Source organism: Primulina eburnea, chromosome 3 (genome assembly GCF_022965805.1).
Source record: "Primulina eburnea isolate SZY01 chromosome 3, ASM2296580v1, whole genome shotgun sequence".
Lineage (NCBI taxonomy): Eukaryota > Viridiplantae > Streptophyta > Magnoliopsida > Lamiales > Gesneriaceae > Primulina > Primulina eburnea.
Genome location: NC_133103.1, coordinates 35,537,572 through 35,609,660, shown reverse-complemented (window position 1 = coordinate 35,609,660; position 72,089 = coordinate 35,537,572). Strand labels below are relative to the sequence as shown.

Sequence of the window (72,089 nt, the reverse complement as noted above, 5' to 3'; positions counted from 1 at the left end):
GGAAAGCTGTGACTTCCACCGGACATATGATGTGAATTGAGTGGAACTCCCATGACTTCGGCTCATATTATTGGGGGAACTCATGGCGACCGTCTACTACAATTCAATATTGATGGGTCAGTTTGACACGCGAAAATAAACGGCGTCATATTATTGGGTCCTTATTAAACGTGAGGCAAAACACGCGGAGGTTGCATAGGGATGCAATTGGACTCTACCTTTTAGAAATTATAATTGGCTGATATTATTCGGGATTATAATTGGCTAATTGGACTTTACGTGCCTACTAAGGAAATACGATTTCCCTTTTTCATCAGAGGGTGGTGGAAATGTCAAAATAGTAGGAGGGTAATTTATAAAATGAAATCCATATTTTATATCTTAAAATTATTTAAAATAATCAGCAACCATTATTCTGTTTCCGTATCAGTATATTTTCGATTTCGTCACATAATCAATTTTTATTATTAACAAGCTAACCGAATCTAATTTTCAAGACTGGTTGGGAAAATTGTTCTGAGTTCGGAGAAAATGGCATACACACTAATGTCAGTCCTACTGAACTGACAAAACATGCAAGATGGTAGGACCATAGTATGCAAGCTAAAGTGTAACATGCTCGCTTTTACGTCAAATGAACTGTAGGGACAGTTTGAGGAAAATTTGAATGCTGCTGACATTCGAATGCTCGTGCAAGAGTTGCATGGTGCATGAAACTATGCACACCACTTTCAATGAGCTCATGACTACACGCACGCAAGACAGGGCTTTGGCCCATGAGCATGGTGTACGTATGACTGGGCTTGCTAAGAATGTGGTGTGTCTGGAATATGTGATTCCTAACGAGTTCCTAGATAACATCAATTTGTTATATTTCTCTTCCTCATTTGATGGGGTTATGGTGAATTGAATAAGATAGATGATAGCCTTGAAGTGCTAGTCAATACGCTTATAATTTATGAGATCACCATAAAACATGGAATTGTTGTTTTTCTTATGGCCCTCTCGTCAGACGAAAACGGTCCACAAGGTAAGGGAAAGAAATGTTCTGCCCCTCACAAGAAAAACAATCCCAATAAGAAGCAAACTCTGAAAGACACTTAAAAGGCCTACAAAGTCCGATAAGTTAGAACATATTTATTTCACTGCAAGAAGTCCGGACATAAGAAATTATATGCGCCAGAATTGTTCTGGAAATGATAAGTGAATGTCCGAGTAAACATGATTTCAACAACAAACAAAAGAAAGTTAGATTATCCAAATCCCACACAAATATGGCACGCTAGACTAGGTCATATTTCCCAAAGAAGGATGCACAAGCTAGTGGGAGAAGGCATGTTGACTTGTCAGACATAAATTCTCTACATGCTTGTAAGTCCTGTTTAAAAGGAAAATTGACCAAGACTCCATTCAATGGAAATGTGGAACGTGCACATGGTCTACTGGATTTGATCCATACAGACGTTTGTGGCCCGCTAAGTGTTAGCACAAAATATGGGCAATCCTACTTTATTACCTTTACTGATGACCATTCGAGGTATGTGTGTGTTTATTTGATAAAACACAAATCTGAAGCATTTGAAAGGTTCAAAGAATTCAGATATGAAGTAGAAAACCAGCTAGAAAGAAGTATTAAAGCATTTCGATCTGATCGAAGTGGAGAATACTTGAGTGCTGAATTTTTGGGTTATCTAAAAGAGAATGAGATTCTCTCACAGTGACTCCACCAGCAACACCACAATTGAATGGTGTTTCTGAACATTGTAAGCGAACCTTGTTGGACATGGTTCGATCAATGATGAGATTCACTGAATTGCCTACATCGTTTTGGGGCTTTGTGCTTGAAACTGCGGCAATGTTGTTGAATAATGTCTATACTAAAGCAGTAGATAAAACACCCTATGAGATATGGATGGGTAAAACTCCCGAATATTCTTACATGAGAATATGGGAATGTCCTGCTTATGTGAAGCAGACAGTGGGAGACAAATTGGATAGTAGATCCACTTTGTGCTACTTTGTAGGATATCCAAAGAATTCTGTTGGATATCATTTCTATCATCCCAATGAAGCAAAAGTGTTTGTTTCAAGAAATGCCACTTTTTGGAAAGGGAATTTCTATTAGATAGAAAAGGCAAGATGATAGAACTTGAAGAAATTCAAGATACTCCCTCAACTATAGAAGTTGAACCCATTTCTCAAGAACCAGTAGTTGAAGTACAAGCTCCTAGAAGGTCTAATAGGGTTATTAGACCACCTGCAAGATATACGCTTCTTCATGAACAAGGCCATGTTGAGTCTTGTGTTGGATGTGATCCAATAAATTTCAAAGAAGCAATATCTGATACTGATTCAACCAAATGGCTTGAAGCCATGCAGTCAAAAATGGACTCTATGTATTCAAACCAAGTCTGGACGTTGGTAGATCAACCTGAGGAAATCGTTCCTATAGGGTGCAATTCTACAAAAGAAAGCTTGGGGCGAATGGGAAGGTAGTGACCTTCAAAGTAAGACTGCTTGGAAAAGGTTATACTCAAAGGCAAGGAGTTTTCTATGAGAAACTTTTTCACCAGTTGCTATGTTTAAGTCCATTAGATTACTACTAGCCATAGCATCATGGTATGACTATGAGATATGGCAAATGGATGTAAAGATTGCGTTCCTCAATGAAAACATCAAAAAGGAAATTTATATGTCTCAACATGAGGGATACACATCAGTAGGAAGTGAGCATAAGGTATGCAAACTTCAGAGATCAATATATGGTCTCAAGCAGGAGTCAAGGAGTTGGAACCTCAGATTTGATAGCACTATCAAAGGGTTTGATTTTGCTAAGAATCCTGAGGAACCATGTGTGTACAAGAAAATTAGTGGGAGTGTAGTGACATTCCTAGTACTTTATGTTGATGATATCCTACTCATTGGGAATGATGTGGGATTATTGCAATCAACTAAAGTATGGTTAGCCAATAAATTCTCCATGAAAGACGTGGGTGGAGCATCCTATGTATTGAGAATACAAATCTATAGAGATAGATCAAAGAGGATGCTGGGACTCACCCAAGTCACTTATATCGATATCATTTTGAAACGATTCTTTATGGAAGAGTCCAAGAGAAGATACTTACCAATATGTCATGGTATTACTCTATCTATAATTATGTGTCCCAAAACTGATGAAGAGATAGAGATGATGATACGTATTCCATATGCGTCAACTATTGGTAGTATCATGTATGGTATGATATCGACACGTCATGATGTTGCTTACGCTTTGAGTGTTACAAGCAGATATCAGGCAAACCCTGGTCCAGTGTATTGGAAGACCGTGAAAGATATTCTTAAGTACTTGAGAAGGACTAAGAACTTGTTCATGGTCTATGGGGGTGGAGAATTGAAATTGGAAGGCTACTTGGATTCTAGCTTCCAATGTGATGTAGATGATTCGAAATCGACCTCTGGTTTTGTATTCATGCTATATGGTGCAGCTGTCTCTTGGAAAGGTTCCAAGCAAGACACCGATGCGGATTCCACCACTGAAGTTGAATACTTTGTTGCATCTGATGCAGCAAAAGAGGTAGTTTGGATGAGGAATTTTGTCCAAGAGTTGGGCGTTATTCCTAATGGAGTTGATCCAGTCCCGTTGTACTGGGACAACACTGGTGCCGTTGCGCAAGCAAAGGAACCAAGGTCTCATCAGCGATCCAAACATGTACTGAGGAAGTTCCACATCATACGGGAGATTGTGGGAAGAGGAGACATATCAGTCGAGAGAGTCCCCTCTGCAGATAATGTTGCTGATCCACTTACAAAGCCCTTGCCAGGACCATTGTTTGAAAAGCATCGCGAAGCAATGGGATTAAGGGTAGTTGGCTCTAGGGCAAGTGGGAGATTGTAAGAGTAGATGCCCTGCAAGCCAACGGTTGGCTAGGGAATTTATTGACTCAAGTGAAATAAACAATCTTTATTTTAATATAATTTAATTTTTAATGGTTTCGTTATACTTTATCTGTATACCCATGCAAGCAGCATAGATAAAGTCCTTGATTATGCTTTAATACAAATGAATCGTAATTCGATGTTGAAACTCATTTGTAAACACTACATATTCTAAATTCGTTCCTAGTCGATTCAGCCGCCTAAAACATGGATAAAGGTCGCTTGAGCTCGAGACTAGCATCTGTGATGTTGTGTACTGCGTTTCTTGGTAAGGGCATAGAGATGTCCAAACATACAGATGGGTAGTCATATGATGATTATACCGAACAACCCTCCCTCGGACTTTCCAAGTGGTTATCATTCATCGAGAGGATAAGTTCGTGGTTATGATTGTATACCATTAGTCCTTACGACCCGGGACAACACTGAGGCTCTATATGCTAGGGCTGTGCTTTGACTCGTTTACCGGCTCCAGGAGAGTCATCAGGTGGCGAGGTTGGGCACAGTTGCGACACATATAGGAGCCAGTGCATTGTAGTCGGGGATTCACCGCTCACTTACGGGTGTGGATATCCTATGTGATCTAATGAAATAATAGTGCATGGAATCTCTGGCCAGAGTACGAGGTGTACGTTAGAGAAAGAGTTCTCCAAATAGTACACGCGATGCCACTATTATAGTTATCACATAGTTATCGAATTAATATGCAACCCTCGATGAACCAATGGTTGCAGATTCAATCGGGATATATGAGATGAAGGGACCGTACTGTACGTTAATCATAATCGACTGGTTCTTGCAGGCACTATCAGTGATACCTAGGGGATCATGGGGCGATGCTACTAGACGCTCTTACCATGATCCGATGGGTGCTATCAGAAATGAGAATAATAATTTTCTATCGTTAAATTGACTTTATTTTATGTTTATCCTTGTTTTTTTGATAGTTTAACGAATAGTCGCCCCTCCAACAAGAAAAGGTATAAAATGGAAGCTTCTAGAAATGTTGTTAATCAAAAAAATATATTTAAAAATTAATATAATATTTTGTTTATCAAAATTTTAAATAATAAATAAATATTTTTCAAAAATCAAAATTTTTGTCATTTATTAGATAAATAAATTTTTATTAAAAATTTTAATTATTTATTAAAACATGTTAAAAATATATATATTGAAATTATAATTAAGATACATAATAATAAGTAGTAAAAGATTTATATGCGTTTTATGTATTATTTTTATTTTTAATTTGATCAAATAATACTAAACAATAACACGAAATTATTTTCAATATAAAAGATTTATTCGATTTAAAAAGGAAGTTTTGTTTAGATTTTTTCTATGTAAAATATGGAGTGATTTGATTAGGTTTTGAGTAGGGTAACAAGAGTAATTATGAAATTAAATATTTTGATGTCTTACTCTAAAGGTCTCAAACTTAATAATATAGATAATATCAATTTACAGATAATCAATATATCAAAATTAATGACGAAACTCTTTTAAAATTTGGAAAATATAATATTAAATAAAAAATTATATTTTATTTAATATGATAGGAGAGTAGTGATAACTAAATAATTAAAAATAACACAAAAATTAAAATCATGATCGAAATTAAATAAAATAATATAATTAATATAAATATTTAGGTAGTTTCTATTTTCATGATACGTCAAATTCAAATTCCAAATACTTACTATAAATGTGATATACAATGGATCCAAAGATCTGAAAATGCAATTTAGAATTGAGAATTCTTTTTCGGCTCTTTCAATATGCAAAAAATAATTTTGTACTCTCAAAAGAATTTTTGAGCCGCCTCTCAATTATTTTCTCTCCTACGAAAAACTTCTTTTAATTCTCTAGTGCGAATTAGAAGAGGAACAAATCATCTAGTCGTGGACCTGATTAGAAGAAAGGAGTCTCTTGAAGAAAGTTCGTAGGGATTCATCAAAAGCTAGATCCGCTAATACCGGAGTAGTTGGAGCCACGTGATTTATTCACCAAAGGTATAATTTTTAGCCCCCTATGAATGTTTAAGTTAAAATCATACGAGCGTCCAAACAATTTTGATTGTCAAAATAAAATAAAATTTTAAACTTACGCTGCGTTTGGGCGTGTAGAAAACCGGGATCCAACAGTAGCTTCTACATTTAAATGTCCAGACCGGCCCACTTGGCCACCGATCTGAAAATAGTTTCGACAACGGTTGGAATTTGAGGGAGTTCTTCCATATGGGTGGGTATCTCGATCTCTTTCTCAATAATTATGATCTCAGCATCTGCTCGATCCTTAGGCGCTTCAACTTGAATGATCTCGGGCTGTTTTCCGTTCTAACTCTCTCCTAGATAAAAAAAAAAATATCTTCAACTGTTGCTTCCTCAGCAGCTGGAAGCTCAAAACTCTTGTCTCATTATTTTTATTCTCATAGACAAGGAGAAAGAATCCATATCTAACTGATTGATCACAACTGCATCATCAACAACAGTCGGATTATGATCGATGTGTTGTCTCTTTTTTGTTGCATTAAGTATCGCAAGATACTTTCTTTCAATTACAACTTGATAAAATCTCGTCTTTGAGAGCCTTTGAGATAACATCATCAGTTTATGCCCACCCTCTTATCTTTTCTTATCACTTCTAGATATACAACGGTTCGAAAGTTCACCCAACTATCTTACTTGACCATTTTATGTTTTGCACTCTAATTCATTCACTCCATTGCAAGGTTGATGGTAGCTTGAAAGTTGGAGAGTTTGGGCTCAACCACAAGAGCTTCCTTTTATTTGGCTTTTGGATCAATAATTGGCATACCAGACTGGTGAGAATTCTCCTTCGGTTCCAAAATTTTGACGTCCTTTAGGCTAGAGATGGGAGCTGCTGAAATTGGAGCAGGGACAAAGCGACTCAGGAATATCTTTATCAACTTGATCTTCTTTATTATGGGCTTCTTCGTCCGCTTCTTCTTCTTAGAGAAGAATTGAGTGAGAGGAACCTTCTCTCTATCATCTTCATAATTTGAAGAAAAAACTGGTTTTCTCTAGTATCCTGGGCCGTTGTCTTGGCCATACTTATTTGTTTCTTTTCTTTTTTCTTCTCAACTTCCTTTTCTTCTCTCTCAAGCTTTACATCCTACAACTCGACTCTGGTTGGCATATGCTTCTTGTGGTAGCATTCAACATTTGTTCAGTTCAACAACTTGGCTTCGTGAACTTGGACAATATTTATTAGCTTGATTTGCATCTTCTCCAACAAATAGCATAGAGGAATGTGAGCTTAGGATATTGGGCTTCCTTCTTCACCATGCAGGTGAAAGTATTGAATAGAAATTCGGACCAGTTGACATTGATTCTGGAGATGATGGTTGCCAGCCTTGGTTAACAATGTTTGCTAGCAACCTGTACTCCACCTTCAATCTTTCTTCTAGGCGGTGGGAGCAGCAAGTGGAGAGCCTCACAAACTGAATTTAGTTCTCTAGTAAGAATATTTGCCTTCTAGCAGTTTAGATATGGAGCTAAGTTTGACTGTTGGTAGGTTGAATGTTTCTGCAAACAACTTCTGGTTTGTACAGATTGGTTCCTTGGATTATGCACAAGATGGATTCATGCTTCATCCTTGTGGTCTCAAACAACTTGTTTAATATAATCTCTGAGTATTAGAATCTGCAACCCATAAAATTCATGATGCCTGAAGCCTCCAGCATCCTGAACATTGAGACCATGGGACCATGGACTTGTTTGACAATGTAAGTGTTAAATTAGGTGTCCGGCAAGCCAACTTGTGGCTCGGACTTTATTGATTTTAATGTAAAACAATCTTTATTTTAATAATATTTTACGATTTTATTCGATTATGGTATTATACTTTATCTGTATACCAATGCAATCAGCATAGATAAAGTCCTTGATTATAATTTAATACAAATGAATCATAATTCGATGTTGAATTAATACAAATGAATTATAATTCGATGTTGAAACTCATTTATAAACACTGTATAATTTGAATTTGTTCCTAGTCCATTCAGCCGCCAAAAACATAGATAAAGGTCGCTTGAGCTCGAGACTAGCATATGTGATGTTATGTACCGCGTTTCTTGGTAAGGGCATAGAGATGTCCAAATATACAGATGGGTAGTCATATGATGGTTATACCGAACTACCCTGTAGTATCCCGATGCCTAAATTGAGTAATTATTGGATTAATTATATTCTGCGAGTTCGGAAGGAACGAACCAGGATCGGACCGTCCGAAGAGGTTCGGATCGTCCGAAGTGGGTTCGGATGGACCGTTCGGTTCGGTGTCAGACCGAGTCTTGTCAACAGTAGACTGTGTCAGGGTTCGGATCGTCCGAAGAGGTTCGGATCGTCCGAAGACAGGTGGCTGGACACGTGGAAGACATGCAGAGTTCGGAACGTCCGAAGTGGATCGGATCGTCCGAAGTGCACAGGATCGGATCTTCCGAAGTGGATCGGATCGTCCGATCGTCGTCTATAAATAGAGGCGCGAGGCTTCACTTTTCAATTACCAATTCCGAGAGTTCCAGAGCGTTTTAGTCGTTTCTGATGGGTTTCTAGCTTTTCCCGAGGTTCGGGCACTAGCAGGGAGCTACTGGCTTTGTAGCGGAGCTGTGCTCTAGTTGGGAGCTAGCGGCATCAGTGGGCTGACTACGGACGCAGGTATGGTTCTAGGTTCCCTTGAGATTTGGAAGTATCTATTAGTCTAGTTAAGGCTTTTAGATGTGGTTTAGTGATATGGTATCACTTGGATTGTAGGCTTGATTCTAGGGCTGATTACTAGGATCTACTGGTTTGAGGTACGGAAGTACTATCCGAGATATCCTGGTTGAGTATGCTTTACTATGTGTTGCATGTTTATGTGTTGCATTATTATCTGACATATGATGCATGGTTTATTATGCGGCATTTGCATAATCATGTTGGGCCTGTTTATCTTTTGAGATAGCCTGTTCAGAGGGTGCTCAGCCCTCGGTTGTTGTGGATGGTTGGACCCCGTTGGCCGACGGTGGTCAGGATACCGGTATATCCACAGGTTTATGGTATGGGAGCCACCTCCTGGTGCGACGGCGCAGAGTGCTACATACCTTGACGTCATTTGCCTGAGCAGTTTTTCGTTATACCCAGACCCTGGTATCCAGTACATTTTGCATACATGCATGTCATAGTCTTGTATACTCATTCTTTCGGTACTGAGCGTTTTATGCTCACGTCCTCGGTTTATCTCTGTTTTGGACACCCTATTCGATGGGGCAGGTCTCAGGTTGGACGGTCCAGGAGGGAGAGGACAGGGAGCTAGCAGGGGTTGACCTGTAGTTGCTGGTATTTTATTCTTGGGATTTAGTTTGATTTGGTTGTTTTAGTATTCGTACTTACTGATTCGATCGGGCTGTATATGTTGTTTTTTCCGCTGTTTATCTGATTCAGTTTTATTAAGTTAATTGCATGCTTAAGTTCTGATTAGTAGGTGATTCTGGAACGGGTCACTACATTTATGGTATCAGAGCATGCATTAAGATTTTGGGATTTAGAACTGTTCTTTTGGGTCTAATCTCTGGTGACTTTTTGTAGAGATGTCTGGTTTTGACGACGATGCTAGTAGTCATGGCAGCGTGGGACGCTGGGGAGACCGCGACGATCGGGAGCGTCGTCGAGAGCATCGGGAACGTCGTCCACACCGACGAGATGAGCCTCGGAGTTTCAGTATGCATAGGTTCTTGCAGATGGGGCCGAAACCTCTTTCGGGCGGCGAGACTCCGGATGTTGCGGAGAACTGGCTTGAGAGGATGGAGAGCTGTTTCAAGTCTTTCCAGTGCTCGGCGGAGCAGCAGATGGATACCCTTGATTTCTTGCTGGAGGGCGGTGCACGTAAGTGGTGGAGGTCTACCTCTGCACCGATAGTTCAGCGTCAGGGCCGAGTTCTTTGGGCCGATTTCCGAGCTGCTTTCATGCTGCTTTACTTTCCGCCAGCTCTTCTGCAGACCAAGGCGATTGAGTTGATCAATCTGAAGCAGGGGAGTTTGTCTGTTGATGAGTATCAGCAGAAGTTCTTTGAGTTGCTCCCATATGTTCCGCACGTCAGTGACAATGCGGTGGCCAAGTATAATCATTTTCTTCAGGGCCTCAATCAGGAGATTTATGATCGGGTCGTGGTCTGTGATGATCCGACGTCGTATGAGGGCCTTGTGAACCGTTGTCGCCAGGCAGAGGGCAGTTTGCTGAGGGGTCGAGCCATGCAGTCTGCTCGTCCTACTAGTTCTTTGGGTCCCCGTGCCCAATCATTTAAGAAGGCTGGATCTACTTCTTCTTCCTCTGGATCTGGAGGAGTTCACCATTTTGGGAAGAAGAAGGGCCCGTGTCAGCATTGCGGGAAGGACCATCCGACAGAGCGTTGTCGCAGAGTTGCGGGTGCTTGTTTCAGGTGCGGTGAGATGGGCCACATGAAGAGAGATTGTCCACAGATGGGTGGAGGATCAGGATCTGGTTCTCAGGCTTCAGTTCATCAGAGGCCACAGCAGGGACAGTCTACTCAGGGCTCTAACCTCCGACCGCGTACTCAAGGGCAGGTCTTTGCTCTTAACCAGGATCAGGCTGCTGAGGAGAACGAGAGAGTTATTGCAGGTATTTGTAATTTATGTGGATTACCTGCTTACGTTCTCATTGATACTGGTGCATCGCATTCATTTATATCTGCGAGGTTTGCTAAGCGTCATGCTTTACCTTTCACTTCTTTGGACATTGTGGTATCTGTTTCCACACCGATGGGTCATTCGGTGTTAGCTAAACGTCTAGTGATGGGTTGTCCTCTAGAGTTTGAGGGTAATATCTTAACTGCTAATTTGATGATTCTTGCGATGGAGGATTTTGATTGCATTCTGGGAATAGATGTGCTGACTGTGTATAGAGCTACTGTGGACTGTTACCAGAAGTTCGTGCAGTTTCGTCCAGTGGAGGGCGACAGTTGGTTTTTCTATGGAGAGGGAGCGCGACCCCCGATGCCTGTGGTTTCTGCTCTGAAAGCCTGTCGTGCCTTAGAGTCGGGCGGGGAAGGCTACCTTATCTATGCTATTGATTCGTCCGCAGACAGTGTCGGGGTCAGTGACATTCCAGTGGTTTGCGATTTTCCGGATGTTTTTCCCGAGGAGATTCCTGGTTTTCCTCCAGTTCGGGAAGTGGATTTCAGCATTGATTTAGTGCCAGGCACGGCACCAATCTCCAGAGCTCCTTATCGTTTAGCTCCATCAGAGATGCAAGAATTGAAACAGCAGTTGCAGGATCTTCTTGACAAGGGGTATATTCGACCCAGTGTGTCCCCGTGGGGAGCACCAGTTCTTTTTGTCAAAAAGAAGGATGGTTCTATGCGGCTCTGCATAGATTATCGGCAGTTGAATCGTGCTACGATAAAGAATAAGTATCCGTTGCCACGGATTGATGATTTATTTGATCAACTGCAAGGTACCTCTGTGTATTCCAAGATCGATTTAAGGTCTGGTTATCATCAACTTCGAGTTCATCAGGGAGATATATCAAAGACTGCATTCAGGACCCGGTATGGGCATTATGAGTTTCTGGTTATGCCTTTTGGGGTGACGAATGCACCAGCAGTTTTTATGGATCTGATGAATCGGGTATTTCGAGACTTCTTGGATAAATTTGTTGTGGTGTTCATAGATGATATCTTAATCTATTCGCGTGATCAGCGAGAACACGTACAACACTTGAGAATTATTTTACAGATACTTCGCGAGAATCAGCTTTATGCGAAGTTGAGTAAATGCGAGTTTTGGATTGACAGGGTTGTATTCCTTGGTCATGTTATTTCTAGCGAGGGAGTTTCAGTTGACCCGAGCAAGGTGGAGGCGGTATTGAACTGGTCGCGTCCGACGACAGTAGCCGAGATCCGCAGTTTTCTGGGATTGGCTGGGTATTATCGCCGCTTCATTGTCAACTTCTCTCAGATTGCTAAGCCACTTACTCAGCTCACTCGGAAAGATGTTTCATTTGAGTGGACATCAGAGTGCGAAGAGAGTTTCTTGGAGCTTCGCAGACGGTTGACATCTGCGCCTGTTTTGGCCTTACCGGCTGGATCTGGTGGTTTTAGTGTTTACACCGACGCCTCTTTGCAGGGTCTAGGGTGTGTTTTGATGCAGAATGAGCATGTGATTGCTTATGCGTCGAGGCAGTTGAAGCCTCATGAGGAGAACTATCCTGTTCATGATCTGGAATTAGCAGCGATCGTTTTTGCTTTGAAAATCTGGCGCCATTATCTGTATGGTGAGCGATTTGAGATTTTCACCGATCATAAGAGTTTGAAGTATCTGTTCACTCAGGCAGAGTTGAACATGCGTCAGCGTCGCTGGATGGATCTACTCAAGGATTATGATTGTGAGATCAAGTATCATCCAGGATCTGCGAATCTCACGGCTGATGCTCTTAGTCGCAAGGTGAGATTGTCTGCTCTTCAGACTTGTGCTGTATCTGGGATTATTCAGGATTTCTGTTCGATGGGATTCAATTATAAGCATCGGAAGGGATCAGAGAGTATCCGTGTGGCTACTATTTTGTCTGAACCAGTGTTGTACTCTCGGATTAGAGATGCTCAGATGTCTGATTCTAAGGTTCAGAAATTAGCTCGGTTGGCTGATGGAGATAATACTTCTGGTTTCCACTATCAGTCTCAGGGTCTTTTGTGCTTATCTGGTCGTGTTGTTGTACCGGAGGATGACACTTTGAGGGAGGAGATTTTGTCCCAGGCTCATCGTAGCAAGTTGAGTGTTCATCCGGGGAGCAACAAGATGTATAAAGATTTAAGGACTCGATTTTGGTGGAAAGGTATGAAACGCAATGTTTATCAGTATGTCTCCAAGTGCCTGGTCTGTCAGCAGGTAAAGGCAGAGTATCGACGACCTGGAGGTTTGTTGCAGAATCTTCCTATTCCGGAGTGGAAGTGGGAGCATATCACGATGGACTTCGTGACTCACTTGCCTATGTCTGTGGGGAATAGAGATGCTATCTGGGTTGTAGTAGATCGGCTTACCAAGTCTGCCCATTTTCTTCCGTATAACAGAGATTTCACTTTCGATCGGATGGCACGGTTGTACATTCAGGAGATTGTACGGTTTCATGGTGTGCCTGTGAGTATCGTTAGTGACAGAGATCCTCGATTTACGTCTAGATTTTGGGGTAGCTTTCAGCAAGCTTTGGGCACTACTTTGAGTTTGAGTACTGCGTATCACCCAGAGACTGACGGACAGTCAGAGAGGACTATTCGTACGCTTGAGGATATGTTGAGGTCTTGTGTGATGGATTTCGGGCCAGCTTGGCAGGATCATTTGCCACTGATAGAGTTTGCATACAACAACAGCTTTCATAGGAGTATTGGTATGTCTCCGTTTGAAGCGTTGTATGGTCGACGTTGTCGTACTCCTCTGTTCTGGGAGGAAGTCGGAGAACGACAGGTCGAGGGTCCAGAATTGATTCAGCAGGCCAAGGATAAAGTTCTTGTGATCAAGCAGCGGATTAAGACTGCTCAGGATCGACAAGCGAGTTATGCGAACACCAAGCGCAGGCCTCTTCATTTTGATGCAGGCGAGAAAGTGTTTCTCAAGGTATCACCTTTTCGGAGGATTCTGAGATTTGGACTCAAGGGTAAGCTATCTCCGAGATTCATTGGTCCTTTTGAGATCTTGGAATGTGTGGGAGATTTGGCCTACAGATTAGCCTTGCCACCGTATCTGTCTAGTGTTCACAATGTGTTTCATGTGTCCTTGTTGAGACGATACGTAGCGGATGAGTCCCATGTTTTGCATCCGACAGAAGTTCAGTTGAATCCGGATTTGTCTTTTGTAGAAAGACCGGTTTCGATCTTAGACCGGAAGGATAAGGTACTGCGGAATAAGACTATTCCTCTTGTCTTAGTGCAGTGGCAGCGCCGAGGTACTGAAGAAGCTACTTGGGAACTAGAGAGTCGCATGCGGTCAGAGCATCCTGAGTTGTTCTAGTTGTAGCATTTTCAGTTATGATTGTAATTTCAGTTGGGCTTTCAATTTGTAATTCATTCTTGAGATGAATGTATTGATTGTTCAGAATTGTTATTCTTCAGACTCGATTTCGCGGACGAAATCCTTTTTAGAGGGGGAGAATGTAGTATCCCGATGCCTAAATTGAGTAATTATTGGATTAATTATATTCTGCGAGTTCGGAAGGAACGAACCAGGATCGGACCGTCCGAAGAGGTTCGGATCGTCCGAAGTGGGTTCGGATGGACCGTTCGGTTCGGTGTCAGACCGAGTCTTGTCAACAGTAGACCGTGTCAGGGTTCGGATCGTCCGAAGAGGTTCGGATCGTCCGAAGACAGGTGGCTGGACACGTGGAAGACATGCAGAGTTCGGAACGTCCGAAGTGGATCGGATCGTCCGAAGTGCACAGGATCGGATCTTCCGAAGTGGATCGGATCGTCCGATCGTCGTCTATAAATAGAGGCGCGAGGCTTCACTTTTCAATTACCAATTCCGAGAGTTCCAGAGCGTTTTAGTCGTTTCTGATGGGTTTCTAGCTTTTCCCGAGGTTCGGGCACTAGCAGGGAGCTACTGGCTTTGTAGCGGAGCTGTGCTCTAGTTGGGAGCTAGCGGCATCAGTGGGCTGACTACGGACGCAGGTATGGTTCTAGGTTCCCTTGAGATTTGGAAGTATCTATTAGTCTAGTTAAGGCTTTTAGATGTGGTTTAGTGATATGGTATCACTTGGATTGTAGGCTTGATTCTAGGGCTGATTACTAGGATCTACTGGTTTGAGGTACGGAAGTACTATCCGAGATATCCTGGTTGAGTATGCTTTACTATGTGTTGCATGTTTATGTGTTGCATTATTATCTGACATATGATGCATGGTTTATTATGCGGCATTTGCATAATCATGTTGGGCCTGTTTATCTTTTGAGATAGCCTGTTCAGAGGGTGCTCAGCCCTCGGTTGTTGTGGATGGTTGGACCCCGTTGGCCGACGGTGGTCAGGATACCGGTATATCCACAGGTTTATGGTATGGGAGCCACCTCCTGGTGCGACGGCGCAGAGTGCTACATACCTTGACGTCATTTGCCTGAGCAGTTTTTCGTTATACCCAGACCCTGGTATCCAGTACATTTTGCATACATGCATGTCATAGTCTTGTATACTCATTCTTTCGGTACTGAGCGTTTTATGCTCACGTCCTCGGTTTATCTCTGTTTTGGACACCCTATTCGATGGGGCAGGTCTCAGGTTGGACGGTCCAGGAGGGAGAGGACAGGGAGCTAGCAGGGGTTGACCTGTAGTTGCTGGTATTTTATTCTTGGGATTTAGTTTGATTTGGTTGTTTTAGTATTCGTACTTACTGATTCGATCGGGCTGTATATGTTGTTTTTCCGCTGTTTATCTGATTCAGTTTTATTAAGTTAATTGCATGCTTAAGTTCTGATTAGTAGGTGATTCTGGAACGGGTCACTACATTTATGGTATCAGAGCATGCATTAAGATTTTGGGATTTAGAACTGTTCTTTTGGGTCTAATCTCTGGTGACTTTTTGTAGAGATGTCTGGTTTTGACGACGATGCTAGTAGTCATGGCAGCGTGGGACGCTGGGGAGACCGCGACGATCGGGAGCGTCGTCGAGAGCATCGGGAACGTCGTCCACACCGACGAGATGAGCCTCGGAGTTTCAGTATGCATAGGTTCTTGCAGATGGGGCCGAAACCTCTTTCGGGCGGCGAGACTCCGGATGTTGCGGAGAACTGGCTTGAGAGGATGGAGAGCTGTTTCAAGTCTTTCCAGTGCTCGGCGGAGCAGCAGATGGATACCCTTGATTTCTTGCTGGAGGGCGGTGCACGTAAGTGGTGGAGGTCTACCTCTGCACCGATAGTTCAGCGACAGGGCCGAGTTCTTTGGGCCGATTTCCGAGCTGCTTTCATGCTGCTTTACTTTCCGCCAGCTCTTCTGCAGACCAAGGCGATTGAGTTGATCAATCTGAAGCAGGGGAGTTTGTCTGTTGATGAGTATCAGCAGAAGTTCTTTGAGTTGCTCCCATATGTTCCGCACGTCAGTGACAATGCGGTGGCCAAGTATAATCATTTTCTTCAGGGCCTCAATCAGGAGATTTATGATCGGGTCGTGGTCTGTGATGATCCGACGTCGTATGAGGGCCTTGTGAACCGTTGTCGCCAGGCAGAGGGCAGTTTGCTGAGGGGTCGAGCCATGCAGTCTGCTCGTCCTACTAGTTCTTTGGGTCCCCGTGCCCAATCATTTAAGAAGGCTGGATCTACTTCTTCTTCCTCTGGATCTGGAGGAGTTCACCATTTTGGGAAGAAGAAGGGCCCGTGTCAGCATTGCGGGAAGGACCATCCGACAGAGCGTTGTCGCAGAGTTGCGGGTGCTTGTTTCAGGTGCGGTGAGATGGGCCACATGAAGAGAGATTGTCCACAGATGGGTGGAGGATCAGGATCTGGTTCTCAGGCTTCAGTTCATCAGAGGCCACAGCAGGGACAGTCTACTCAGGGCTCTAACCTCCGACCGCGTACTCAAGGGCAGGTCTTTGCTCTTAACCAGGATCAGGCTGCTGAGGAGAACGAGAGAGTTATTGCAGGTATTTGTAATTTATGTGGATTACCTGCTTACGTTCTCATTGATACTGGTGCATCGCATTCATTTATATCTGCGAGGTTTGCTAAGCGTCATGCTTTACCTTTCACTTCTTTGGACATTGTGGTATCTGTTTCCACACCGATGGGTCATTCGGTGTTAGCTAAACGTCTAGTGATGGGTTGTCCTCTAGAGTTTGAGGGTAATATCTTAACTGCTAATTTGATGATTCTTGCGATGGAGGATTTTGATTGCATTCTGGGAATAGATGTGCTGACTGTGTATAGAGCTACTGTGGACTGTTACCAGAAGTTCGTGCAGTTTCGTCCAGTGGAGGGCGACAGTTGGTTTTTCTATGGAGAGGGAGCGCGACCCCCGATGCCTGTGGTTTCTGCTCTGAAAGCCTGTCGTGCCTTAGAGTCGGGCGGGGAAGGCTACCTTATCTATGCTATTGATTCGTCCGCAGACAGTGTCGGGGTCAGTGACATTCCAGTGGTTTGCGATTTTCCGGATGTTTTTCCCGAGGAGATTCCTGGTTTTCCTCCAGTTCGGGAAGTGGATTTCAGCATTGATTTAGTGCCAGGCACGGCACCAATCTCCAGAGCTCCTTATCGTTTAGCTCCATCAGAGATGCAAGAATTGAAACAGCAGTTGCAGGATCTTCTTGACAAGGGGTATATTCGACCCAGTGTGTCCCCGTGGGGAGCACCAGTTCTTTTTGTCAAAAAGAAGGATGGTTCTATGCGGCTCTGCATAGATTATCGGCAGTTGAATCGTGCTACGATAAAGAATAAGTATCCGTTGCCACGGATTGATGATTTATTTGATCAACTGCAAGGTACCTCTGTGTATTCCAAGATCGATTTAAGGTCTGGTTATCATCAACTTCGAGTTCATCAGGGAGATATATCAAAGACTGCATTCAGGACCCGGTATGGGCATTATGAGTTTCTGGTTATGCCTTTTGGGGTGACGAATGCACCAGCAGTTTTTATGGATCTGATGAATCGGGTATTTCGAGACTTCTTGGATAAATTTGTTGTGGTGTTCATAGATGATATCTTAATCTATTCGCGTGATCAGCGAGAACACGTACAACACTTGAGAATTATTTTACAGATACTTCGCGAGAATCAGCTTTATGCGAAGTTGAGTAAATGCGAGTTTTGGATTGACAGGGTTGTATTCCTTGGTCATGTTATTTCTAGCGAGGGAGTTTCAGTTGACCCGAGCAAGGTGGAGGCGGTATTGAACTGGTCGCGTCCGACGACAGTAGCCGAGATCCGCAGTTTTCTGGGATTGGCTGGGTATTATCGCCGCTTCATTGTCAACTTCTCTCAGATTGCTAAGCCACTTACTCAGCTCACTCGGAAAGATGTTTCATTTGAGTGGACATCAGAGTGCGAAGAGAGTTTCTTGGAGCTTCGCAGACGGTTGACATCTGCGCCTGTTTTGGCCTTACCGGCTGGATCTGGTGGTTTTAGTGTTTACACCGACGCCTCTTTGCAGGGTCTAGGGTGTGTTTTGATGCAGAATGAGCATGTGATTGCTTATGCGTCGAGGCAGTTGAAGCCTCATGAGGAGAACTATCCTGTTCATGATCTGGAATTAGCAGCGATCGTTTTTGCTTTGAAAATCTGGCGCCATTATCTGTATGGTGAGCGATTTGAGATTTTCACCGATCATAAGAGTTTGAAGTATCTGTTCACTCAGGCAGAGTTGAACATGCGTCAGCGTCGCTGGATGGATCTACTCAAGGATTATGATTGTGAGATCAAGTATCATCCAGGATCTGCGAATCTCACGGCTGATGCTCTTAGTCGCAAGGTGAGATTGTCTGCTCTTCAGACTTGTGCTGTATCTGGGATTATTCAGGATTTCTGTTCGATGGGATTCAATTATAAGCATCGGAAGGGATCAGAGAGTATCCGTGTGGCTACTATTTTGTCTGAACCAGTGTTGTACTCTCGGATTAGAGATGCTCAGATGTCTGATTCTAAGGTTCAGAAATTAGCTCGGTTGGCTGATGGAGATAATACTTCTGGTTTCCACTATCAGTCTCAGGGTCTTTTGTGCTTATCTGGTCGTGTTGTTGTACCGGAGGATGACACTTTGAGGGAGGAGATTTTGTCCCAGGCTCATCGTAGCAAGTTGAGTGTTCATCCGGGGAGCAACAAGATGTATAAAGATTTAAGGACTCGATTTTGGTGGAAAGGTATGAAACGCAATGTTTATCAGTATGTCTCCAAGTGCCTGGTCTGTCAGCAGGTAAAGGCAGAGTATCGACGACCTGGAGGTTTGTTGCAGAATCTTCCTATTCCGGAGTGGAAGTGGGAGCATATCACGATGGACTTCGTGACTCACTTGCCTATGTCTGTGGGGAATAGAGATGCTATCTGGGTTGTAGTAGATCGGCTTACCAAGTCTGCCCATTTTCTTCCGTATAACAGAGATTTCACTTTCGATCGGATGGCACGGTTGTACATTCAGGAGATTGTACGGTTTCATGGTGTGCCTGTGAGTATCGTTAGTGACAGAGATCCTCGATTTACGTCTAGATTTTGGGGTAGCTTTCAGCAAGCTTTGGGCACTACTTTGAGTTTGAGTACTGCGTATCACCCAGAGACTGACGGACAGTCAGAGAGGACTATTCGTACGCTTGAGGATATGTTGAGGTCTTGTGTGATGGATTTCGGGCCAGCTTGGCAGGATCATTTGCCACTGATAGAGTTTGCATACAACAACAGCTTTCATAGGAGTATTGGTATGTCTCCGTTTGAAGCGTTGTATGGTCGACGTTGTCGTACTCCTCTGTTCTGGGAGGAAGTCGGAGAACGACAGGTCGAGGGTCCAGAATTGATTCAGCAGGCCAAGGATAAAGTTCTTGTGATCAAGCAGCGGATTAAGACTGCTCAGGATCGACAAGCGAGTTATGCGAACACCAAGCGCAGGCCTCTTCATTTTGATGCAGGCGAGAAAGTGTTTCTCAAGGTATCACCTTTTCGGAGGATTCTGAGATTTGGACTCAAGGGTAAGCTATCTCCGAGATTCATTGGTCCTTTTGAGATCTTGGAATGTGTGGGAGATTTGGCCTACAGATTAGCCTTGCCACCGTATCTGTCTAGTGTTCACAATGTGTTTCATGTGTCCTTGTTGAGACGATACGTAGCGGATGAGTCCCATGTTTTGCATCCGACAGAAGTTCAGTTGAATCCGGATTTGTCTTTTGTAGAAAGACCGGTTTCGATCTTAGACCGGAAGGATAAGGTACTGCGGAATAAGACTATTCCTCTTGTCTTAGTGCAGTGGCAGCGCCGAGGTACTGAAGAAGCTACTTGGGAACTAGAGAGTCGCATGCGGTCAGAGCATCCTGAGTTGTTCTAGTTGTAGCATTTTCAGTTATGATTGTAATTTCAGTTGGGCTTTCAATTTGTAATTCATTCTTGAGATGAATGTATTGATTGTTCAGAATTGTTATTCTTCAGACTCGATTTCGCGGACGAAATCCTTTTTAGAGGGGGAGAATGTAGTATCCCGATGCCTAAATTGAGTAATTATTGGATTAATTATATTCTGCGAGTTCGGAAGGAACGAACCAGGATCGGACCGTCCGAAGAGGTTCGGATCGTCCGAAGTGGGTTCGGATGGACCGTTCGGTTCGGTGTCAGACCGAGTCTTGTCAACAGTAGACCGTGTCAGGGTTCGGATCGTCCGAAGAGGTTCGGATCGTCCGAAGACAGGTGGCTGGACACGTGGAAGACATGCAGAGTTCGGAACGTCCGAAGTGGATCGGATCGTCCGAAGTGCACAGGATCGGATCTTCCGAAGTGGATCGGATCGTCCGATCGTCGTCTATAAATAGAGGCGCGAGGCTTCACTTTTCAATTACCAATTCCGAGAGTTCCAGAGCGTTTTAGTCGTTTCTGATGGGTTTCTAGCTTTTCCCGAGGTTCGGGCACTAGCAGGGAGCTACTGGCTTTGTAGCGGAGCTGTGCTCTAGTTGGGAGCTAGCGGCATCAGTGGGCTGACTACGGACGCAGGTATGGTTCTAGGTTCCCTTGAGATTTGGAAGTATCTATTAGTCTAGTTAAGGCTTTTAGATGTGGTTTAGTGATATGGTATCACTTGGATTGTAGGCTTGATTCTAGGGCTGATTACTAGGATCTACTGGTTTGAGGTACGGAAGTACTATCCGAGATATCCTGGTTGAGTATGCTTTACTATGTGTTGCATGTTTATGTGTTGCATTATTATCTGACATATGATGCATGGTTTATTATGCGGCATTTGCATAATCATGTTGGGCCTGTTTATCTTTTGAGATAGCCTGTTCAGAGGGTGCTCAGCCCTCGGTTGTTGTGGATGGTTGGACCCCGTTGGCCGACGGTGGTCAGGATACCGGTATATCCACAGGTTTATGGTATGGGAGCCACCTCCTGGTGCGACGGCGCAGAGTGCTACATACCTTGACGTCATTTGCCTGAGCAGTTTTTCGTTATACCCAGACCCTGGTATCCAGTACATTTTGCATACATGCATGTCATAGTCTTGTATACTCATTCTTTCGGTACTGAGCGTTTTATGCTCACGTCCTCGGTTTATCTCTGTTTTGGACACCCTATTCGATGGGGCAGGTCTCAGGTTGGACGGTCCAGGAGGGAGAGGACAGGGAGCTAGCAGGGGTTGACCTGTAGTTGCTGGTATTTTATTCTTGGGATTTAGTTTGATTTGGTTGTTTTAGTATTCGTACTTACTGATTCGATCGGGCTGTATATGTTGTTTTTTCCGCTGTTTATCTGATTCAGTTTTATTAAGTTAATTGCATGCTTAAGTTCTGATTAGTAGGTGATTCTGGAACGGGTCACTACATACCCTCGCTCGGACTTTCCAAGTGGTTATCATTCATTGAGAGAATAAGTCTGCGATTGTAATTGTACACCATTAGTCCTTACGACCCGGGACAACACTGAGGCTTTATATGCTAGGGCTGTGATTTGACTCGTTTACCGACCCCAAGAGGGTCATCAGGTGGCGAGATTGGGTACATTTGTGACACATGTAGGAGCCAGTGCATTGTAGACGGGGGTTCACAGCTCACCTATAGGTATGGATATTCTATATGATCTGATGAATTAATAGTGCGTGGAATCTCTAGCCAGAGTATGAGATGTACGTTGGAGAAGGAGTTCTCTAATAGTACATGCGATGCCACTATTATATGTATCACATAGTTATCGAATTAATATGAAACTCTATATGAACCAATGGTTGCATACTCGACTGAGATATATAAGATGGAGGGACCGTACCGTACGTTAATCATAATCGACTGGTTCTTGCAGGCACTATTAGGGATACCTAGGGGATCATGGGGTGATGCTACTAGACGCTCTTACCATGATCCGATGGGCGCAATTAGAAATGAGTTCTGACATTCTTGATCAAGGAGTTGATGAAAAGAATGGGGTTAACTAGGATAAACCCGAATAAGAATAAAGGTTATTCTGAATCACATGGAGATGTGAACCTACAGCTAGATGTATCCATGAACCATTGAGGGTCAGACAAGTATCAGATTCTGTGTTCCTGTTGAGAGAGTCAAATTTCAAGGAGTTGGAATTTGGCGACTATAGTTTGATGGAGATCAAACAGGAAGCTTACAAAGGATTTTATGAGTTGATTCCATAGGATGGAAGAAATGAAAGTTATCATGATTGCTAAATAAGGAAGAAGAGTAGAACTGACTGTTTTGTGAAGGAGTTCACTAAACTGCCAACTGCCCAACATGGTAAGTGAAAATTTTAATTTTCGAAATTTTCGATTTTCATTATATGAACAAGACTTGTATCCTTGATACATCGGCGCTCTCGGATCGTCGATCGGGGTTATAGTGAGTTCGGAATCATTTATTTAGTGAATTTTGAATTTACTAATTAAATGGTGGTGCTTGTAGTAGTGAGTACTAACATATACAAATTCTTATAAATATTCTAGAGGAGTCTAGAATTAAATTAACCAAGGATTTAATTTATAAACTAAATAAATGGTTATTTAATTTAATATACATATACATATACATGTATATATTTTATATGGTGATATAAAATATGTGTATATGATATTATTATATAATGTATTATTAAAGGTTAATAAATACATTATATATTAATAATATGAGAATTTAATTATAATGAAAATATAGAGTCCTTGTGAGAGAGGGACTCCTAATTAGGTTATGAGTCTCACTCTATAAATACATCCTAAGTGGGCATAATTCATGGGAGATTTTTTTCCATAAAATTCACAAAAATTCCCTTCCCAATCAAAAGGAAACCCACGGCCACCCCTTTCAAGTTTGGAAAACTTTTCTGTAATAAAAGCAAATTAGATTTGTTGAAATATGGATTAAGAATCCATAATATTTCTTAATGATTGATTATGAATAAATTAGCTAAAAACCCATGATTTTGAATCATGGAACTTTCGGCCAAGACAAAGAGAAATTGGTGAGAATGTCGCCCACCTTCCTTCTTCCACCGCCGCGCCGCTTCGTCTCCGGATTTTGGAAATTCGGAGGCTACAGTCTCAACGCACAAATCGCTTGTGATTTCTAGTGCAATCCAAGGGAGGAACAAAGCTTTCGATCGTGGACCTAATTAGGCGATCAAAGAAGAAGAGTCGTTCGTAGAGAATTACAAGAAGCGCTATATCCGCCTAAACACCGGAATAGTTTGGAATCCAGCATTGAGAACGCAAATGTATAATTCTAAACGCCATATGAATGGTTTTTAAACACATGACGCCCAAGCAAAATTTTTTAAACTTCTACTGCATCTTGCAACACGTGCGAGAATACGATGTCTCAACAGTGGTATCAAAGCCAGTAATTCTCAATCGTGTATTTTAATTAAATTGTGTTTAGTTTATTATTTCGAATCGCGTAAGATTTTTATGAAAAATGCCCCTAAAAGTATTTTTGAAAAATCTGTTTTTGAAAAAAAAAAAATTTAAAATAAAATAAATTTTTTTCTAGTCTGCCTGAAAAAGTTCCGAGCAGACGCGCGTGCAGCGCACACGACCTGCGCGCGGCACTGCATGGCGTGCGCACAGCTGCGCCCGTCGCCACCCGATCAGATCGGGCAGGCGGCGTGGGTGGATGCCCGGGAATGTCTCGGGCCCCGTGCTGGGTCGTGGGCCTGAATTGTTCAGGCCTAGGGGCAATTTTCTGATTTTTAAAAATTTTGGGTTAAATTGATATTTTATGAAAATACGGACGATTTTACCCCCACAATAATTTTTATAAAATCAATTTCTTACAAAATAAGTAATTGAAATATAATTTTAATTATTTATGGTAAAAAGTATTTTACAAGAAATTTAATTATTTGAAATTAAATAAAAGTGTTTTTATTTTGATAATTATGGCGGTTAGTGATAATTTAAGAGATACATGATTTAATGATATTATGTGATATTATGGAATTTATATAATATATGATATTATATTTTAAAAGGATGATCGAGAGCTATGACCAATGTGCTAGGTGTATGTTAGGATATTTTACATGTTTTAATTTTGATTATTTGAAAATTAAAAGTGGACCTGGTTTATGGTCCGTTCCCATCCCCTAAATTTTTATCCCAATGTGCCATGGATATTTAATGTAAATATTAGAATTAGTGGGAGATCAAAATTTGAAGACGGTGGGCCTGATCCTCGGAAGAAGTTTTGAAGATCGAAGACATGTAAAATATTGGAAACTTATGTAATATTGCAATTGCATCACTGCATTTACCTATGTTATGGACATCGATCAGTATGTGGCTCGTTCGGATCAATTAGCTCTCGGTTATCGATCATGCTTTATTTTTTTATGATGTATGTGATATATTATAAATAATCAGTATGTGCGTTATTACTAATATAATAACAAGAGTTGCATGAATCCGGCAATCATATAAACAATCATGGCACAAGTTTTAAAATTAATGATAAGACAAATTTTTAAAATTAAAATCCCTCATTTTAGATGAGATCCAAAATTTAAATCAAGCTCATTAAAAGGATAATTAAAAGAAATTTAATAATTCCTTGCCTTCCATCGACGGTGGTTGCATGATGAACGCTACCCACGGTCAATGTCTGGCTCATATTATTGGGGAGTCCTGGACGCCGGAAAGCTGTGACTTCCACTGACATATTTGATGTGAACTACGTGGAACTCCCATGAATTCGGTTCATATTATTGGGAGATCTCATGGCGACCGTCCATTAAAGTTCAACATTGATGGGCCGGGCTCGACACGTGAAGAGAAAGAGGATCATATTATTAGACAAATGTGAGGCAAAATTACGTAAGGGTTGCAAGGAATTGCAATTGGACTCTACCTTTTGAAAGTTATGATTGGCTGATATTATTGGGGATTATGATTTCGAAATTGGGCCTTGCGTACTCATTAGGAAATTAGATTTCCCCTTTTCATCATAGGGTGGTGAAAATGTCAAAATAATGAGAGGCAATTCGTAAAAACAAAAGTCCACATTTTACGTCTTACAAAATATTTTAAAATAGTCAGTAACGTTTATTCTGTTTCCATATCAGTATATTTATGATTTCGTCACGTAATTCATATATGTTATTAAAACAAGCTAACCAAGCACTAATTTTCAAGATTGGCTGGGATAATTGTTCTAAATTCGGAGAGAATAGCATACATACTAATGTCAGTCTTGTTGAACTGACAAAGCATGCAAGATGGTAGGAGCATAGTATACAAGCTGAAGTGTAATATGCTCTCTTCTATGTCAAATGAACTGTAGAGACATTTTAAGGAAATGTTGAATGTTGTTGACATTCAAATATACATGCAAGAGTTGCATAGTGCATGAAACTCGCATGATGATGCACGCCACTTTCAAGGAACACATGACTACACGCATGCAAGATGGGGCTCTTGCCCATGAGCATGGTGTAAGTACGATTGGGCCTAATGAGAAGGTGGTGGGCCTGGAATTTGATAAAGCCCGATAAGTCAGAACATATTTGCTTCACTTCAAGAAGTCTGGACATAAGAAATTTAACTGGGCCAGAAATGTTTTGGCAATGATAAGTGAATGTCCGAGTAAAAACGATTTTAACAACAACCAAAAGAAAACAAGATAGTCTAAATCAAGCACATTTGTGACACGTTAGGCTAGGACATATTTCCCAAAGAAGGATCCACAAGCTAGTGGGAGAGGGCATGTTTGACTCGTCAAACATAAACTCTCTAAGAGACATGTGAGTCCTGTCTGAAAGGAAAAATGATCAAGGCCCCTTTACCTAGGGAAATTGGAACATGCACATGATCTGTTGGATTTGATCCATACAGATGTGTGTGGCCCGCTAAGCGTTAGCACAAGATATGGTCATTCCTACTTTATCACCTTTACCGATGACTATTTGAGGTTTGGGTATGCGTATTTAATGAAATACAAGTCTGAAGCATTTGAAAAGTTCAAAGAATTCAGAGCAGAAGTAGAGAAATAGTTAGGAAAGAGTATTAAAACACCACGATTACATCGAGGTGGAAATACTTTAGTACTGAGTTTCAAGACTACCTTAAATAGAATGAGATTCTCTCACAGTGGACTCCGTCTGTCACACCGCAGTTGAATGGTGTGTCAGAACGTCGTAATCGGACACTGATGGACATGGTTCGATCTATTATGGGATTCACTAAGTTGCCGCCATCCTTTTGGGGATATTCGCTTGAAACAGCGGCAAGGTTGTTGAATCAAGTCCATACAATAAAACTCCATATGAGATATGGATGGGAAAGCCGCCCAAATATTCTTATCTAAGAATACGGGGATGCCTTGCTTACATGAAGCAGGCAGTGGGAGACAAATTGGATAGTAGAGCTAATTTCTGCTACTTAATTTGTGGGATATCCAAATAACTCTGTTTGATACTACTTCTATTTATCCGAATGAAATAAATGGATTTGTTTCAAGGAATATCACCTTCCTAGAGAAGGAGTTTATATTAGATAGAAAATACAGGATAATAGAACTAGATGAGATTCGAGAACCACCCACTATATAAGTAGTACAATCCACACCCCAACAACAAATCAAAGAAACACAATCTCTTAGAAGATCCGAAAGAATCTCGAGGCCGCCTAATAGGTTGAGCCTGCTTCTTGAAGAGGGCCAAGGTGAGCCCATTCCTGGATGTGATCCAAGAAATTTCAAGGAAGCATTGTCTGATGCCGATTCATCTAAATGGCTTGAAGCCATGCAGTCCGAGATGGGCTCCATGTATTTGAAACAAGTATGGTCCTTAGTAAATTCACCTAAGGGGATTGTTCCCATAGAATGCAAATGGATTTACAAAAGGAAACTTGGAGCGGATGGGAAGGTGGTGACCTTCAAAGCTATATTGGTAGCAAAAGGATATACTCAAAGATAAGGTGTTGAATATGAGGAAACCTTTTCTCCAGTCGCGATTTTCATGTACATTATAATACTGCTAGCCATATTAGCATAGTATGACTATGAAATATGACAGATGGATGTGAAGACAGCGTTCCTTAATGGGGATATTAAGGAAGAGATTTACATGTCTCAACCTGAAGGATTCGCATCAGTAGGAAGTGAGCATAAGGTATGCAAACTTCAAAGATCCATTTATGGACTCAAGAAGGCATCGAGAAGCTGGAACCTCAGATTTGACAACAGTATCAAAGAGTTTGATTTTGCCAAAAATCCTTAGGAACCTTGTGTATACAAGAAGGTTAATGGGAGTGCAGTGTCATTTCTAGTGCTTTATGTTGATAACATACTACTCATTGGAAATGATTTGCAGTCAGCTAAAGTGTGGTTAGCTGGTAAGTTCTCCATGAAGGATATGGATGAAGCATCATATGTATTAGGAATACAAATCTATAGGGATAGACCAAAGAGGATGCTAGAGCTCATCCAATCCACATATATCGATATCATACTGAGGAGATTCTCTATGGAGGAGTCCATGAGAGGATATCTCTCAATGTCTCATGGTGTGAATCTATCCAAGTCTATGTGCTCTAAGACTGATTAAGAGATAAAAACCATGATCCGCATTTCATATGCGTCTGTCATATGTAGTATTATGTATGGTATGATATCTATTCGACCTGATATGCACTGAGTGTTGCATGCCGATATAAGTCGTATCCCACCATTGAAAAACAGTGAAGGACATTCTTAATTACTTGAGAAGAACTAAGAACTTGTTCTAGGTATATGGGAGTGGAGAACCAAAATTGGAAGGCTGCACTGATTTTAGCCTCCAATCAGATGTGAATGATTCGAAATCAACCTCTGAACTTGTATACAAGCTCAATGGTTGTGTTGTCTCTTGGAAGTGTTCCAAGCAGGACACCACAGTGGATTCAACCACTGAAGCCGAATACATAGCTGCATCGGCTGTAGCAATAGAGGGTGTTTGGATGAGGAATTTCGTCCAAGAGTTGGGTGTTATTCCTCAAACAGTTGATCCAGTCCCGGTCTACTGTGAAAACTCCGGTGCCTTTGAACAAGCAAAGGAACCGAGGTCTTATCAGGGATCCAAACATATACTGAGGAAGTTCCACATAATCAGGGAGATAGTGGGAAGAGGAGATATTTTGGTAGAGAGAGTCGCCTCCACAGATAACGTTGCTGATCCACTGACGAAGCCCTTGCCATGACCATTGTTTGAGAAGCATCGCGAAGCAATGAGTCTAAGATTTATGGGTAGTTGGCTATAGGGCAAGTGGGAGATTGTTAGAGTAGGTGCCCGGCAAGCCAACTTGTGGCTCGGGCTTTATAGACTCTAATGTAAAACAATTTTTATTTTAATAATATTTTACGATTTTATTCGATTATGGCATTATACTTTATCCGTATACCCATGCAATCAGCATAGATAAAGTCCTTGATTACACTTTAATACAAATGAATCGTAATTCGATGCTGAAACTCATTTGTAAACACTGTATAATCTAAATTTGTTCTTAGTCGATTCAGCCACAAAAAACATGGATAAACATCGCTTAAGCTCGAGACTATCATCTGTGATGTTGTGTAACGCGTTTCTTGGTAAGGGCATAGAGATGTCCAAACATACAGATGGGTAGTCATATGATGATTATACCGAACTACCCTCAGACTTTCCAACTGGTTATCATTCATCGAGAGGATAAGTCCGTGATTGTGACTGTACACCATTAGTCCTTACGACCCAGGACAACACTGAGGCTTTATATGCTAGGGATGTGCTTTGACTCGTTTACCGACCCCAGGAGGGTCATCAGGTGGTGAGATTGGGTACAGTTGCGACACATGTAAGAGCCAATGCATTGTAGTCGGGGATTCACCGCTCATCTATGGGTGTGGATATCCTATGTGATCTGATTAATTAATAGTACGTGGATTCTCTAGCCAGAGTATGAGATGTACGTTGGAGAATGAGTTCTCCAATGGTACATGCGATGCCACTATTATATGTATCACATAGTTATCGAATTAATATGCAACCCTCGATGAACCAATGGTTGTATATTCGATCGAGACATATGAGATGAAGGGACCGTACTGTACGTTAATCATAATCGACTGGTTCTTGAAGGCACCACTACAAGAAAAACGACTTTCCGCAGCATGTCATCAACAGCGTGCATTAAAAGCACGCTGCGAATACAACTTTTCACGGAGTGCACCCACCTGTACGCCGTTAATAGTGTTGCACTTGATACTATTAATGGCGTGCATTAAAAGCACGATGCGGATAGTACTATCGATGGCGTGCATATAAAGCACGCTGCGGATAGTAACTTGATACTACTTTTCACAGCGTGCACCCAGCTGTACGCCGTTAATAGTGTTGCACTTGATACTATTAACGGCGTGCATTAAAAGCACGCTACGGATAGTACTATCGACGGCGTGCATATAAAGCACACTGCGGATAGTAACTTGATAGTATTAACCGCGTGCATTAAAAGCACGCTGCGGATATTACTATTAACGGCGTGCATTAAACGCACGCTGCGGATAGTAATATTTGCAGCATGCATTTTTGTGCGTTGTTAATAAATTATATAAACGACAGCGTACATATGCACGCCGTTGATAATAGTATGAACAGTGCACGCCGCAGATAATCTTGAACTTTCTTTGCAGCGTGCAATGCGCGCTACGGAAAGCCCATAAGCGCGCTGCGGAAAACCATTTTTGTTGTAGTGCACTATCAGTGATACCTAGGGGATCATGGGGCGACACTACTAGACACTCTTACCATGATCTGATGGATGCAATGAGAAATGAGTTCTGACAAATCAAGGAGTTGATGAAAAAATTGGGTTAACTAGGGTAAACCTGAATAAGAATAAATGTTATTCTGAATCACATGGAGATGTGAACCCACGGCTAGATATATCCCTGAACCATTGAGGGTCACACAAGTATCGGATTCTGTGTTTCCGTTGAGATAGTCAAATTTCAAGGAGTTGGAATTTGGCGACTATAGTTTGATGGAGATCAAACAGGAAGCTTACAAAGGAGTTTTTGAGTTGATTCCATAGGATGGAAGAAATGAAAGTTAGCATGATTGCTAAATAAGGAAGAAGAGTGGAACTGCCTGTTTTGTGAAGGAGTTCACTAAACTGCTAGCTGCCCAACATGGTAAGTGAAAATTTTGATTTTCGAAAGTTTCTATTTTCATTATATGAACAAGACTTGTATCCTTGATACATCGGCGCTCTCGGGTCGTCGATCGGGGTTATAGTGAGTTCGGAATCATTTATTTAGTGAATTTTGAATTTACTAATTAAATGGTGGTGCTTATAGTAGTGAGTACTAACATGCACATATTCTCATAAATATTCTAGAGGAGTCTAGAATTAAATTAATTAAGGATTTAATTTATAAACTAAATAAATGGTTATTTAATTTAATATACATATACATGTATATATTTTATATGGTGATATAAAATATGTATATATGATATTATTATATAATGTAATATTAAAGGTTAATAAATACATTATAATTAATAATATGAGAATTTAATTATAATGAAAATATAGAGTACTCGTGGAAGAGGGACTCCTAATTAGATTAGGAGTCTCACTCTATAAATACATCATAATGGGCATAATTCATGGGAGATTTTTTCCCATAAAATTCACAAAAATTCCCTTCCCATTCAAAAGGAAACCCACGGCCACCCCTTTGAAGTTTGGAAAAAATTTTGGTAATAAAAGAAAATTAGGTTTGTTTAATTATGGATTAAGAATCCATAATATTTCTTAATGATTGATTAAGAATAAATTAGCCAAAAACCCATGATTTTGAATAATGGAACTCTCGGCCAAGACAAAAGAGAAACTGGTGAGAATTTCGGCAACCTTCCTTCTTCCACTGTCGCGCCGCTTCGTCTTTGGATTTTGGAAATTCGGAGGCTATAGTCTCAACGCACAAATCGCTTGCGATTTCTAGTGCAATCCAAGGGAGAAACAAAGCTTTCGATCGTGGACTTAAATAGGCGATCAAAGGAGAAGAGCCGTTCGTAGGGAATTACAAGAAGCGCTATATCCGCCTAAACACCGGAATAGTTTGGAGTCCAGTGTTGAGAATGCAAATGTATAATTCTAAATGCCTTATGAATGGTTTTTTAACACATGACGCCCTTGCAAATTTTTTAAACTTTCGCAGCGTCTTAGGTGCGAGAATACGATGTCCCAACAATAAGAACAGACGCGAAGTTGAATGCAAGTATGCGGTTAGAGGCAAAGAGTATAGTATTTTTGAAGAATAAGAAAGGATGAAATGTAATCGGAAAGAATGAAAGATAGATAACACTGAATATATGTGTCACCCGATTTTCATAGACATGACATATTACATGTTTATATGTCATTGGTGTCATTTTATAATTTTGAAAAGTCAAAAGGTAATTTTTGTTGGGCAACTTAGGATTCAGTACCCTTTTTCTTTCAATTTTGGTTTTGGTACCCCATTTCCCGAAATACCCCTCAAGCCTTGATTTTAGCTAATTGATTTTATTTTCAAGTAATGGCCCATCATGCTTCCGTAAAATAAATTTAAATTTTATACCTTTTTGACCGGAGTACCACCGGGTTATATCCACCGTATTTTACAGACTGCTCCTCACAGCCTAACCACGCGATCGCAACCGATGGTTACCGACGCAGATTCCTTCAGCGGCACTTGGCACAACTCTAATTCGTTTCCTACCTTAGAGTGTACAGTATAAAATAAAATTTTGAAATTAATGCATGAGAGGGGCTAGAGCAAAGATTTCTTTTATTCAAACACAAACATTTATTTATTACATAGTAACCTCCTGTAGAGGAGGAGAAACTTGTTTAGCTACTTATCGTAGCTGAACTCTTAACACTCATAAAACTTGAAAGAAAATATTACAACCTTGTATGAAAGAAATGGAGAAAATATTTGATGATCTTCACTTCTTTCTTCCTGCCTTATTTATATAAGGCTCCTTCGGATTTGAACTTCGGATTTCAAATCTTCATAAGCCTTTACAGCTTTCATTGGGGACCATTTGGTGGTTGAGGGGTCCCTGTCTAGATTATTAATCTTGACATCAATCTTCTCATCTTCTTGTATCTCTTTCAGATACCATTGACGATGAGTTTCCAATATATCGGCAGTAATTTCATCCTTTTTATATTCTTGGAAATGATTTACTAACCATTTAAGAGCTTCTGCCTCTTTTCTCTTGTATGTTAATCTTCTTTTCAAAACTTTCAAATATACCCTGTACATTTTTAAGTTTTGATTCTGGTGTGTTAACTGGTTTCCATTCTATCTTTATTTATAGATGAATTTTCGGGACCAGTTATTTTACTTTTTATTCATTGGATTCCTTTTGTGGTATCCAATGTGTCATCCACCATCTATTATTGGTGGTTCCTTTGTCCTTTACCACTAATTAGTGGTTGTCTTGTTTCTACCACTCACATAGTAGTGGTCCTGCTTTTGTAATGGAGGGTCATATGTCCCCTTTAATTTTGTCGAGGAATCTTCGGTTTTTTGTATCCTCGAGGAAAATGTGCATGTGGTCCTTCCCCACTTGTGCTTGTATCGGTAAATTTTTTCCGATCAGATCTCGGCTTGAATCCTTTACCGAATTCTGGCTCCTTCTGGTTCTGGCATTCCAGGCAGATGTTTTCTGACCATCTTCCTATGTGTGCCATGTTACAGAATTTTCGGCGAGTCTCTTTACTAGCCGGCAGCTTGCTGTTCCACAAAAGATTTCTCTTTTTCTCAAATAAATCTTCTGCAAAACTTGTAGTTTTTCCTGTCATGGTATTTAACAGGAATGATCCGTTCACTGAATGATTGTAAAATTTTTGAACGGAAACTTGACTTTATCCATCTCAGTGAGACAGACCCAAATACCCCAAGCTCTTCTGGTAGAAATGTCATCTTCAGTAATTGAAGACACTAGGGGTGTTTCTTCTGTCGGAGGGTCCTTGATAAATTTCTGGACATTCGAATCTGGCCTCCTTAGCTTGATGAAATGGAAGGCTTCGTGAGAACCTTTTCCTGCTGGTTCTGGTGCTGCACTAAAGAAGTATAGCTCCAGAACATCTCCCCTGGACAAATAATCATTGTTTGCCCAAGTCTCGTGAACAGCTTCCTGGATCCATTTTGGTAGACCTGAAATTTCTGGAAAGCTGGGTGATTTTCCCATTGGTAATACCAAGAGCCCCAAATTCATACCATGCTTTAACTTCCTTTGGATATGAATTTTGTTTCATCCATACCCTTGGATATTTTCCTGAAACGTCAACCCTGTTTGTAGCTGGGTTAATGCCAATTCGTGTTTTTAATTTCTCCCAATTCTGCTGATAAACCTGAAATGGAGAAATTACACTTTCATTAGTATCAACCTTAGTTTTGCCTTTGTCAATACGAGGCCTAAGGTTAATCTCTCCCTCTTCAATCCCCGAGGTGAAGGGTTGACTTGAAGACTCAAGATAAGGATCAGGAGTCTCAATTTTTGTTTTGGCCGACTCATCTGATGATGATCCCGACTTAACACTTGTGCAAGGGGTATTTGAATCCCCCGCTACAGGTATAGAGTCCTGTACTCGAAAACTCTCCATTTGGGAAACCAATGGCTTCTCAATGCCCTGGAGGATAGGCCGTTGTGTTACAGACCATAACTGAGTATATGCCTGTAAGCATCCTGTAATGCGATCAGAGACAACTCTCTTATCTGCTTGTTGTAGTCTTCCCGCAATTTCTGCGTTTAAGACCAGCCTGTTGAATTCGTTTTGAAGCATTTCAAGGTGTTCCCTCAAATGCCTCTGCATCTTGATAATAGCATCTATGTCAATGTTGTCCATCTCTTGTTAAAAAATCTGCAAGAATATTTTCATGAGATTTTATTATCATAATATCAAAAATATAATTTTGACATAAAGCTTGCTATCGTAGTAATCTAGCCTTCTCGGGTTTAGACTCAATTCTATTCCTTAAAAAGGCTTTAACTTGTGTGTTATCAACTTTCAAAGTAAATTTCTTTGCAAGTAGAAATAATGGCCATTTTTCAAAGGCCCTTTTTACTGCATAAAATTCCTTTTCGTTGATATGCCATCTTATGGCTTCGGCTTCTGAGAATAACCCACTACAATATCTGCATGGTTGTTCTCCATCTGGGGTGAGCTTAGTAAGAACTGCTGCCCACCAATGATCACTGGCATCAGTATATAATACCAGATCATCTTCATCTTGAGGAATTGCCATTTTCGGAAGATTCTTGCAAACCTCCTTTAAATGGATAAGTCCTTTTGTGTGTTCAGTCTGTCCATATAAATCTAGCATCTTTCTTCAACAATGGACTGAACACCTTCCTGTGTTTTGCTAGGTTTTTGATAAACATCCCAGCAAAATTAACAACTCCTAAGAAACTTTGAATTTGTTTCTTGTCTTTAAGGTTTTCTGGAAAATTCTGCACCTTTTCCACTATGTGTTCTTGCAGAATTATTCCTGACTCATCGATTTCAATTCCGAGGAATTCAATCTTCCTTGTAGCAATGACTGCTTTCTTTTCTGATAAAACCAGTCCTTCTTTTTTGCAAACATCAGAGAAAATCTCCAAATGTTTAACGTGTTCATTCATATCTTTAGATGCTATTAAAATATCATCAATATAAACAAACATAAACTTAAAATAATCTTTAAAAAGATTATCCATCTTTCTTTGAAATATCTGTGGTGAATTAGCCAATCCCATTGGTAATACCTCCCAGATATAATGTCCTTGCGGTGTGGAGAAAGCTGTGAATTTCTTGCTTTTTTCCTGCATCCGAATCTGATAGAATCCGGACTTGCAGTCAAATTTAGAGAATATCTTGGCGTTGCGTATGCAACTAATCAAGTGTTCTCTACTAGGTATAAAATACCCGTCAAACTCCAGAATTTTATTAATTTCTTGATAATTAATAACTAATTTGGGTTTACCTCGTTTAATCTCACCATGATTTCTTACCAGAAAACCTGGACTGCTATATGGTGATATACCTTCTTTGATCAAACCAAGGTTCAAATGTTCCTTGATTATTATCTTCATATCCCTTTGATCAATGATGTTTATTGGGATGGGTTTGCAACGGACAAATTCATACTCTTTGCCTTCCTTGATCTTAAGGCAAGCTCTGAGTTGATTTCTGTCCCACCATGCCAAGGGAACTTCATTGTAATTTTCTCTGATCCTCTTCTTGACATCTTCCAATGATACCTTAGATTCGAACTCTACTTCATTTGTTTGTAGAGTTATCTTAAGGCATTCTATATCTTCTGGTTGGAGTTTTTTATCAGCTCTCAACTGGAGCATTGTTTCTCCAAACCGTCTAGAATCCTTCATTTTTGGGTTCAGAAGTTGTCCTGAATCACCACGCTAGCTGCGAAACTGGATCGGCAATTTTCTGTAAAACGCCTCTCGAAGTCGCTGGACTATGATCTTGTGAGCACATGGTGTTGTGAACACTAATCTTCTAGTCTCATTTTCTTGTGTATAGGACTTGAACATTTGTAGGAAATTATTTCCTAACAATATGTCAGCTCCTGTATCATGAAAATAAATTGGTGGTGTCTTTACCTTGTACCAAGGTGTTTGTCCCGCACCGCCAATCATAATTTCAGTCATCTTAATCCCTTTACATAGGATTAAGATTCTCCTGGAAAAGTCTCTTCCAGCAATCTTGGGTAACTCTTCTTCCAAATTACTTGGAAAAACTCCTCGTTTTGCTGTACATATGCCAGCACCTGAATCAATATAAGCAGCAAAATATTCTGCCTTATATTGTTCATACAACATTCCTACTGGAATGTATATGGAGAATGGACTTGTGGTCATTGGATTTTCCACATCTTATCCTCTGCCATAAACTCCATTCCATACTCTAGACGTTTCCAAGGTTTGTGTTCCTCAAGAAACTCTAGTCCAAGAATCAGTCGATCTGATTCTTTCCCTGGAATCCCTTGGATATGGACTTCCAATTCTCCGATATTAATCAATCCTTGGTAAGTTCCTATCGTAGGTTGTTCCAAATAGTATATGGTATTACAAGGAAATTGATTCCTTTGTTTTGTAATATCAAATACTATTTCTATTTCCTTCCAACCTTCTGGGCATCTAAGTTTTCCTATTGTAGAAAAACTTTTTGGCTCCTGTTGGGTTTCTATGACAGGTGTTTTTCCCCACCTGTAACTTGTAATTCTATCTCCTTGAAAAGATAGTCTTCTCGATTCCAATCTAAGACTTTGATTCCTTTGTAGAATCGGTTTGTCTTGGATCTGGATATCTGTTTCCTGTATTAAAGGAAACTCGACTCTTTCTGGATAAATTGCCTGAGCAACTTTTCCAAATATCTCAGGGATTTCAATAAACTCATTTCTAATAAACAGTTCAGAATGATGTGTATTAGATAGAGCATATGAAATTTGATAGGTAATAGAATATGGCCTATTACCTTCTTTCATCAGCCTTTTTTCCTTGAAGTTTTGATGCAATGTCAAGGCTCGGCTGAAATCTCAATCTGCTAGGTTGTAGGCTTAGGGGTGGATTTTCGGTATACCGTGGCAAAAATATCGATATCAAAAAATTCATACCGGTACCGTTACCGAAATTCCGAAATTTTTCTATGGAAAAAATTCACACCAATACCATAATGATACCGAAAAAAAATTCGATATACCGAAAAAATGTGGTATACCTAAAAAAATGTCGGTACGGTATGATTATTTTTCGGTAATTTCGGTATTTTTCCCACCCCTATGTAGGCTATCCTTGGATAGATTACTCCTACAATCTTTCCTGCACAGAGATTTCCTGAGATTGTTCCCAGTACTGAATCTTGTAGATTCCCCATTCTTTTATCGCATATAGCAATATCAATTGGTGAATCTATTCCTTCTTTAAAAGTAGCCTTTATCATAATCTGGATTGCTCCGATATGAATCCAGGACATAGTCCTTGCTACTTCTATCTTTAGTTTTTGTAATTCCTCCTTAATTTCTTCGGAAGGAATTAACTGCATCTCCATTCTATTTCCTTTAAGTTCCATTGGGATTGCCATTTCCCTTCTAGAAACTTTATAGATTAGATGATGCTTTCTGTTTCTTAGGCCAAGACTTCCTAAGAACTTTTCTACCTGTCCTGCGGAGAAACCTTGATATCTCTGTAGACTTGGATTTTCTCTCATGATTCTTTGAACCATGTTATGAGATATAGTTGTCTGGCTGAAAAACCCAGACAAATCTTCATGTGTTTCGTGTCGAAACACCTCGTCTTTAGTCAGATTCCGATTCTGTTCCATCAGATTCTTCCTGACTTAAGACTTCCTCTTCTTCATATATACTTTCATCTGAGGCAATGTCCTCAAATCGGTATACTTGAATGAGATCTTGGTAATAAACTGCATCTTCTATATCCGGAGTCGGGTCGAAGCGTTTAATACCTCTTTTTTCATTTTCTGGACAGTTGGTCGAGATATGACCTCTTGCTCCACATGTCCAGCAATTGCAGTCCTTGAAACTTTCATTGGCCCTAGTATGAGCTCTTCTGAAAGTTTTCTTGGTAGGTGTTCTTCCTGTGCTTCGAGATGAACTTGATGCTTGGGATGATATCCTACTCCTTAATGGTCCGCTTCTTTGTCCAGATTTATAAGATCTGGCTTTCTGTCTAGACCATACAGTTCTTGGTTTCCAAGAACTCTTTCCACTTCTTGCATAAGGATGAGTTTTAAAACTTTTCCTTCTATGCTTTTGTGGTTTACTTCCAATAATGGTTGGAAGATCATTTTCCTTACAACATAAAGGAGTTCTTTTGTTGATACCCCTTAAGCGTTTGTAATTCTTTTGTAATGCTGTCATATGGCACCATTCTGCCAATTTTCCTTTAAGGAAAGAGGCCCTTCTTGCCAACGTATCTGGATTACCAGGTACGTATTCCCTTATGAGAATTTCTCTCCAAGGGCTCGGTATTTTTGCGAAGAAAAGCTGCATAGCTATGTCTTCTTTGACTCCTGAATTCCATCTATATTTAGTGAATAACATAATGTATTCATCTACCAAACATATGTCATGTAATTCAAGACTATACAGAGCTTGAGTGTATTTCTTCTTCTTCTCTATATCTTGACTGTTAAAATAACCTACCCCTATAAAATGTGCTTTAAATAGGGTAGCCATTTTTCCAGCGATCTCACTAAGAGATTCTCCAACTAGGACTGACTCTTTCATGTCTGATGAAGTCATATCCCAAGCAATTTTTACTGATCCCATAAGACTCATTTCCAAAAGTTTAATGAATCCTTCTTTGTTGAGATCGAGTGTTCCTGCTGCAATTCTCATAGCAGATGTCCAGTCATCTATGAGATCTTCTCTGTTTTTGAAGTCTAATACATCAAGGTTAAGCATAACCTCGTAAGGATGTATATGATCTAAAACAGTTTTTCCATAGGGTGTTTGGTGCAAGGGAATTTGACTTCTCCTTACCCTTGTCCCTGCTGGGTGTGATCCTCCACCAGTATGGAAATCAGTTTGAGATTCTCTCATATTTACATTATGATATCCCATACTTTCCCTTGGTTCCTGAGAAGATGACCAGGTTATTGCAGGTGGTGTTTCACCTACTGCTGTGTTCATCTTTAGATCTACTACCTTGAGATTTGCGAAAGATTCCGCAAGTTCTTGTAGATCCTCCAAACCAATCCTTTCTAAAGTTGTCATCAGATGAATTTCTTTTCTGAGACAGACTTGATTAGATTGATCATCTTTTCTTCTTCAGTCAAAGGTTTTGACACCACTCTGGCCTTCCCTTGTTGATGTAACAAAGGTTCAGTGCCAAAAGATGGTGGTAACCATCCTCCTGAAGTTCTTCTACTAGAACTTGGTTGTTGTTCTAGTTTCTGAATTCTTGTTTGAATATCCTTTATTAATCCCAGAATTTCTTCTTGGGTTTCAAGGATTTTTTCAACTCGTTGCGGTACAAAATATAGCATATTGCCATAATTTTGGACTGTCTTCTGAATTTCTCTAAGATCTAAAGAGAGCTTAGAAGAGTCTGGAATTATCTCCGGAAACTTATTATTTTGGATCATAAGTTTACCTGAGATTTTACCTGAGGGTGCAGTAGCTTCCCTTCGTAAATCTTCTGTTTATACAGATCCATTGTTCTCTGAAGAATTTCTTCTGAGTAGATTTTGAAGTATGTTTTTCCGGTTTTTTAGACCTTGTAAACGCATACCTTTTGTGCTGAGTTCAGTGAAGCATGTACTTCGCTGTAATTCTTGCTCTAATTGAATTATTTCTAGCGAAATAAGTTCAATTTCGAACTGGATGGTAGTTCCTGGCATATTTAACAGATCAATGAAGATCTGGTTTTTTCGGCCTGTAAGAGTCTACCTTTTGTGTATGCAAAGTTTTGCAAACACTGCTTCCTTTTATTGGGAGATGAGGTTTTCTGTTCTCCCGTTTCTGATCTCTAACAATAGTTAGATAAACTCGTGTATATTCCAAAATATTGGAATAGTTCTTGTAAATTATTTTTCTCGAACTAAAGTTCGGATTCATAATTTTCGAAATTCTCCTTCTCATACATTTAGTTGCTAGTAATAATAAAATTTTTGTGTTTGAAATAAATTAACCATGCTCTGATACCATTTTCGGGAGCGCGGGGATCAATTAAATCAATTAAACTTAAATAGGAAAAGAAGGGCAATTTTGGCATTTTGAAACTTATTTTCTCTCTCCAGGTACCTAAACCAAAGTTGGTTTTCAAAATGTACTGATACACAATTTACCCATTTTTGTTTGTTTATATATCCAGATACAAAATTAATAATTTAAATATGGATAATAACCATGAAATTAGTAAATGTTAAATTTAAAATTTTAAATATTTAAAATCAAACTGTTGAAAAAAATTGTTCAGAGAGAAACGGTCAGAGCATTTGATAAAATTAAGTTTTCACAAACTCTAGCCGGAGTGGTCAAAGTTGTATTCTGACTTATTATATTGTTTTATCATATTGACTCTTGTTCCCCTAAATTTGTGCTTTAATTTAAATCTTCTAAACCGAGTATATTATGAAAATAAGAAAACTTAGCGTTTGGAAGTGGTTTAGTGAATATGTCATCTGCTAGATTGTCTATTGAAATGTATCCTTTTTTACATGATCTCGGATGAAATGATGTTTAATGTCGATGAGTTTGGTCTAAGAATTCAAGACATATTATTACATAAGATTAGGGACTTGGCAGCTTGAATTTCATAATATCTTAATTGCTGTTGAATCCAAAGTAGTTCACTAGTAGAAAGAATCACCGAGTCTACCAGAACACTAATCGCAAATTGAAGAAAGATTCACCATCTGGTGATATGGCATGCTTCAACTGTGGAAAGAATGGTCACTTTATATTGCTGACTGTCCAAAGCCCAAGAAAGATGACCAGAAGAAGAAAGAGTACTAAAGGAATGACAAAAAGTTCAGAAAAGACCGCAAAGCAATGATTGCTGAAGAAAGCAAATCTAAATGGGCGGATTCCAGCTCTGAGTCATCTGACTCAGAAAGTCATTCTAGTGAAAGTGATGCAGATGATATTAAAAGTCTTATGGCAGATTTTGAATCGAACTCAACATCTGAAGAGGTATTCGACTTCGACTCTGACGAATTTACACGAACTCATTTAATTAAGGCATTACATGAGGACTTTATCTTAACGTTATAAGCTTTAAATGTTACCGTTACCTTTTTCTAGTACAAGTATTAATTGCAGTATTAATCACTATACGAAGTCATTTAATTCACTTTGCCAATTTTAGTATAAAACCGGACTGATTGTTTCATAGTCTTTCTGCAAGAACCTATTTCGGTAATAAAGTTGATTCTATCAGAAGTCGGGAGACAGTTTCTGATTAAAGACGTTGAACTCAGTCACCTATATATATGGAACAAACCCATATAGGAGACAGCGCGAAAAACATCTCTTGATTTTTAACGAACTGAGAAAACCACGAGTCTTTAATATCTTTGAGTTCAACAAAAAGAAAAGCAGCACATGCTTCATAGCAGATATCTGATCTATTGAGATTATTTTGTGCTACTGTTTCTTACTCTCTTCATAATTATTCACTGCACTCATATTTTATCAAGAAGAGTTTGTAATCTGAAAAGAGTCTTTTCAGAACTTTGTTGTATCGTGTTTTCACTGTGTTGAGTAACTAAGAGTTTCAGTAGGCAAAGGGTAAGCCCTGCTGAAGTTGGTGTGTACAAGAGTTGTACTGTAAAATCCAAAGTCTTTTAGTGATACCTTCTGGAAACAGAAGAATGTGAGACGTAGAAGACTTTATCTTCGAACTTCCATAAACAACTGATGTCTACTGATATTACTATTTTCATTCACTCCATCAGATTGTTTCCGCACTTCATATTGTAATCTGTTGGAAGTATTCACGACAAGATAAGCTACTATCCCTAACAAGATTTTAGCACCTTATTTATCCGAGAAAAAAAGAAGAAATTGGAGAAGAGTTCATTCACCCTCCCCCCCGAAACTCTTCCTCGATCCCCAACACAGATACATGCATAAAAATCATACTTTTATTTAAATAGTTAGCATAAATTTGTAAGCGTAAAAAAATCATAAATCGTTAAATCATAAAGCTTTCCATCATTGTATATCACTTTTTGTGGAGTTTGATCCTTGAAAGTGACAAGCAGTAATCGTATCATCATGTGGTCGACTGATCAGTTTTAGCTCACCATTGTACATGGGAGCGGACGCTGAGCCTCGCCAATCTTTGTCACAATTAATTCACATCCTCCAAAATATTTTCTTTCCATTTTATTCATAAAATATCGTGTCTTTCGAAATTCATAAAATAACATTTATCGAGAAAAATCGTACAGCATTAGCATATATCGTAAAATTCAATATTTTTATCATAAACGTCTTAAAATATCATTTAAGATGTATTATGATTCTTCGGACACTACCAGATCTTTCGTACTACCTGGGATCCTCTCAACTTAGACATGTTCAAATTATATCTAGAAAACATCTTATCATAGCAACATTAAGTGAGAGTGAAATGTCCTTTATTTTTATGCTTTAAAATACTATTAATTTTTTTTTTCTCAGGAAATTCAAACCCTCACTTAAAAATAAGGCAACTTTTAAAACCCTCAAATGCATAAAAATTCATAAATCATCAAATACCAAAATCATACGTCACTTTTAAAATACTCGAAAAACTAAACTTCATAATAATGCATAAAATCTTTAATAAAATAATCCTAAAAAATATTTACTTCAAAACTTTAAATACTAGACTAATACGGAAAATTAATGTCCCTCGGGAGTATACTGTCGGACTCGATCCACTCAAGTATCAGCGCCTCCCTCCAAATCATTCTCACCTGAATCATCCAAACCTAGTGAGTCTAATGGCTCAACAAGTTCTAACCATACGTAACGAATAATACATATATAGCCTACATGCATAAAAATCACACTTTTATTTAAAATAAGCTTGCATAAATTTGTAAGTGTAAATAAATCATAAATCATTAAGTCGTAAAGCTTTCCATCATCGTATATCATTTTGGGTGACGTTTGATCCTTGAAAATGACTAGTTGTAATCATATCATCATGTGGTCGACTGATCAGCCTTCTTAGCTCACCAAGTACTTGGGGACGGGGCGGCAGCAACTCTCGTCACTAGGTCGTGGTCAAATATGGAAATACGATCATCAAGCTCCCTCTGGGGCCTTTTCCCTCACGATATCCTCAATCATATCTTTTATGTCATAGTCAATTCACATCCTTCAGAATATTTTTCCTTTCCTTTTATTTATAAAATATTGTATCCTTAAAAAATCGTAAAATAGCATTTTTAGGGAAAAATCGTACAGCCTGTGCATATATCATAAAAATATCATATTTGCATCATAAAAATTTTAAAATATCATTTAGCATGTATTATGATTCATTGGGACATTGCCAGACCTTCCAAATTACCTTAGATGGTAAAATGATAATTTTACCCCTGGACAACGGACTTCTGAATTTTAACTTTTTCTTACTTTCATTGACTCGAGCCTGTCCCATATGACATAAAATCATATAAGCTTAAATTTGATTTCTAATATTTTTCTTAGTTGTAAACCCGAGCCTTTCGAATTAATCACTTAATAACTAAACTGTGAAGCGTTTTAAACTCGAATTAATTCAAAACTTAATATTTTCTTCCCAAATTTTTAACATAAGCTTTTCATCCCTAAACTACCTCCACGAACCACGAACCAGCCGCTGTGAACCACGGTTCGCGCCCCGCCTCTTTTTCCCAGGAAATTTCGAACCCTAACCCTTCATAGTTCACGTTTTCCCCAAACACCTTAGCGACCCTCAAGCCACCCTAGACCAAAGCTCGACCGGACCCTCCAGGACCCTAACCAAACCAACCTTAACCAGCACACCAGCCGCCACACCCTGCAGCCAAGGCCACGAGTAGCCCTCGCTTTTCTTTTCCTAGGGCTTGCGGTTTTCCACCAACTCATCCACCACCAAGCCCAATAGCCTAGGAACCCCTCTCAGACCCGACCAGACCTCTTATGACCAGCCTCGAGCCACCACGCACGACCCTGCCCCCAGGCCGAGCCGCGTGCCACCTTGACCTTAACCCTAGGGTTTTCCTATCTCTTGGGTACATCCGTGTCCAGCCTCTATAGGACTCTTCCTAGCGCCGAGTCATCTCCAGCACAGGCCTATGTCCAAGCCCTAGTGTGGCTGCACCCTTAACTGAACCACATTGTATCTTAAACCCCATGGATAACCTAGAAACCCTAGGTTCGACTTCCTAGCCATGCATAGCCCTTGCGCTACTGTCTAGCCTTCGTATCGTCCCTTAATCGACACTTTTCATAGCTCTTTAACATCTTATATTGGCAGCCCATTAGAAATCATAACGCGATTCATAATTGTATAAAAGTGTCGAAATTTTGAAAGATATATGTCTATTGTTAAATAATTGAACATAAATGTTTTCCATGCTATAAAACATAAATCAAGTATAATATGATTTTAATGGTGCAAAAAGAAAGATTAGAAACGTGCTTTTGCGTTTAAAAAGCTCAAAATACGAATATCAAAGCGGTGGGAGTCGGTGACGAACGGAAGACGATTTCTACCTTTTTTTCTTGTCAAAACCCCACCAAAAACCCATGCAAGGAAGTCGGGTGATCGTTTTGGAAAGAAGAACGAGGAAGAAAGTCAAAGAACGATGGAGAATGAAATTCAAAACTTGCATTGAAAGCAAAGAAAGTTTGGCCATTTTTTTCCTTCCAACTTCACGTAAATTGAGTGTGTGCTTCGAGCCTCGAGGGGTATGTGTGTGTAGGTGTTTACTTTGTGTATGTGTGTGTGTGTGTTTAGGTTTAGGTTTAAATAAAAAAAAGTATTTTTAATTACTTAATTAATGAGCTTAATTAACCTTAATTTTTAATTAATAAATTAGGCCCATTAAGATTAATGAAATCATTATGCCTCAAATTTAAAAGATTTAAAAATATATATTTCCAAAAATCCCTTATAAAATACATAATTTTCTTGCTCCCACTATTACTTTAAATTTGACCTTAAAAATGCTAAAATTCTTAAATTATTTAAACAAATATTTTCTTAACTAAAAATAAAAATTTAGCTTTTAATCTTTAACACCTTAATCGTCTCTAGTCTTACGTCCCATGCCAACACCGATATTCGTTTGAAAATATTTAAATTATGAAACCAAGTAAAATTACATAATTAATCATTTAGTCACTCAAAATATATCATTCATGCATTCAAAATCATTTAATTAAAATATTTTAGCAATTTAGTAATTTTAATTCATGCGGTCTATGTGGACTGATTTTCGGGCATTACACATGTCCACTACTATCCACATAACGGATAACAACTGACATTTGCTCCTTTGTTGACACATCACGAGATTCATCACCTAAAATAGAGAACAATGAATCACCAACATCTCTGATAATAACATTAATCGTTTTAGTGGCACAAGCACTCACTATGTTCTTCTGAATATCAAGTGATGTTAACTTCCAATTTTTAGGAGCATTTTTCAATATCACATCATTAATCTCTTTATTATGAGCACCTAAAAATTCCAGTTGGATAAGAAAGTTACCTGGATTAAGAGAACTTTCAGTTTCATCGTGATCTCGAAATGAATGTCCTTGTCGCAACAAAACTTCAATACAATCAATTGAAGCATTGAGACGGATACGATAATCATTCCGCATTTTCTTTGACTTTTTATGCAAAACTGATTGAATGTTCTCATCTTGATTCATCAAAGCTTCACAATTCATTCGAGCTTTATTATGTTCACTGTCATGCTGGTCAACATGAATATTTAACCTATCTTAGACTTCCAATTTGTGAATCATTCACTAACAAAAGCCTCCCCTCCCTCTTGTTTTCCCTTAGTTGTATTGAAAAGATAATAATACGTCCACTACTCGTTTTTTTAAAAGTACTAGAATTTTTTTTATCCTAATGATTTCCTAGTCTCGGCCGAACATATATATATACATATATAATATATTTACTTAAAATATTTTTGATACCATTTTTAAAATAAAACAAACAACTAAACTTGAAAATCCAAAAGAAATAGTTTAAAAACATAAAATTGTCAAATGTTTTCAACTCCTAACTTAGCAATATTGCTAAAACTAACAACCCCTCAAAACCATTCAAAAGGATAACAAAAGTCGTAAAAATATCTTTAACATAAATTTAAAATCCTAAATCATAACCATAAAAGTGCGGAAAACTACTAGCGCTGGTCCTCGGGTTATGTACACCTTCAATCCCAGATCAACCATCAAGACCTCCATTGTCATTATTATCATATTCACCTATATCGATCACACTTAGTGAGTCTAAAGACTCAATAAACTATATTCTTGATAACAAATAATACGTATACAGATCACATGCAACAGTGAAAATACTCTATGTAAAATAATATTTTCATGATCATGCATAAACAAAAACATTTTTCATATCATCATAAACATATATATTCATATTCATCATATACGTATAAGTATTCATTTTTTGTTGAATTTAGATCGTTAATTGTGAATTTCGTATTCGTATTAGTGGTCGATGAATCCATCTACATGTAACCACAGTACTAGGTGTCGGGGCGACACTCTCACCCGTCAACTGAGCCTTGGCCTTACGTAATAACATATCATCATATTTGTATTAGTTACAATTACTTCACATCCTTCACCATTTCATATTATCATCACTTTATAAAATCCATGGATATAAATATCATTTTTCTTTTAAACCAAGCATGAAACATATCATTTAACGTTAACGTTTCATCATTAAATCTTTCATAAAAATTTAAAATAATCATATTGACATATAAAACAGCATTCATAGCACTGCCATGACATTTACAAATTTCTAGGTGTAAAATGACTTTTTTACACCTATAAGCATAATTTTTCATATTTATCCTCAGACATCTAAACAACATCCCAAATCATTACAAACTTAACATATAACCTTAAAACACTCCCATAATTATTCCTTGGGCTTAAAAATTAGCTTTTTGATAGGTTCCTTGATTCGTTTTTAAACTTAGACGTACAACTCGGTTTTGGCTGGTATGGACTCGAAACTTAACCAAACTTTACCAAACTCAAACCAAAGCTTAATAACACCTAAATAACCCATATTCAACCCAAATCAAGCAAATTATAACCCTTGAACAAGCTTAAAACCTTTCTGGAAATTTTCTGCTCAAACTCAGAAGAAACCCTAGATTGCCAACCCTTACTCCCTTCGACTCCAGCCCCTAACAGCCATGTCCAGACCCAAGCTGACCCTTCTAGGACCATTACTAACCCCTAAGGACCCTACTGGACCGAGCCTAGAGGACCTAGACCCATGAACCCCCAAACCCGCTTCCTTGCATGCACAACTCTACCTCTCACGGCCACATCCCCTTAGACTCAAACCACCCATCATGCAGCCTATCTAGGACCATGTTTCAGCACCCTTAGGACCCCTATACCATCCCATTAGATAATCTGGACATGACCCTATAGTAGCTAGAAGTGACAGCCCTCTAGAAGACCTTAGCCGAAGAGTTCCAACCCACTAGGATTCTTAATTTTGTTTCTTATGATACGTGATCCTGTCCAGCCTTTGATCATGCCCTTAAGGACTCTAAATCCAGTGGAAAACGTCCCCTATGAAGCCCTTACCATGGCAGCCCCTTTGTGCAAATTTATCATAAGTTTTGGATCACAAAAACATGAGTTATTGACATGCTATGGACTAAAAATGAAAATAAATAAAGACCAACATATTTTCCATGAAAACATATTTAAAACATGTTATATGGTCTGATAGATGAGAAAAGGAGATTTATGACCTGCCTTCGCGAATATTACGTACAAACGGCTTGCGATGCAAAGAACATTAGCGGGGAGACGAGGGATGCAACCTTGCTGATTTTCTCTCAAAACACACGTGACTCTCCCTTGAATTTTAGTGTATGTGTGCTGTTGGTAGTTGCCAAGAGGAGTCCTTGTGTGTGAGGAGTGGTGTGCGTGAGTTGTGAGGTTAGTTTTAGGTGTTTAGGGCTTAAGTGTAAGCCTAGGCCCATTAGTCAAGGTATAATAGGCCCATTAAGCAATTTAGTAAATATTTAAAATATTTTGTTTAGGAAATTTTGTGAAAATAATAGCCGAGTTATCGAAAAGTTCATATTTTTTTCGAAAATCGAATATTGTTTAAAAATACGACTCGGCGTATAAAATCACATCAAAACAACTCGTTTTCGAAAATTCCATTTTAAATACACCACCCTATAAACAAATAAAAATAATTGTTTAATAAAAATATTTTCCATTTTTCAGCAATCGGTCTCCATTCCTCGATCGCATCTCGAATAACCTTTAAAAATACAGTTTTATGCATTCATGTAGAAAAAAATATTTTAAACATGTAAACATGCACAACATACTTAATTCATGCAATTAAAACCATTTAATTTAAAATACATAAGAAATTTGGTAACTTGCATGCATGTGGTTCACGTGGACCTTAAAATTTTCGAGACATCACAATCTACCCCCCTTAAATTGAATTTCGTTCCCGAAATTCAATTATCTTTGATAATAAAAAAAGTTTAGACTTAGTTCTAGTATCCCAATAATCCACGTTTTCGCTGCGCTACTCTGATAAAAAAAATTTCTTAGTGTGTCCTTATGTCTCCTAAGTTCCAATTAAATATACCTTCTAAATCCTCGTTTGCGAATCTCAACTTACAACGACTCATGCTGACCTAGTCCCATTTTTCTATAACCTCGAATTTCGACTTTTCTTGCAATTCCCAATATTCAAAATGGATGACCACACTCATCGTATAATACTTTCCTTATATTATACCCAAATGTTCATCAATCCTATCATATTTTAACATTAAAATCTCAAATGCACCCACTAACACTTAGATTTTTAAGCCTAATATTGATTCATCCTACACTGCCCTTGATTAACATTCCTTATAACATTATAACCAAGATATTCCAAGGTTCTAAATATTACTCACGGCTAAATCATCGAAAATTCCTATCATTTAAGCAATTAAATTCTCACTTATTGCTAAACTAGTCACCAAATTCCTTAACAAATAGTTCTTAATTTCCTCGGAAATTATCTAATTGGTCCTTAATTTCGAAAATTCTACAATTGACTCATAAGTTCTTGGCATTCCTAATTCCATTCTATAGGTTTTTCGTAAGATAAAGTTCAATAATTTTAAGCTTATTAAACTCAATCAATTCTCATAACCAATCTTACCTTTCCATCAAAACCTAAGATCCCAATTTACACATTTTTATACTTCTAAAGTTGTCAATCTTCGAATCATTATTCCTTATGTATAATTCCCAAAAATTAACTCAACTAGTAACCACGAATCATAAGTATTTTCTTAGAAAATCTAAATGTCCCAAAAGCATTCATAATCATCATGATTAATTAATGACCCAAAAAATAAAACATCAGTACTAAAACCCAAAAATCAATATAGTCCAATCATTTTCATCATTCCTAAGGTCCATTAACCAAATTTTTAAACATGTCCAATTTCATCACAAGGCCAACATACATGGAAATCCTATAATTTCTTATTCCACGTCGCAACACGCATAAAAATTATGAAGCATCTAATCTTTTAGCATAACAAAATCACGCAACCATACAGGATTTTAATACTAAAATCATTTATCATGAAAACTTAAATATAATGTCATTTAACTTCAAAAGTGTTTAAACATGTAGCTTGAAAGTATGAACCATATAAGCATGTAGGTGATAGCATTAAAAATATTTTAAAAAATTTAAACTTACAGACTTGAGGCCAGAACGACTAAGCTCTCCGGAACTGACGGTGGCACAACCCTTTACAAGAACATTGCTATGTTACCAACTTAAATGTCACTAATCGTTTTCTTTAAAAGTACTAGAATTTTTTTTATCCTAGTGATTTCCTAGTCTCGGACGAATACATATATGTATATATATAAACTAGAAATATTTTTTATACCATTTTTAAAATAAGACAACCAACTAAACTTGAAAATCCAAAGGAAATAGTTTAAAAACACAAAATGGTCAAACGTTTTCAACTCCTAACTTAGCAATATTGCTAAAACTAACAACCTCTCAAAAACCACTCAAAAGCATAATAAAAGTCGTAAAAATATCTTTAACATAAACTTAAAATCCTAAATCATTACCATAAGTACGGAAAACTACCAGCGCTAATCCTCGGGTTATGTGCACCTTCAGTCTAGTCAAATCAACTATCAAGACCTCCATTATCATTATTATCATCTTCACCTGCATTGATCACACCTAGTGTGTCTAAATACTCAACACACTATATTCTTGATAACAGATAATGCGTATACAGATCACATGCAACAGTGAAAACACTTTTATGTAAAATAACATTTTCATAATCATGCATAAACATAAACATTTTTCATATCATCATAAACATATTCATATTCATCATATACATATACGTATTCCTTTTTCGTTGAATTCAGATCGTTAATTGTGACTTTCGTATTCGTATTAGGGGTCGATGGATCTATCTACATGTAACCATAGTACTGGGCGACAGGGATATCAGCGACACACTCACCCGTCAACTGAGCTTTGGCCTTACGTATTAACATATCATCATATTTTTATTAGTCACAATTACTTCACGTCCTTCAACATTTCATATTCTCATCATTTTATAAAATCCATGCATATAAATATCATTTCTTTTAAACAAAGCATGCAACATATCTTTTAACGTTAACGTTTCATCATAAAATTTCATAGACATTTAAAATAATCATATTAACATATAAAACAACATTCAGAGCACTTCCTTGACGTTTACTAATTTCTAGGTGTAAAATGACCGTTTTACCCCTATAAGCATAATTTTTCGTATTTATCCTTAGACCTCTAAACGACATCCCAAATCATTCTAAAATTAACATATAACCTTAAAACACTCCCATAAATATTCCTTAGGCTTAAAACTTAGCTTTTTGATAGGTTCCTTAATTCGTTTTTAAACTTAGACGTACAACCCGATTTTGAATCATATGGACTTGAAACTTTCCAAAACTCGAACCAAAGCTTAATAATACCTAAATAACCCATATTCAACCCAAATTAAGCCAATTATAACCCTTGAACAAGCCTAAAACTTTGCTGGAAATTTTCTGCTCAAACTCGAAAGAAACCCTAGCTTGCCAACCCTTACTCCCTTCGACTCCAAGCCTAAAACCTTGCTGGAAATTTTCTGCTCAAACTCGAAAGAAACCCTAGCTTGCCAACCCTTACTCCCTTCGACTCCAGCCCCTAACAGCCATGTCCAGACCCAAGTTGACCCTCCTAGGTCCATTAATAACCCCTAAGGACCCTAATGGATCGAGCCTAGAGGACCTAGACCCAGGAACCCCCCAAACCCGCTCCTTTGCATGCACAACTCCACCTCTCACGACCACAGCCCCTTAGCATCACACTAGCCATCATGCAGCCTATCTAGGACCATGGTTCAGCACCCTTATAACCCCTAGACCATCCCCTTAGATACTTTGGATGTGACCCTATAGTAGCTAGAAGTGGCAGCCCTCTAGACCTTAGTCGAAGAGTTCCAACCCACTAGGACTCTTAATTTCGTTTCTTATGATACGTGATCCTGTCCAGCCTTTGATCATGCCCTTAAAGACTCTAAATCCAGTGGAAAACGTCTCCTATGAAGCCCCTACCATTGCATCCCCTTTGTAAAAATTCATCATAAGTTTTGGAACACTAAAACATGAGTTATTCACATGCTATGGACTAAAAACGAAAATAAATAAAATACCAACATATTTTCCATGAAAACATATTTAAAACATGTAATACAGTGTGATAGATGAGAAAAATAGATTTATGGCATGCCTTTGCATATATTACGTACGAAAAACGGCTTGCGATGCGAAGAACGTCGGTGGGGAGACGAGAGATGCAACCTTGCAGATTTTCTCTCAAAACCCACGTGACTTTCCCTTGAATTTGTGTGTGTGTGTGTGCTATTGGTGGTTGCCAAGAGGAGTCCTTGTGTGTGAGGAGTGGTGTGCGTGAGTTGTGAGGTTAGTTTTAGGTGTTTAGGGTTTTTTATTTTAGTTAAAACTGAAGTGTAAGCCTAGTGTAATGCCCGGAACGGTAATCCTAGTAATCTGTAATTATTGATTTATAATTGATATGATTATGAAAGGATTAATCGGGACATGAAATAAGATTAAATATGAAGGGTGCAATCTTTGGACAGAACTAGGGGCGCCCGAAGTAAGAAATGACCGCCCGAGCGCCAAAGTTCCATGGAAACACGTCTTGGACAGAAGATGTGGCTCCCGGGCGGTAGTTTGTGACCGCCCGAGCGCCAAGGTGCATTAGGAAAATGCTTGGACAGAGAGTGCCGCGCTCGAGCGGTATTTTCTTACCGCCCGAGCGCCGACCGAAATTCATGAAAAATGAACACGTATCATTAACCAAGCAACTAGGATATATATATATACATATATACGTTGGTTCAGTAGAAAAGGGAAGAAAGAAGAATCGAGAAAAGTCCCTATTTAGGTGTTGAAAATCATTACGCCTTTTATGTGAAATCCGTCCGTCCGAATTGTAATCTGACTTTAGTACTGAGTTCCTATCGACGTAGGCTACAACTGGACATAGACTGTGAATTCAGGACTTCGACTGAGCCAGAAACCGACGAAAGAAAGGTATAAGTCAATGTGGTATTGGGATATCGACTTGAGTCGGTTTAGACTTGAGTTTCCCTAAATCACATACTTTACTTTATTGCATTGATATTTGCATTGATTGGATTGATGTACTTGTTCTCTTGAGTTATAGATAGCAGGCATCAGACGAGAAATCTTGTGACAGAAGTGCCTGATAGTGGTGGGATCGCCACAGGCACATTGCACGATGTCACAGGATAGTGTAGAGATCTTGGGACGGAAGTGCCTGACAGTGGTGGGATCGCCACGGGCACATTGCACGATGTCTCAAGATAGGATATTAGCGATAGAGCTACAGTCCATGACGGTTAGGTCAGGACACCGGATGTTTGGTTATATCGAGTAAATAGGATTGGAATTCTTCTATTACGGAATTCGATATAGGAATACCATATTTGGTTATATCGAGTAATAGGATCAGAATTCCTTCTATTACGGAATTCGATATAGGAATACCACATTTGGAAACCGGGATCCCTAGACTAGGATTGAGTCTATTCTGAATTGTAGAATTGTAATTATGTTTCAGATTTTGATACATATTACTGTTACCTGATTACATGCTTTATATTTGTTTATATGATTGCATGTTTCGTTGATTTATACTGGGATTTATTCTCACCGGAGTTATCCGGCTGTTGTCTTGTCTGTATGTGTACATGACAACAGGTGGGACAGGAGCAGGGTTCAGGAGATGAGGAGAGATCGTGATTAGAGTGGAGGCTCCGGACTTTGATTATGATGTATAATAGGGTTGGAACACTTGACATTAGTTGTTAAACCTTACTTTAGTTGAATGCATGCAGTACAGGAATTGTATTGTATTTTATACTAATATGTATATGAGTTTGATTTCACTACGTTCCGCATTTTTAAAAAAAAAAATTAGACCATGTTTTATAATTGATTAATTAGTCCCAATGATGATTAAGAACTTGATTAGCGTCCGGGTCCCCACACCTAGACCCATTATTCAAGGTATAATAGGCCAATTAAGACATTTAGTAAATATTTAAAATATTTTGTTTAGGAAAGTTTGTGAAAATAATAGCAGAGTTATCGAAAAGTTCATATTTTCGTCGAAAATCGAATATTGTTTAAAAATACGAATCGGAGTATAAAATCACATCAAAACATCTCGTTTTCAAAAATTTCATTTTAAATACACCACCCTATACACAAATAAAAATAATTGGTTAATAAAAATATTTTCCATTTTCATCCATCGGTCTCCGTTCCTCGATCGCATCTCGAATAACTTTTAAAAATACAGTTTTATGCATTCATGTAGAAAAGAATATTTTAAACATGTAAACATGCACAACGTACTTAATTCATGCAATTAAAACCATTTGATTCAAAATATATAACAAATTTGATAACTTGCATGCATGTGGTTCACGTGGACCTTAAAATTTTCGGGACGTTACAAATACAAACAATACGCGGCATCTTTTTCTACACTATACTCCAACCAATCACCAGATTCATTAAACCATGAAGGATTGAATCGTCTACACTGACATACTCCAAATTTTCTTTTTGGGAATTAAAAGCTTGAAGGTTGACATGGGCCTTTTGCAAATATGCCCTTCGAACTTGATCCATAATATTAACATTATATTCACAAATTGGAGTCCTAAGTCCAGGATCTGCCGGTAGTTGTGAGAAATCAAATTTCTGCAACCCTAATATCTCCAATGTTTTGTACTTCTGGTTTTGGATCTTTTCTTTTAAAAAATATATGCATTGTAAATATTGATTTCCTGATAAAATAATAAAAAATTATAATATGTTTAGCTTTATATATATATATAAAACTACTCGCATTGATTTCTTTTTTAAAATCGTTATATCTTTTTATGTATTGTTTTTCTAGTTTAATACTTCACAAAATGTGTCAAAATGATGGAAAATGCAAGGTTGAAACAATGACGAAGATATCAACATATAAATCATAATCAATATTTATCACCACGGTATTAAATAACAACCAATAGATTACATAAAATTATTAGAAGCGAAAATTAGGAACAAATGGAACACACTACATAATACTAAAATATTAAATACCAATCCACATAATTTATACTTACAAATTTTTTCCTCTAAAGAAATGTATAATATTATCAAGCATATAACCAAGAAAAATATCCATTTTTTTTCAACCATCTACATTGAAGACAAAGGAAAAAGTAAAAAAACAAAAACAAAATATAAAATAAAAAGAAAACTGGAAAACCAAACAAATTTGTACATATAAACAAAATTAATTCATATTTCACGCAATATTTAATTCAAAATTTCAATTTGAAACGTAATATCTTATCACAAACAAAGTTATTTGCCTACATCTATTTTATACGCCTAAGTAAGAAGCTCAATCTATAATGAAATTAGAAAAGTGATGAGCATGAGCTGGAAGAAATTATTTGTGATTTGTAATTTGTGTGATTAGTTGAATTGTAAAGAAAGTTAAAGAAAATGATTACAGTGTGTTTGGCGACCAGGATTTGAGATGATTTCATGAGATTTGGAATTGGATTTAGAATTGGATTTGGAAATTCAAGTATTTGATATTCTATTTGGTGTTTGGTTTAAGAGTGAGTCTCATGTGAGACCGTCTCACGAATCCTAATCTGTGAGACGGGTCAACCCTACCGATATTCACAATAAAAAATAATACTCTTAGCATAAAAAGTAATACTTTTTATGGATGAACCAAATAAGTGATCCGTCTCACAAATACGACCAGTGAGACCGTCTCACACAAGTAAAAATGATAAAATGATATTTACAAATACAGTTCTCGTTTGGAGGAAAAAAAATTCGAATTTGGAATTTTAAAATTTTACTAAGCTATCTTAAGAAATCATATAAACATAAATAACCCAAAGAAGTTTAGAAATTAATAATTCTTCTCTATTATTTGTGTTTGTAAATTCAAAAATTAATTATTATTTATTAATCATATTGCACATAAAATAATAATTAAAAAATCATCAAACAACTTCAAACTTTCACATAAAATTAATTATTAAACGTAAAATGAGGCTTTGATAATTACTATAATTTTTATTATATTAATCAGTAAATAACACACGAAACTCATAAAATTTAAACGAAATATTTCAATTTCTAAACAATTTAAAAGGAAAAAAAAGTTTTAACCATGTAGAAACTTTTGGTGGAGAATGATTTGTTGATGAGAATGATGTGTTGGATAAAAAATAATTGTATGTTTTTAAAATCCAAATCCCACCAAATCTTATCACATTTGATGGGATTTGGATATACTCATGGAAATCCATGAAATCCAATAAAATTCTAAACAAATCCGAATCATTTTTTTGAATCACCTTGCCAAACACTAAAAATAGGATTTTGAAATCCAAATCCCATTAAATCCTCTCAAATCCTGGTTGTCAAACACACTGTTAGGGTAATGGCTTATATACCAGACTTTAAAAAAAATTATTTTTTTGGCTCACCTGTATATACTACTTTTTTTTGGGCCTAGTGTGGACAGCAGCCCGCAAGTGTTCTTGCTCCTTGTCTTCAACTTGTTTTTTTCTCAAATTTTGGTGGGATGCACGGAGTTAGTATTTTGTGAAATACTCAGTAAGTGATGGTCGATCGAACAGGGAATACTAAGATATATTTAATATTTAATGATATGCAAGATGTTTAATCAAATGGTATATATATATATATATATAAATATTCTTAAATGTTATGCAAGAAGTTTAACAGTTATTCTTATGCACAATGTCAGGTCCATATAACAGTTATTTTACCCATCGTGTCAGGACCGTGTAACGGTTATTTCATACCCACAGTATCAGGGCCGTATAAAGATTATTTTTAACCACCGTGTCAGGCCATATACACAATTTTTTAAAAAAATTATCATTTCAAGTCAATTATTAACCGTGCTCGAAACCTATTTCATACTTTCAATGAAAAAATACATATATCATTAACCTAGCATTTAATGAATATCATAACCAAACAACGATTTGATATTAAAACAATTAAACATTTTGATATCATAAATCAACATACGGTTTTTGCACCACTTTTGCCTTCCCTCTCTTATGTAATAATGGTTTGGTGCCAAGGAGGGTAGTAATCTTCCTCCCACGATCCTATTGCTAGAACTGAGTTGGTGTTCTAGGCTTTGGATCATTGTTTAAATTTCCTTCAAGATTTCAATAGTTTCTTCATGTTTCTCAAGGATATCTTCAATTTTTTGTAGTACATAATACCTCTAATTATTGCTATAATTTTTACCCTCTTTTCGATTTCTGTAAGATCTCCCAAAAGTTTAGACGGATCCGAGATAATTTCTATGAATGTATTATTTTCAATTATTTTTCTACTTTATTAAGAAGTTTTTTTATTGGTTGTTTCAAATATCTAATTTTGGTTATATTTTCTTGTTTTAAATATTCTAAAAGATTGAAATAAAGCTTGAAGATAATAAATCTTGAACATAAGTTCGGATCCATATTTTTGAGAAATATCGCATTCTAAGATAAGTAAGTTATACAATAATAACAAGAGTAGGTATCTTGTGATACAGTCTCACGAATCTTTATCTGTGAGACGGGTCAACCCTACCGATATTCACAATAAAAAGTAATACTCTTAGCATAAAAAGTAATATTTTTTCATGAATGACCCAAATAAGATATCTGTCTCACAAGATACGACTTGTGAGATCGTCTCACACAAGTTTTGCCTAATAATATTATAATATGCCTGGATTGTTCAACCTAGATCCCGATATAATTTTCCTGAGTTTTTAAGCTTTTTTGCCGACCAGGATTATTTAGAATTTTTTGAAAATATTTTGGTTTTATGAGACCAGATTAGGTTAATATTTTAAAAATTAGGGAGCAATTTGGGAATTTCATGAAATTATAAGAACATTTTATTTTATTTCCACGAAATATCAAATAATGTATCATCTTTCACATGAATCGATTCCAAAGAATCAACAAACACCCTATCAAAAAAAAAAAAAAAAAAAAAAGAATTTATCAACAAACACTAATACTCTATACCATAAATACGTGTACAATTATTTAATTACATCAACGTACATGCACCATCTTTTGCCTTACATCACTTGATTTCAAATCCACAAGGAATTATTTGAAATCTCTTTTTCTTTTAATATTTATTTTGTTTCAATTTCAAATTTACTTTACCACATAGTTATTCGAAATATGTGTATTGACAGCCTATATCTACTTATTTTTCAGGAGCATATTTATGCATTTACTCACTGTCATTGTTTCAATATATCCATCTTTTCGACAATTCCGGGTTCTAATCTTTCTGAATTGTTAAATAATAAATAAAAAATTTATTTTTTGATTTATTATCTATATTTCTATACTATATTATTAAGTATGAGGACATGATAGGACACCAATTTTTTTTTTCAGTTTTACCCTTATATGATACTAATATTATATTTTTGTTTTTTTTTTTCAAAAAAAATTCAACACATAATTGTATTTTTATTTTTTTTATTTCAACCATTCAAATATCAATTCAGTCCCTCCATAATTTGTTAAATTTCACTTTAGTCTATCGATAATGATAAAAAAGATTCTATACACACTCATCGCGTGTGCAAAGTAACTAGTATATTATTAAGTATGAAACCCTTAAAATAACTACCTTAGAAAACACTAAAATATTTAATTTCATAATTATCTTTCTTATCCTACTAAAACATCTACAAATCACTCCATATTTTACATAAAAAAATATAAACATAATTTTCATTATAAATCGAACAAAAATTTTAAATTAAAAATAATTTTGTATTAATTATTTAATATTATTTAATAAATTAAAAATAATAATAACATATACAAAGCATTCACATATTTTACTAATTCATATTAGGGCATCCGCATCCGTCGGAATTAATCCATGTTAATAACTCTCTATCTCATCAAAAACGATGGGGTCCACGAGCCACATATTCATTACATTAACACTTCCCCATTATTAACACACACCCACATTCATTTAATTTCAACTTTCATTATTTATAGGTCACACTATCCACTTACTCATTTTTTTTTATTTTTAATATTTCAATATCTTTCTAATATTTTTAAAATTTTACAACAAATATTACTAAAAATAAATAGTATTATTATTTTAAAAATAACTTAATTCCAATATTCATTAAAATATTATTAAGAAATGAAAAAAAAGTTGGACTCTTTTATTTAAAATATTATTCAACACAATCTCTTTAAAAAAAAACACAAAATACAAAGAAAACGAATTACGATAATTGAAAAGAGAATTACATCAATCGAAAATTACATATTCCATTTCTCTCTAATTTGGTCACACAAATGTTCATGAACTATAAGCTGCTCCGGCGTCATTTGTGAAGTGTCTTTCGAAAGGATTTCGTATTCCTTAAGCAAATATTTGCTATTTTTAGCTTCAGATTTGTTCAAAGACGCTTTTGCTTTCATCTCCTCTTTTGCAAGTTCTTTTTGTTTCCATTCAGATTCGTTCTTCTTTATGTCTGTATACTGAGTAAAACTTTCGAACAAATTGTCGTATCTGGTTGTCAAATCCTCCATCGATGATTTTGCTTTGTTTTTACCTTTTCTTTTTGCGGCTTTTTGACCAATTGGACGAATCTCTTCTTCATTTATATCTAAATCAATACTCGCATCTTTGTTCGATGAGGTGTTGCTAGCCCCCGACTCTGAGATTCTCGCTTTCTTTGTACCAACCAAGTGATCATCGGACTGTGGAGTGAATAGTGGACATGTTTTCATGATTCTCCACACATGCTCCAGATTAAATGCAACTCCATTATTTTCATCACGATATTTTTCATATGCAAACCGCAATATGTCTTCATCACTATGGCCGCTTCGATAAGTATTGTAAACACTATTATAATTTGTGTTGAAGCGATTTACCTTTTTTTGGACGGTATTGTGCCAATGAGATCGAATCACGTTTAAAGCTCTCCGAGATGAACCAGCGGGACGATTGCCATTGTAGTAGTCCGCAACACGTCTCCAGAAATCATTCCCCTTCTGATCATTGCCGATTACTGGGTCATCACTCATTGTGACATACGATCTCGCTAGTAGCTCGTCTTCCTCCTTTTTCCATATTATTCGCTTCTTCGTACCCTCAACATCTACATCAGCATTTTGCACATTTTCGAGATCAACTCGTGTTTCACGGTCGGACAACTGAGTCTCTGGGACAAACGTAGGAGTTGGCGGCTCTTTTTCGATTGGCATATTGGTGGATTGTGGATTATATAATCCATAAAAATAAGGCGGCATGAAATCTGGGTTGCCTATACTTTGCCAATATTCAGGTGTAGGCGGTGGATACGGAGCTCGGGAGGTGTAATTTGGATGATTCGAAGATTTTCATAACCTTGGAAATTTGAAACAAACGGCCAATTTGGAAATTGTGGTGGATATTGTGTAGAAGAAACAAATCGAGGTCGATTTCGTGAGTTCTGACTATTGTCACCCATTTGGCTTAAAAATATGAAAAGATAAATGTTGTGGGATGAATTTGTAGAAATTGATTAGTATATATAGTGAGTAATTTCGAATATAGCCGTTGGTGCATAATTTTGCCGTTTGAAAATAGCCGTTGGTGATAATTAGCGACGGTTTTTGAAAAACCGTCGCACATAGCGACGGGTGTTAAAAAACCGTCGCAAATAGCGACCTTTTTTTAAAAAAAACCGACGCTTTTCACTTTGCGACGCTTTACGAAAAACCGTCGTAAATTTGCGATGGTTTACGAAAAACTGTCGCAAATTTCGAAATAACGCCGTTCATTCTGCTGAATTTCTTGGCTGTCATGTCAGCCATTAATGAGTGTTATTAACACCCATTAACCAATCAATGTGGGTGCCCTTATTAATAAGAAAAAAGTAAGGGTCCATGGTACGCGTGTACAATCGAAAACCTACTCCACTTTTCTTTTATATCCAATTACAGAATTCCTATTATTGTCACTTCACCGGAAAAAGCTGATTAATTACATCCACCGGTGATGGCAGCGCTGGGGGACGGAGCAGTCGAGGCATCCGACGATGATGGAAAGGAGTGCACCTGCGGCTCTAACCACGACCAGAGCTGCTTATACTGCCGGAGGAAGCGATCGTCGGAGTCGAGCCTGCCGTCCTCATCGTCATCCTGCTCTTTGCTGAGCTTCGACTCTTATCCTGTTCGGGACTACGATAAGGTGTGGCGTGTGTTCACGGCTTCTGTCAAAGGCTTCTCGATCGGCGCCGGCATCAAAGGTGGCCTCGCTCTCTTCGCTCTTTTCTCTCGCATTCGCCGCCGCCGATCACTACCTTCCACCAGGTAGAATTTGTTAATCTTGCTCATGTATACTCCAGTCGTCAATCAAAACTTCTTCATTGTTGTTTGTATTTTTCCAGGAAAGTAGAAATGTCATCAGGTGGTGCAGATGTGGTGTTGGCTTTGAAAGAAACTTTGAGATATGGGTTGTTTCTTGGTACATTTGCTGGAACATTTGTGTCCGTGGATGAAATTATTACCTCTTTAGGTGGTCACCGAAGGCATGATTTCTTAACCTCCAAATTTGTCTTTCATATTTGGTTCATTTCTTCCTTTTTTACAGATTGATTATTCTATCTAGCAGCATTGTCATTTTTGTCTATGCGATCTGTATTGTTAGCATAAACTCGTGCATTGATCCGTTGAATCAACATTTTAATATTAGGACTGCAAAATGGAGGGCTTTGCTGGCAGGGGCAATTGCAGGGCCATCGATGCTACTTACAGGGTTGAACACACAGCACCCGAGCTTGGCAATTTACATTCTCATGCGTGCCACTGTGTTGGCTTCGCGATGTGGGATAAAAAGCAAGAGATTTGGGCATATATGTAAGCCTCTTACGTGGTCATATGGAGATATTCTCCTCATGTGTCTCTCGACTTCCCAGATTCTGTAAGGCTCTGTTTCACTGCCAAAAAAATTATCTTTTAGTTTAGTTTTCGATGTCATGAATTTTCCAATGTTTTTTATTTTTATGTTAGCAACTTTTCCATTTCTCTATTGCTGTGGAAATGTATGCATGGATTATATCGATCAATGACAGAATTATCTTGGTGGTAAGTTTTAGGAAGTCCACACATGTAAGAGGCCAAACTTTAGGCACTTAGGCTAGAGTTTGAACGTGATCAAGTTATTTCTTCCTTGTTCATTAGCTTGTTGATTGAGGATCACGTTAAACTCAGTAGCTGAGTTTAGGCTGCTGCAGTTAAGAAAAGTGTCTCTTATGTTTCTGGATTGTACTTAACGAGATTATGGCTAAATGTACCAAGTTTTGCAGCTGTGCTCGGCCTATATATATTTTACTGCGTAAATGAACATTAAGATTCTACTTTTAGCAAAATTATGATTCTTCCTTGACAGATTCGTTATCGGTTCGTTTAATGACATTTAAAAGGCATGACAATTTTTGAAACTGCTAGTCAAGGCTAATCTTTTGCTTACATTCTGATGACATGTTTCTAAACTTTTACAGATAATCCAATTTTTTTTTTAAAAAAATAGACATGGATGTAACCTGTAAGTTGAAACAAGTGTGTTGGAAGGGTCAACTTTGGACTGCAAATTTGTAATTATTATAATTTGAATACCAATTATTATTCCATCATAATAATGTTCACTCTTACCCTCAAAATATGTATTAGTCGTAGTTATTCGCCAATTATTGGAAAACCCGACTACATGATATGGTTTAAAGTCTTAGGGGGTGGTGTATTGATTCTAGATTTTTAATGACTTTTATGAAGTTTAAAAGTACAATGATATTGAATGTAGACTACACAATTGTAGAGTTTTAAAAGTCATGTGGTATTCAAACTTGACTTTTAAAAATTCTACAAAAGTCTAGAGGTATTCAAAACGTCAATAAAATTTTAATGAGTCCATGAAATTCTATAATGTACAAGAATAAAGTCTAATGTACAATTATAAATTGTCAAAATTTGTCTTTGATTAACCTAAAAATTTGGATGGATATTTAATTGAAAAATATCTCAAATTCACGTACTCACTTTTAATTCTATTAAAAATAATCTCTATATAAACACTGGTTAATTAATTATTTTCTCCTCCATAATTTTTCCTTGTTCTTTGGACTTTTCAAAAACATATCTTTTTTCTTTTGTTAATTACAATTAGGGGTGTATATCGGTCGGTTCGGTTTTCGGTTTTAGAAATATATAATCCAATATCCGAACCATTTTTCTTCGGTTCGGTTTTCTACCAAAACGATTCTGTTATTTCGGTCAGTTAATTCGATTTTAGTATAAATATTTAAATTAATAATATAAATATATTTTAAAATATAATATCTTAACTTTCTACATGTTTCTTAGTAAAATATTTAAATATAAGGTCTAAATTAATTAAACAAACAACAATCAACTAAAAATTGTTCAAAATGGTTCTTCATTCACTAAATATCATATCAAAATATATAATATAAATAAAAATATAAAAAAATTATTAATTTAATGTAATTTTGGTTTGTTCGGTTTTGTCATATATAATCCGAAACCGAACCAAATAAACTTTGGTTTTAACATTTATATCCGAATTACAAAATTCGGTTTTTGGTTCGGTTCGGTGTTCGGTTTTTTTCGGTTTGGATTTTCGGGTTTTTCGGTTTTATCCGAAATTTGAACACCCCTAATTACAATAGTTTAAAATCAAAATTATTGACTCCATTCTTTTTATTTTCGACTTTTGATCACCAAACCTCACGAGATTTAAAATCATATTTATTAATTTTTTGATAAAATTTTATTACACTACATAACAAAAATATTATAATATTTTATTGGCATCTAAATTTAAAGCTGTAATAATTATTTTTAATAAGTAAAATATTGTTTTTATTAAATAAAATTTGATATTTTAGTTATTTTATATAATTTTAGTTAATCTGCGGGTTAATTTTGATCATAACTCAAAATCCATGCATATGATAGTGAATAAAATGTTTTATTCACTTGAATATATATATATATATATATATATATATATATATATATATATATATATATAAAGGGAGAGAGGTTAATAGTAACTATTTTTGGGTTTTTTAATATTCCAACAAGCCCCTTCATTTTTTTTGTCTGTTTTTTCTAAATTTTGATTTACTTTTTTAAAAAACTTTAATACGAGTTTTTTGGTTGTCAGTGAAAGGACATGTGAATCTGTTACACTGTACCATATTCCATAAATCCTTCAACTCTATATAATTGTTCTTCTTTATTGAAAAAAGTCGTTTATCTTCTATATTTTATGAACATGCATCGCATGTGTCACTGTTTCTAGTATATATAACATGTCTTTGGTTGATTTGATACAAACACTTTTAAAAATTCATGAACTCACATTCACACAAGTAAGTGAAAATTATTTATATTGATGGATAGTTACTAATTTTTTAAAAGTATCAACTACTTAACTGAAGATGTTGAATTGATTTGAATAATTGAAGTTTAATTGCAATAAAATTTAGTAATGACTTATTTATCATCTTTCGTAAATCAAATCGGAAAGTAGGTAAAATTTATTTATATTGATTTATAAGTTTTTTAACAATAAATAGAAGTTTTCATGCTCAAATGTTAGTTCAAAGAAATAAATAAAAAAATCACAACCATAGATCACAAAATTCATAGTTCATAGAATTCAATGAAAAAAATTTACAAATGTCTACAAAAGTCTTGCAAAATAAAGCCACGAGAACCTGTGAAAATCTTTAGAACTCCGTGAGATTTTACAAAAGCTAGTAGAAATATATAACTTCACAGAAGTCTGTCATTTCATAAAAGTCAACAAATCCATGAGATTTCTACAAAAGTCAGTAGATATCTTATGCTTGCATGAAAGTATGTAAATAATAATTTTTTCTAAGTGCATGCTTTATGGTGGATGGTTGGATATTTTTTTAGGTCAGCCTACATATTGAAGCAAGATAGTTTACCCTCATCATACAAGTCATTTCTCAATAAACATGGAGCGAAAGACCCTGCCATTCTGAACGGGGTGAGAGAGATTGCATATGGTTTACCTTTGACCAATTTGGATGCAGTAGAGAAATGTTACAAGTCTATGGGAGTTGACATTAAACTAGATCCAACAATGAAAGTGCCTTGCTCGGTACGTCAAGATTAATGTGATTTTTCTTTTTTATACAATTTCTCCATTTTTGTCTGGTCTTCTAATCTTGAGGCTGAGTTTCTTATTGCATGACATTGCTGTTAGAACAGTTCATTTTGATTTCACTGGCTTTCCCATGTCTAGTTGGACAAAGTCTTGTTTGTTTTAACAGATAAATATCTGGCAGATATTCAATATATATTTTTTCACATTAAACTGGATTTTTATTTCAAGCTCTTGATGTGAAGTACGAATGCTGCCACCAATATTACAAATAACAGTCCATCAGTGACGTGCTACTTTCTTTTTTTGTGATGTATCCCAAAATGTGTCTCTTCTCTGAGAACTGCTGGGTTACCACGTCTATCCTTTATTAACTTTTTCAAAATTTAAAATCTTGTGGACCATCTTATTATTCCTAACCTCCTATAATAGCTCATCATTCTAATTACCTTCTCAAGTTTTTGTCCGGAGCTCTATGGACACTTGCTACAGATAAAAAAATCCGCTCATGTCTATATTTAAAGTTTTTAACTGGCAATTAACCAATTCAGGGTGAATTGGAACCTCCACAAAATTGTTTTAGATTTGGGGAGGCGATACCGATTATTGATGATGACAAATTTATGAAAACCTCTACAGTAGATGCTATAATCGCTGGGAGATCAATTAACATGCTAAAATTCTTTTTGCATGATTTGATGCTGATTAGTCACTAGTCATGCATATTTTTTTATCTTTTATTTTATGCAGATAATACATGGGAATCAAGCATGTGTTACACATTTTTTTTCCTTTCTTCTTCAAGCCTATAAAAGAGCATTGCCGGTTTATCTTCCAGTATATTTAATTCCTGCATTGATTGTTCATCGCCAAGGTCTCCAAAAGCGGTAACTCATCTTTACTTTTGCGAGATTGAATCATTTTTTTATTGACTCGTTTTTAAACCTGTGTACTACCCAATTCTCTGTTCCTTAAACATTCCAATTCTCTGTTCCTTAAACATTCCATTGTTACTGATAGAAGTTCTTCTTGTTCATTTGTGAGAATCGATCCATAAGTACACTACCTAATTACTTGGACTCGCCTAGTTGAATTGCCGAATTAAGGAACCTCTAAAATGACTGTCAGGTTCTTAAAATCGGGAATATTTATAAAACCTGCAATTTGTCAAAATCTGAAACGTGTCGGTATAGCACATGCCCTGATTTGTTGATCTGTAATCCAACAAAATTATGCTCACACGGAATGTGCCATCTTCTTATGTCTCCTAAAATATTGACCCCCTCCACTCTACCTCTGGCTCCATTGATCATTACATTTTGCATGTTTGAATAAAATGTGAATTCTGTGGGCATACATTGAGAACAAGATAATGGAAAAGAATACCCAGAACTCTTCTGCATGGAAGAAAAGATACATGTGCTCAACAGATTCAAAGTGCTTTAGAACCGGCTTCTGCCCTAGGAACCATATGAGTTTAGTATTTTAAAGATTACACTGACGATGTATATCACATTTCCTGTATTGTAAATTTTCTATACCTTGTTACCAACCACAGTGCCTTATGTATTGAGATTAAGCCAATTGAATATGAAATGGAATCTGTGGTTATAAAATAATGCAGTATATGAGCAATAAATGATGGTTTGAATGCTGAATTTATTAGGGATATCCAGAGATATCACTTCATCTTGCCGGTTAATGCAGATAAAATCTTAGAGAAGTGAAGTTAACATGAATTTGTCGAGTCAGGTTTAAACCTATTGATGCTGTTTCAGTTTCAAACCAAGTATAAACAGCAGAATTGTGGCACCCTAGATTAATTTACTGACATTTCTGTTTGGATTCCTTTCTGAAAACTAAATTTTTTCCATGCAAGTATGGAGGCAAATATTTTCATTAAAGGTGAATAATTGCTGAGCTATAAAACATGAAGTCTATAGGTCAAAAGAGAAGTGTCTATATAATTTTACAAGTTGGTTATATTATCGACTTATGGTAGCTGTTTCGGATAATCATCAGTTATCTTTCCTCCTTCCATACCCTCTCACTGTTTCAAGTATCAGGGTCTGTATTTTCCTTTCTAGGGAACTTCATTTGTGTATGCTTTTATAATTTAAATCTCTACTTATTTTAAATCATATTCTCTGGTTCTTCTGATCGACAATAATAACATTTATAAGTTACAATCCGCTTTCTTTGTTTTTGAATTTTTGAAATATGAACTAGGCCTTGGCAGGTTTTAAGCAAGGATCTTCTCCCATTTATTTACTGAAATTTGTACTCGTGACCCGTTTATTCACTCAAGTTTGTACTCGTGGACATGTTGAATGTCTCCCAGGCCGTACACAATTTTATGGAAAGGTCTTTTTGGTACTGCAAGGTCAAGCTTGTTTCTCTCCATGTATTGTTCATCTGCCTGGTAAGTTCTGAGTTTAAATATAATAATTACAGAAATGAGTGCCTTAAACCTTTCTTGTACCATTGGTGAGATCAACACTTATTTTGATGTTCTCAACTAAGATCTATGCTGGTAAAATTCAACATAGCTCTTGTTTGTATATAATTCTACTATCATCCAAGCAGCTCAAAAATTTGGACAGTTGTCTAAACCTTTCTGTTGAATGGGGGGAAAACATTAAAATTCGAATTAACAACGGAGCAACAAGTGGAGAGGTAATAACCTTACTCTCATAGTACTCTCATATAAACAAATAGATTTTATTGAAAAGTAATTAAGTCCTTTTTACTGCTCGGAATTTTCGAGACCATTTGTTGAAAGCCATAGAGCAGAGTCATGTTAGGAAAGTATTTGTGATGCCTAAATTCAAATCTAACCTCCACTTGTGTCCATCACGGTTGAGTTCTTGCTACCCAAAGGGTAATATTACCCTCAAGGTACATCCAATGACCACCATTGACCCCAAAAATTCCTCATATGGGATCAAGCATGAATCCCATGTGGTTGGGCCAAGGATGACTATTAGATCTGCAGTGGGGTAATACTCCCAACATAGCATATCATTGACCGTCTGTCATTGTTAAATTTTACCAAACTTTTCTCAGGTCATCCCCCATTTGGCGTCATTTTTATGATTGTCATCATACTGTTATGTTTTACTCGTTATGTTAAGGTTTTTTTGCTTCTTACAGGATATGGACATGCTTCCTGTTCAGGATTTTTAAGAAGTGCAATGTTCCCATGTTGGCGATTGGAGCGGTAAAAAGAATATCTTATTACTTTTTTCAAATTAAAAAATTATGCATGTTCGAGAGAGTATAGTAGGTTCTGATTGGGCATTCTAATATGTCCTGAAAAAGTTAAATTAAATTAATCACCGAAAGATTTTATTAAAAATCATAACCAATAAGAAACTTCTAGATGGTGCACACTTTTGTTACTTGAAATTTATTTATTTTTAGTTGTTTTTTTTATAGTGATCGAGATATTTGAAGCATTGTTTATAAGTACTGCTTAATTTCTTCTTAATTATGTTTTAGTGAAAAATATTGTGAATCTTAATTTCATCAAATTAAAGATGTGGTAATCCAGTTTGAAACTGTTTAAAAACCAATTTGATTTCAATGAGTTTGAAAGAGACAGATGGATAGAATAGTCTGAGACGGCGCTTGGATGCAAGAATTTCATTTGATGAATGGAACTGATGATTCATATTTTTATTGAATATGATTCCATGAATAGTGCTACTGTTTTAAGGTTGATTTGAAATTAGGAAAAAATTGCTAATGGTTTCTGAGTGGAGAGCCGAAACAAACACCCAACTTATGCATTTTGTTAAATGTACCATGGAACAGTTTCCGGCTGGTCTAGCTCTAGCAATTGAGAAGAAGAGCAGAAGGATAGAGATATCTCTATACTGCCTTGCACGAGCAATCGAGAGCTTCTTCACTTGCATGTCTGACGTAGGGTACTTTACCCCCTTGAAAAATTTCAAGAGAGCTGATGTTTTGATCTTTAGCATATCTACTGCAATAATCATGCACTGTTATGCCATGGAGAGGGATGTCTTCCGATCCAAGTACCTCAATGTTCTAGATTGGGTGTTCGGGATTCCTCTTCCGCCATATGAGACAACTCCACGGAAGATAAGGCGATGCGCCACCACGGAACTTTAAGTTTCAAACTTCAAAGGAAGTATGTTATGTTGCACCATAGATAAATTGATTCTTCTGCTCAAGAATGGGTTTAAAGGCTTGTTTCACAGCAAATATGGATGTATTTAATTTGATTGTCTTTCATGTACCTTGTCCTTGTGTTCAGTCGACTAGCCAATTTTTTGAGGAAATTAGTTGATGAAGTGGTATTAGTTTGTACTAAATTTGAAGTTTCGTGTAGAATATTAAAATATTGTTCTTTTAATTTTTTTCCCTCTCGAGATGTAAGCTAACAACTGAGAGATTCTCATAAACTAAATATGAGTTGAGCATAAAATACAAGTGGGATTTAATAATGTAATGTTACCTCATAGATCTATGAATGATGATGCTACATTTATTAGTTTCTTCAACTTCTCGAATAGCTATCGCGACAACTGAAATAGTCTAACATATATATATATATATATAAATATATAATTTCTAATTATGAATTTTCTATTATACATTTGTTCATTTAAGTTATCAAATTAAATCAATAGTTTTTTTAATAGGTTTTTCTGTAATTCATTATCCATTTTAAATCATTTTGTACATACTGTATATTGAATCCATCAATTTACTCATGATTTTTTTGTTTGCTATTAAAATTGTTTACTAAAATGAGTTGATTTTTTCATGTTTGCTAATGAATATTTAATGTTTCTATCTTATCTTTTATTTTACATATAAATAAATCATTTTTATAACAAGTTGATTTTTAATATAAACTAAGAAGCATCATAACATACATTATATAAATATTTATATATGTTAAAGATTATTTGTAAGAATATTTCGTGATTGCGGTTTTACAATAATTTCCTCAAATTATTTTTTTAATGAATTATTCTTTAATTGTGGTTTTGCTACTTGTACCTCTCATTGCGCGGGGTAGAAAACCTGGTGCAATATATGGATATAAACCTCTGTCTAGTTTACTCAATTGTTTTCTTTCTAAAGTTTAAGACATTCACATAATCTAATTAATATTTGGTAATTAATATACATTAATTATTATTTGTTTGTATTTGTATTTTTATGTGCATATATAATTTTTTTCCTGGAACTATTTTTTTCTTATATATAGATTTTTCATATTTGCGGGTGTTTTTCTACTTATTATTATTCATTAACATGGTTGGAAATATTATATGTATAGATAAATTTAAATCATAATGTGTTATTAGTAATACACATTAATGTCCACCAATTTTATTTCACAATAACTATAATATTTTTCTTTAATGATTGCTTTAAGTTTTAATATATAACTAATAAAATTTTGTGAGCTCTTCAACTATATTTTTCAGTTTTTTCATACTATATATATATATATATTGTTTCCAACCTATTAATTAATTTCTCATATTTTCATACGCAATAATAAAAGTTCTTTATTCTCTATACTCTCTTTAGTTCCTCATCTCATCAGTTCTCAAAGCATACTACATAATCATGTAAGTGTTTATGAATTATTAATTAGATTATATTTGGAATCCTCCCTTCGATTATTTCATGCCAAATAAAGTCAATTATTTGGAAAAAAAATTAAAAAAAAAATTAAAAGCTGCGAATGATCATATTTTGTTTTCTGAAAATCAGCTCAAAAATCCAAACATCAATTCAATCTTTAAAATTTGGTTTGTTATATCAAACCTAAGAAGACTACAGAATTCCTTAAAAGCTTTTGAAAAACAAAGCTCCATACTCGCTGCGTAATTGGTATCAGTGCCATTAATTCAAAAAATTCTTCTAAGTTAAAAATATCATATTCTCTTGTTCAAAAGAAAGAATGTAGCTCTACCAAGGAGAAATCAGCCAGGTATCCATAAAGCCTGTAAAGCCTAAAGGGTAAGATTGGAATAAATCTTTGACATTATCTACTTGAATTCCTGATAGACAAGATAATAATATCATTTACTAAGAAGAAATCTTTTATTAGTGGTTATATTAAAAATAAAGAATTAATTATTTCTGAAAATTTTTGAGAAAAATATTCAAGACTGAAAATTATCAGCATCTCCTAATATGAAGATGCATAGATTTGATAGTTTTAATTAAGATCTGATTATATTATAAAAACAATATAAGCTCTAAAATGAGTATATGATTTATTTAGTTTGTTAGCACAAAATCTTGTTAATATTCATAAGATATCTTACAAATTTATGCATTTAGGAATAGTTCAAGTAGGCTTAAAGCCTCTTACAATATTAGTGTTGGGTGCAATAATTGTTCCTGCTTTGTAGAGCGGTCGAACCGTGGTGCTTGTGCTGATGTGTGGTTTAAAAGATTTGAGTTGTACCATTACCACCAGCTACAGCTTTTGGTAAAGCGGCAAGCGCTCGGTCCTACAATTGGTATCAGAGCTAAGGTCACGGGTTCGATTCCTATTGATTGCAAGGAGTGCAATTATTGGGAGGGAGATTGTTGGGTGCAATAATTGTCCATGCTTGGTAGGGCGATCAAACCGTAGTGCTTGTGCTGTTGTGCAGTTTAAAAGATTTGAGTTGCACCATTGCCACCAGCTATATCTTTTGGTAAAGCGGTAAGCACTCGGTCCTACAATTAGAATTAAATAATTCAGCCTTAATTATCGTCAAAGATCAAAGGTATAATAAATTTGAATATTCCTAATTAAGAATAATAGAGTCCCCCTTGTGTGAAAGACATATACATTTTAGTTGGTCTCCCAATTTTTCTATTTCAGTTTCTGGTCCAAACATCATAAAAACACTCACTCTAAACATAAGGACCGAGGGTTTTGATTGATAGATGGAACAGAAAATGTTGTCTATTATATAAAATTTGTTATAGAGTCATGAATTCTACCATTTCTAATTTCGGGATTGATTTTAATCAAATTATTTATAAGAGAGGAGAAACTACTCTATTTATAACTGATGTTAATAAAAGTAATATTATGATTTCCAAAACAATTCATTAGAATCAAGTTGCTCTTCCAGAAATCTGGAAACTCCTTCTATTAAAGAAGAAAATAGAAATTAGAAAGTATTTTCCATTATGTGGATGGTGATGTTGAAATAAAATTCTCATCTCAAAGACTTCTACGTCTTGACCTGAAGAAAGTAGAGATTCTACTTTTTCTATAAATTATTTTGAAAAAATAAGTAT

General features: G+C 37.1%; 4 protein-coding genes across 4 annotated transcripts; 2 read left to right on the top strand and 2 right to left on the bottom strand.

The window, feature by feature from the left end:
* The first annotated feature begins 3,193 nt into the window (after positions 1 to 3,193).
* Positions 3,194 to 4,325, top strand: LOC140828471 (secreted RxLR effector protein 161-like). The gene has a single exon (XM_073191423.1). It carries the CDS (start codon positions 3,194 to 3,196, stop codon positions 3,896 to 3,898), a length of 705 nt encoding a protein of 234 aa, XP_073047524.1. The 3' UTR covers positions 3,899 to 4,325.
* Positions 4,326 to 45,065: 40,740 nt separating this feature from the next.
* On the bottom strand, positions 45,066 to 45,521 carry LOC140827287 (uncharacterized). The gene has a single exon (XM_073189939.1). The coding sequence runs from the start codon at positions 45,519 to 45,521 to the stop codon at positions 45,066 to 45,068; it is 456 nt and encodes a 151-aa protein (XP_073046040.1).
* A 13,385-nt stretch (positions 45,522 to 58,906) lies between these two features.
* LOC140827286 (glutathione S-transferase T3-like) lies at positions 58,907 to 59,860 on the bottom strand. Its single transcript, XM_073189938.1, has one exon. The coding sequence runs from the start codon at positions 59,858 to 59,860 to the stop codon at positions 58,907 to 58,909; it is 954 nt and encodes a 317-aa protein (XP_073046039.1).
* Positions 59,861 to 60,569: 709 nt separating this feature from the next.
* LOC140827544 (uncharacterized) lies at positions 60,570 to 69,177 on the top strand. Its single transcript, XM_073190236.1, has 8 exons — positions 60,570 to 60,949; positions 61,027 to 61,167; positions 61,332 to 61,559; positions 64,586 to 64,793; positions 65,547 to 65,683; positions 67,138 to 67,218; positions 67,950 to 68,016; positions 68,613 to 69,177. The coding sequence occupies exons 1-8, from the start codon at positions 60,636 to 60,638 to the stop codon at positions 68,931 to 68,933; spliced, it is 1,497 nt and encodes a 498-aa protein (XP_073046337.1). The 5' UTR covers positions 60,570 to 60,635; the 3' UTR covers positions 68,934 to 69,177.
* Positions 69,178 to 72,089: the final 2,912 nt, after the last annotated feature.

What these genes read in the sequence shown, in the direction of transcription:
- LOC140828471 (XM_073191423.1), top strand. Translation starts at nt 3,194, where the DNA reads ATGATACGTATTCCATATGCGTCAACTATTGGTAGTATCATGTATGGT.
- LOC140827287 (XM_073189939.1), bottom strand. Translation starts at nt 45,521, where the DNA reads ATGAATTGTGAAGCTTTGATGAATCAAGATGAGAACATTCAATCAGTT.
- LOC140827286 (XM_073189938.1), bottom strand. Translation starts at nt 59,860, where the DNA reads ATGCCAATCGAAAAAGAGCCGCCAACTCCTACGTTTGTCCCAGAGACT.
- LOC140827544 (XM_073190236.1), top strand. Translation starts at nt 60,636, where the DNA reads ATGGCAGCGCTGGGGGACGGAGCAGTCGAGGCATCCGACGATGATGGA. An exon ending in TCTTTAGGTGGTCACCGAAG is followed by an intron (nt 61,168 to 61,331) that starts GCATGATTTCTT and finishes TTTTAATATTAG; the next exon opens with GACTGCAAAATGGAGGGCTT. An exon ending in CGCCAAGGTCTCCAAAAGCG is followed by an intron (nt 65,684 to 67,137) that starts GTAACTCATCTT and finishes AATGTCTCCCAG; the next exon opens with GCCGTACACAATTTTATGGA.